Source organism: Eptesicus fuscus, chromosome 5 (assembly GCF_027574615.1).
Source record: "Eptesicus fuscus isolate TK198812 chromosome 5, DD_ASM_mEF_20220401, whole genome shotgun sequence".
Taxonomy (NCBI): domain Eukaryota; kingdom Metazoa; phylum Chordata; class Mammalia; order Chiroptera; family Vespertilionidae; genus Eptesicus; species Eptesicus fuscus.
Genome location: NC_072477.1, coordinates 104,321,011 through 104,393,099, shown reverse-complemented (window position 1 = coordinate 104,393,099; position 72,089 = coordinate 104,321,011). Strand labels below are relative to the sequence as shown.

Genomic DNA, 72,089 nt, shown 5'->3' with positions numbered 1-72,089 from the left:
CCCGCAACTGCTCTCCCCTGCCAGCCTGATCTTGCCCCTAACTGCCCTCCCCTGCCAGCCTGATCTTGCCCCCAACTGCCCTCCTCTGCTGGCCAATTGGATTCTGAATGTTCGGTTTCTATGCCAGCCAGCGTCAAAAGCTCCACCTTCTAGGCAGCCATTGGATCCTCATACTTCACCCAGATTTGGTTCTGATTGGTCGGTTTCTATGCCAGTCAGCATCTCTGGGCCTATCAACAGGGCCTGGTCAGAAAGGCGGGGCTGATCAGCAGCCTGGGTGGAGGCCTGGAGAGAAATAGAGGCATGGCTGCTGGACAGAAAAAGAGAGGCAAGTGGTGATCAACAGCTGCCACAGAGGCTACAGATCAGACCCTGCTTCTCTCTTCAGGCCTCTTTCCAGGCCTGATTTGCAGGCCCCTCAGCAATCAGTGCTGGGTCACCGTGCCTGCTGCTGTATCAGTCAGTGCTGGGTCACCACGGCAACCCAGCGCTCACTGCAGGACTGACTTCTGGTTGGTCAAGCCTCCGATCATGATGGACCCAGGGTTTTTATATATTAGGATGTTTCAAATATTCCCAACCTACCCTTTCTGCATGCACCCATCACTCCCCACCACTCCTTAGATTTATTTTGTAACATCTTTATCCTAAACCAAGCAAAACTTGCATGTAGGAAAGGGTCAGTTATTTACACATGGGCAGGTCCCTATTTCCACTGAATATCAAACCTGATTTCTGAATGCGAGGAAGAGGGGAAGACTTTGACACTATCTCCTTTAACTGTAATTACTTTCCTGTGCCTATAAAGTCCAAATTATTTAACATCAATAAGTATTTGAGTTCCTAATGTTTTATTATATATCTCTGATACTATGGAGGAAACAAAAAGCATCTATCAATAGAGGACATGGTGGACAATGGATAAATGTTTGCTGAAAGAACAAATAAGTGAGTGAACCAAAGGTTGGACAAAGTGCATATTATCATCTGTATTGGTATTTATGGTTTCATGGTGGAAATAAAGTATTTATTTTGGGGTTACCATAATAATGTTCTGAACAAATTAAAAAATAGACAAGGAGGAGGAAAATGAAGATCAAAATAATATCTTCTTACTGAGAAAGGCTAGGTTGGAAAATGTGCCTTTAGGGTGTGCCAATAATGGGTTTCCTCATATGAAACCCCAGAATTAGGCAAAACTACCTGGTCATAGACACCGTGGACACCTAAAGGATTTTATGTTGAAGTTGTCCTCAGAAAACTTTTGAAGCAGAGAAGCAAGAAATAATGTGTAGGGCAGCCTGGCCATCAAGAAAGGATAAGAGAGAAAGAGACCAAGTTATGACCACCCAGTTTTTCATCCCAGGCCCATCAATTAGGGCAAGAAACCAGTGTGTTTAGGGAAAAACCCTTTCTCCTGGAAACAAAAGGAGTTGAGAATAAGTGCCACTCCTCTTTAACAATTCACCATGAAAGTTGCCCAACATAACATGACAAAGAAATAGTTTGAATAGATTGGAGTAAAGGGACAATCTTGGCTTGAGTCTCAAAAGGAGTATTTGAGTGAAGGAAGAGGCATTCTTGTGACTTGGAGGGAGAGATTTGGGATGGTGCTTGGGGGGAAAAAAATATCACAGCACAAGCAAAGGTAGAAACGGGCATAATTTTTTTTTCAATTTTTTATTGTTGAAAATATTACATATACCCCCTTCATCCCCCATTGACCTCATATAATAGGGGGATGAAGGCCATCCACTTTTGTTCTTATGGTGCTATCATCATTCCCTATGTGTGCACTCACATCTTCAGTCTCTGCATCTCTGCTGCACTGGTCTGGCCAGCTGGTTTCCCTTACAACCCAACTCTTCCTATCCTGTATAATAAAAGCCTAGGTGGCATTGCGCAATGCCCTTGTGTGATGTCGTCACATGATGATTGCCACGATGTCGTCACAAGATGGCTGACACAAGATGGCTGCTCTCAGGTCATCAAGATGGCTGCCACAAGATGATCACACAAGATGGCCAGCAGAGGAGGGCATTAGGTGCGATCAGGCTGGCAGGGGAGGGAAGTTGGGGGCGATCGGGCTGACAGGGGAGCAAGTTAGATGTCAATCAGGCCAGCAGGGGAGCGGTTAGGGCAATGGTTCTCAACCTTCCTAATGCCGTGACCCTTTAATACAGTTCCTCATGTTGTGGTGACCCCCAACCATAAAATTATTTTCGTTGCTACTTCATAACTTGTAATTTTTCTATTACAAATGTCACGACCCACAGGTTGAGAACCACTAGCAGGGTCACCTAAGACCATCGGAAAACACAGATATTTACATTACGATTCATTAACAGTAGCAAAATTACAGTTATGAAGTAGCAACGAAAATAATTTTATGTTTAGGGGTCACCACAACATGACAAACTGTAGTAAAGGGTCGAGGCATTAGGAAGGTTGAGAACCACTGGGTTAGGGAGTGATCAGGCTAGCAGGCAGAAGTGGTTAGGGGCAATCAGGCAGGCAGGTGAGCAGTTAGAAGCTAGCAGTCCCAGATTGTGAGAGGGATGTCTGACTGCCGGTTTAAACCGGCAATCGGACATCCCCCAAGGGATCCCAGATTGGAGAGGGTGCAGGCCGGGCTGAGGGACACCCCTCCCTCCCCCACGTGTATGAATCTTGTGCATGGGCCTCTAATAGGTATTATAAAGATCCTCTGACATCACCTCAAATGTCATTCCTTCAGAGAGCCTTTCCAGACCTACTTCCCACCCTCTCTCCAAACATAGTTCTGTTCTCCATCCCTCAATATCTCATAACTTTTACTTCTAGTATTTTCTGTATTGATTAAGGTATTACAAATGTGTCCTTATCCTACCATTGTCCCCCCATTCCTGTAGTCCTACCCTCACCCTCACCCCCTGTTGTCTGCATCCATCGCTTATGCTTATATGCATGCATACAAGTCCTTTGGTTGATCTCTCCCTCTACCCCCCACCCTCCCCTAACTTCCCTCTGAGGTTTGAACATCTGATCGATGCTTCTCTATCTCTAGATCTGTTTTTGTTCATCGATTTATGTTATTCATTATAATCCATAAATGAGTGAGGTCATCTTTCTCTGACTGACTTATTTCACTTAGCATAATGCTCTCCAGCTCCATCCATGCTGTTGCAAATGGTAAGAGTTCCTTCCTTTTTACAGCAGCATAGTATTCAATTGTGTAGATGTGCCAAAGTTTGTTAATCCACTCATCTGCAGATGGGCGCTTAGGCTGATTCCAAATCTTAGCTATTGTAAATTGTGCTGCTATTAACATAGGGGTGCATATATCCTTTCTGATTGCTGTTTCTAGTTTCTTGGGATATATTCCTAGAAGTGGGATCACTGGGTCAAATGAGAGTTCCATTTTTAGGTTTTTTTTGAGGAAACTCCATGCTGTTCTCCACAGTGACTGCACCAGACTGCATTCCCACCAGCAGTGCACGAGGGTTCCTTTTTCTCCACATCCTCACCAGCACTTGTCATTTGTTGATTTGTTGATGATAGCCATTTTGACAGGTGTGAGATGGTACCTCATTGTCGTTTTGATTTGCATCTCTTGGATGATTAGTGACTTTCAAAATATTTTCATGTTTCTTGGCCTTCCTTACGTCATCTTTCGAAAAGTATCTATTTAGGTCCATTCCCTATTTTTTGATTGGCTTGTTTGTCCTCCTTTTGTTAAGTTTTATGAGTTCCCTGTAAATGTTGGAGATTAAACCCTTATCGGAGATATCATTGGCAAATACGTTCTTCCATGCATTGGGCTTTCTTGTTGTTTTGTTGATGGTTTCCTTTGCTGTGCAAAAGCTTTTTATTTTGATGGAGTCCCATTTGTTTATTTTGTCTTTAGTTTCCATTGACCTAGGAGCTGTGTCAGTGAAGATATTGCTTTAGCATATATCTGAGATTTTCCTGCCTGTGGATTCCTCTAATATTTTTATGGTTTCCCATCTTACTTTTAAGTCCTTTATCCATTTTGAGTTTATTTTTGTGTATGGTGTAAGTTGCTGGTCTAGTTTCTTTTTTCTTTTTCTTTTTTCATGTGTTTGACCAAATTTCCCAGCATCATTTATTGAAGAGACTGTCTTCACCCTATTGTATGTTCTTGCCTCCTTTGTCAAACATTAATTGAGCATAGTGGTTTGGGTAGATTTCTGGATTCTCTATTCTATTCCATTGGTCTATATGTCTGTTCTTGTGCTGTACTAGGCACTTTTGAGAACAGTGACTTTGTAATACAGCTTGATATCTAGTATTGAGATCCCTCCTACTCTGTTCTTTTTTCTCAGGTTCACTGCAGCTATTTGTTTTTTGTTTTGTTTTGTTTTGTTTTTATTCCAGATGAATTTTTGGAGAGTACTTTTTGGATCTTTGAAATATGCCATTGGTATTTTAATGGGGAGTGCATTGAATATATAGATTGCTTTGGGTAGTATGGACATTTTAATGATGTTGATTCTACCAATCCATGAGCACGGTATGTTCTTCCATCTGTTTATGTCTTCCTCTATCTCTTTTTTCAACGTCCTGTCATTTTCTGAGTAGAGGACTTTTACCTCCTAAGTTAAGTTTATTCCTAAGTATCTGAATTTTTTGTGCAATGGTAAATGGGACTGTTTTTTTAATCTCTCTTTCTGTAAGTTCACTATTGTTGTATAAAAATGCCATAGATTTCTTGGCATTAATTTTGTATCCTGCTACATTGCTGAATTCATTTATTAAGTCTAATAATTTTTTAATGGAGTCTTTAGGGATTTCTCTGTACAGTATTATGTCATCTGCGAATAATGACAATTTTACTTCTTTTCCAAATTGGATGCCTTTTATTTCTACTTCTTGTCTGATCACTTGGCTAGCACTTCCAGTACTATGTTGAACAGGAGTGGTAAAAGTGGGCATCCCTGTCTTGTTCCTGTTCTTAAGGGAAATGGTTTTAGTTTTTGCCCATTGAGTATGATCTTGGCTGTAGGTTTGTCATATAAGGCTTTTATTATGTTGAGGTAAGGTCCTTCTATTCCCACTTTTCTGAGCATTTTTATCAGAAAAGGGTGTTGGATTTTGTCAAATGCCTTTTTGGCATCAATTGATATGATTATGTGATTTTTATCTCTCAATTTGCTTATGTGATGTATCATGTTTATTGATTTGCAGATATTGTACCAGCCTTGCATCCTTGGAATAAATCTCACTTGGTCATGGTGTATGATCTTTCTAATGTAATGCTGGGTCCAGTTTGCTAGAATTTTGTTGAAGATTTTTGCATCTATGTTCATGAGGGATATTGGCCTGTAAATCTCTTTGTGTTCTCTTTAACTGGTTTTGGGATTAGGGTAATGCTGGATTCATAGAAAGAGCTTGGAACTGTGCATTCTTCTTGAATTTTTTGGAACAGTCTGAGAAGGATTGGTTTCAGTTCTTCTTTAAATGTTCAGTAAAACTCCCCTGTGAAGCCATCTGGTCCAGGGCTTTTGTTTGCTGGAAGCTCTTTGATTATTGTTTCAATTTCATCAATAGTTATTGGCCTATTCAGGTTTTTTTATTCCTCCTGATTGAGTTTTGGAAGCTTATATTTTTCTAGGAATGCATCCATTTCATTGAGGTTGTCCAGTTTGTTAGAGTAGAGTTGTTTGTAGTATTTTTTTTTTACAATCCTTTGTATATAAGTGGAGTCAGTTGTTACTTCACCTCTTTCATTTCTGATTTTATTTATTTGGGTCCTCTCTCTTTTTTTCTTGGTGAGCCTGCCTAGAGGTTTATCAGTCTTGTTTATCCTTTCAAAGAACCAGCTTTTCATTTCATTGACCTTTTGTATTGTTTTTTTGGTCTCTATGTCATTTATTTCTGCTCTGATCTTTATTATTTCCTTCCTTATGGGTACTCTGGGCTTTTCTTGTTGCTCTCTTTCTAATGCTTTAAGTTGCAAGGTTAGATAATTTATTACCAGTTTTTCTTATTTTTTGAGGTAGGCCTGTAGAGCTATGAACTTCCCTCTCAGGACTGCTTTCATTATGTCCCATAGATTTTGGATTGTTGTGTTTTCATTGTCATTTGTTTCCAGGATGCTTTTTATTTCTTCTTTGATCTCTATGGTAACCCAATCATTGTTTAATAGCATGCTATTTAGCCTCCAAGTGTTTGATTTTTTTCATTGTTTTTATTGTAGTTGATTTCTAGTTTTATGCCATTGTGATGTGATCATTCTTGCTTGTTACGATTTCTATCCTCTTGAATTGAAGAGTCTTTTCTTGTGTCCTAATACGTGGTTTATCTTTGAAAATGTCCCATGTGCACTGGAGAAGAATGTATATTCTGTAGCTTTGGGGTAAAATATTCTGAAGATGTCAATTGATTCCATCTGATCTAGTGAGTCATTTAGGATTGCTGTTTCTTTGCTGATTTTTTTGTTTAGACGATTTCTCCAGTGGTGTCAGTGGTGTATTAAAGTCCCCTACTATGACTGTATTGCTATCGATCTCTCGATATCTTCCAGAAGTTGTTTTATGTATTTGGGTGCTCCGGTATTGGATGCATATATGTTTACCAGAGTTATATATTCTTGTTGAATTGCCTCATTTAGTATTATGTAGTGGCCTTCCTTATATCTTGTTATGGCCTTTACTTTAAGGTCTATTTTGTCAGCCAGAAGTATTGCTACCCCAGCTTTTTTCTCATTTCCATTTGCCTCAAAATTTTTTTTCCATCCCTTCACTATCAGTCTGTGTGAATCCTTTTTTCTGAGGTGGGTCTCTTGCAGACAGCAAATATATGGGTCATGTTTTCTTATCCATTCAGCTACCCTATGTCTTGTGATTGGAGCATTTAATCAATTCATGTTTAATGTTATTATTGATAAGTACTTGTTTGTTGTCATTTTTATTCTTAATGTTTGTGTTTCTTTTTGCCTTGCTGTTTTTTCTTTTTACAGCAGTCCCTTAAGCATTTTTGCATTGCTGACTTGGTGGTATTAAACTCTCTTAGCCCTTTTTTGTCCGTGAACCTCCTGATTCTACTTTCGATTTTGATTGATAGCCTTTCTGGGTATAGTATTCTTGGATTCAGTCCCTTGCTTTGCATCACTGTGTATATTTCATTGCATTCCCTTCTGGCCTGGTGTGTTTCTGTTGAGAAATCAGTTGATATTCTAATAGGAGATCCCTTGTAGGTAACTTTCTGCCTCTCTCTGGCAGCCTTTAAGATTCTTTCTTTGTCATTTGTGTTTGCCAATTTAATTATGATGTGTCTTGGTGTCGTCTTTTGGGGTTCATCTTGTTTGGGATCTTATGTGCTTCTTGGACTTGCATAGTTTTTTTCTTGCCAACATCAGGGAAGTTTTCTGTCATTATTTCTTCAAACAGGTCTTCTATTCCTTGCTTCTTTTCCTCTCCTTCTGGTACCCCTATTATGCAAATGTTGTTTTGTTTTGTGTTGTCCCAAAGCTCCCTTAGGCTCTCCTCTTGCTTTTTAAATTTTCTTTCCAGTTGCTGCTGTGTTTGTGTGGTTTATCCTACCTTGTCTTCTAATTCGCTGATGTAGTACTCAGCCTCTTCCTTATTGCTTAAGCCTTCCATTGTGTTTTTTATTGCAACTAAGTCATTCTTCATTTCCTCTTGGTTTCTTTTCATGTTCGTGACATTCTCATTCAGCTCCTTATAATTCTTGTTGAGTTGTATGTATTTGTCATCCAGCCATTTGAGCATCCTTATAACTATTACTCTGAAGTCTTTCTCTGACATGGTACTTGCCTCAATTTCATTTAACTCCCTTTCTGGTGATTCTTCTTTTTCTTTCCTTTGGGGATTGCTTTTTTGTCTTCCCATATTTTGCTGTAATGTTTTACCTAGATGAGCGAGATCATATGTCACTAGATATATACTAATAAGACTGAATGTGAGACGAGCAATAATAGTTATGCTGACAGGCAAATGAATCAATCTGTAGCGAGCTTCCCCCTGACCAACAGTTCTTTTGAGACCCAATTTCGATGTCCAGTAGTTCCTTATGTGTACATGTCAGACTGACCCCTCAGCTCTGGATGGTGGACAAATGGTGGTAATGGAGGTCCGACTCCCTCTGGTTTGGTCTCGGCCGTACCCAGGGGCACGGCGTCACCCGGACTAAGGGGCACGTGGCCTCACCCATACCCAAGGGGCGCGTGGTCTCACCCGGGCCTGGGACCCAGCCTCACCCGGATGGATCCAGGGGCGCACGGCCTCACCCGGACCCAGGATCTGGCTTCACCCGTACCCAGGGACGCTTGGCCTCTCCCAGACCCAGGGGCACGTGGCCTCACCCGGGCTTAGTTGCACAAGGCCTCACCTGGATCCAGGGACACATGGTCTCTCCCGGACCCAGGGACGCTTGGCCTCTCCCAGACCCAGGGCCACTTGGGCTCACCCGGGCCTAGGTGCACGAGGCCTCATCCGGATCCAGGGACGCATGGTCTCACCCGGACCCAGGGACGCTTGGCCTCTCCCAGACCCAGGGGCACGTGGCCTCATCCGGGCCTAGGTGCACGAGGCCTCACCCGGATCCAGGGACACATGGTCTCACCCAGACCCAGGAACGTTTGGCCACTCCCAGACCCAGGGCCACTTGGGCTCACCCGGGCCTAGGTGCACGAGGCCTCATCCGGATCCAGGGACGCATGTTCTCACCCGGACCCAGGGACGCTTGGCCTCTCCCAGACCCAGGGGCACGTGGCCTCACCCGGGCCTAGGTGCACGAGGCCTCACCCGGATCCAGGGACACATGGTCTCACCCGGACCCAGGGATGCTTGGCCTCTCCCAGACCCAGGGCCACTTGGGCTCACCCGGGCCTAGGTGCACGAGGCCTCACCCGGATCCAGGGACACATGGTCTCACCCGGACCCAGGGACGCTTGGCCTCTCCCAGACCCAGGGCCACTTGGGCTCACCTGGGCCTAGGTGCACGAGGCCTCACCCGGATCCTGGGACACATGGTCTCACCCGGACCCAGGGACGCTTGGCCTCTCCCAGACCCAGGGCCACTTGGGCTCACCCGGGCCTAGGTGCACGAGGCCTCATCCGGATCCAGGGACGCATGGTCTCACCCGGACCCAGGGACGCTTGGCCTCTCCCAGACCCAGGGCCACTTGGGCTCACCCGGGCCTAGGTGCACGAGGCCTCATCTGGATCCAGGGACACATGGTCTCACCCGGACCCAGGGACGCTTGGCCTCTCCCAGACCCAGGGCCACTTGGGCTCACTCGGGCCTAGGTGCACGAGGCCTCACCCGGATCCAGGGACACATGGTCTCTCCCGGACCCAGGGACGCTTGGCCTCTCCCAGACCCAGGGCCACTTGGGCTCACCCGGGCCTAGGTGCACGAGGCCTCATCCGGATCCAGGGACGCATGGTCTCACCCGGACCCAGGGACGCTTGGCCTCTCCCAGACCCCGGGGCACGTGGCCTCACCCGGGCCTAGGTGCACGAGGCCTCACCCGGATCCAGGGACACATGGTCTCACCCGGACCCAGGGACGCTTGGCCTCTCCCAGACCCAGGGCCACTTGGGCTCACCCGGGCCTAGGTGCACGCGGCCTCACCCGGATCCAGGGACACATGGTCTCGCCTGGACCCAGTGGTGTGTGGGCTCTCCCAGACCCAGGGGCGCTTGGCCTCGCCCAGGCACGGGATCCAGCGTCATCCGGGTCCAGGGGCACTTGGCCTCACCCGGACCCGGAGTCCGGCCTCACCTGGACCCAGGGGCATGTGGCCTCACCTAGACCCAGGGACTTGAGGCCTCACTTATACCCAGAGGCGTGTGACCACACCCGAGCCCAGAGGCGCGTAACCCCGCCCGCACCCGGGTCTCAGCGGGGCCCCGTCTTCCCGATCCCAATTCCTGCCGGTCAATCCCCCCTCAGCAATTCCCCTGGCCATCCTTCCAGAGCTCCAGTATGGCTGCTGCAGAACTCGTCGGGCGGCGGTTCGGCGAAGCTCCGGTGCACCCGGTGCATGGCGGTGGGCCGGTCTGGCGTCGCTGCGTCGGCCCTTGGGTCTGCATCGGTGGCCGGTCGCCGAGCATGCGCACCTGGCCGCTTCCGGGGCGTTGAGATTCTTGACGGACTCGGAGGTCAGCAAGCGCGGAGTCTCCCACCCCATGTCTCATAGGGGCTCGTCTGTCCGTGCTTGGCTGCCAGTGGAGCCGTCCCCTCAGCCGGAGACCGCCGGGGGAACTGCGCCGAGCACGTTCCAGGCCGCTGTTGTATCGCCTGAGCCATAGTTCTTTTGTGTCGCCTGAGCCGTAGTTCTTAAAGTGTGGTCTTTGGGTCACCGGCATCAGCATCATCCCACATACCCCTCTTTTATTCTAGTTGTAGAGCATCTACTCAGCCAGCCCTATGGTGGTCTTGGATGGTGTCTGCTCTGCTCTCTTGTCGTAGTCTCAAAGTTGTTGTGGTAGGCAACAATCAGGCTTCCGCCCTATGCCTCCATCTTGGTCCTCCTTTGTATAGTTAAGTCTTGATTGTTGTTGGTGTCACTGGGGGGGCTCTCTTTGTCTATAAAGGAAGAGTTGCTGTGCAGGAGACACGTTTATGGGCCGGGTCTTGGTGCAGCAAAGCTTTGGCGCTCACTGAATATTCCCGTTGAATGTGTCCCTTATGCACGTGGTTGAAATCTGGTGTCATCTCCCACAGACCACTAGATGCCCTCGTTTCTGGGTCTCCAATGGGGTGTAGATCAGCTACTGCCTTAGGCACTCAGCAAGGATTACAGCAAAAACTGTAGTTTCTTCCTCCTGTCTGAGTGGCCCTGGAGCAGTCCGACTAGAACAGCAGTTCATCTGGTCCGCTGCCAGAGGGCAGGCCACCCACATGCATAAGCCGTTGCTTGGGGCGCATGTGTGCCTGCAAGACTTGCGGGGCAGGTCTTCAAAACGTGCGGGGCGGGTCCCAGGGCGGAGCGGGGTCTCAGGGCGCCAACAGGCCATGGTGCGGCGAGCCGCGATGGCTGTGAGTCTGGTCCTTCTGCCTTCCACGTATCTAAGTCCCCTCGTTCCGCACTCCAGCGCAGCAAACACTGATTGCTGGGCGCACCTCCGCAAGAGTCCCGCCTCTCCCCGCAGGCATCTGGGTCTCCCGGGGTTCGCCAGAAGATGGATTTCAGGGTGATGGAGAGCTAATCTCCCCTAGGTTTGGAACAAAAGCCCCTTTCCCCCCGCCACCAGCCAGACCCACGCACCTCCACACCTCATCCCCTCCGATTTCGCTGGGTGCGAGGCAACAGAACAGCCTTTAACCTCCGCCGCCATCTTTTTCAAACTTCCCAATTTGTACTTCTTAATCCCTTCATTTCAGTCAACTCTACTGAAGTCTAGCGCCGCCGGGAGGTGCACGGAAAGGGCGCCCGGGCCTCCGTCCGGTGTGCGGGGCGCGCGGCCCGCGGCACCAGGCGCGCGGGGGCTGCGCGGCGGGGACGGGTGCTGGGAGGCCGCCGGGCTCCGGGCGCCGCCGCTGCGGCGGCGTCCCCAGCGTCCCGGGCCGGGCGGCCTGCCGGGGCGGCGGAGTTGCGAAAGTGAGTGAGTTTCCCAGGGTTTCGCCCGGAATGGGGTTCAGTGCAATCGGAGCCGGTGCTCAGCGCACTCCGGAGCCTTTATCTCCTTCCTGCCAGTGAACTCCGGCCAGGTCATCAGCCACCCCTTCCTCTCCGGTTCCATCCTCCCCGCAGGCGCGTGTGCTCGTGTCTCCGCCCGTTTCTCCATACCTCAGGCTTTTACGGCTTCCCCACTGTCCCCGTGGCCTTCTCCTTCCCCCCAGCTGTGGGCATTTCAGTCCACCAACTTTCCTGTGGTTCTGGACGATGTCCGTTCTGACCTCTAGTTGTATTTTTGAAATTGTTGTGCCCGGCTGCAGGTTAGGTGTTTAACCTATGCCGCCATCTTGGTCTGTAATGTTTTAATTGTAGACCGGATTGCTTTACTACTCAGGTTCTTTTGGGGAAAGTGCTACTGGTGTGATCTCTCAGGTCTCCTGGGCTTGGTAATCTAGTGTAGCTCCCTACTTGAGCTATTTGGGTTCTCTTGATGTAGGCCTGCAAGCTGAAAAGGTGCAACTGCAGTGTCTAGAAGTCAGCAGCCATGGAGGGGGGTTGTCCCAATTTTTACCGTCTTGAGCTCTTGGTTGAAATCACATGTGCCCAGCAGGGACTCACAGTGGCACCCAGGAGCCATCTGTTGGGGGGAGTGCATCTCAGGAGGCCTGCACTCTGGAAAGGTGTGACTGTGGTGTCCAGAGTTCTGTAATTTTGGGGTGGACAGACTCAGCTTTTGCTGCTGTTTCCATGGTTGGATATACATTCCCCCAGTGGTGGCTCACTGGGGTACCCACAGTTCGTTTGCCAGCAGGGTGTACTGATGCAGTCTAAAGGGCCCTGGCATTGAAGCCACATGATCGTGGTGTCTGTGGGCAGATATCTCAGATGAGGAAATTCAGAGTTTCTACAGCCCAGCAGTGCACCCTGTTTGTATAAGTGCACACCCAGTGGGGGCTCACAGCGGCACCCAAGGACTTCCTGGAGGGCTTTGGAGGCCTGCACGCTGGAAAAGCACACAACTGTAGTGCCCAGTGTTCTTCAGCTGTGGGGTGAGAAGACTCAGTTTTTGCTGCTGCACCTGTGGTTGGATACACGTGCGCTCCCAGTGGCAGCTCACTGGGGCACCCACAGTGCGTTTGCTAGCATGGCGCACTGAAGCACTCTGAAGGGCCCTGGCACTGAAGCCTCGCAGTCAAGGTGTCTGTGCACAGTTATCCAGGATGAGTGAATTCAGAATTTCTACTGCCAGGGGAGTGTGTCCCTTTTTGTCCAAGATCACATCTGGCAGGGGCTCACAGTGGCTCCCAAGAGTACCCTGTGAATCTATGGGCTCAGGGGGCCTGATCCCTGGAAATGTGCGACAATGGCAGTGTGTTTGCTGGAGCAGAGCTCTGACACACTCTGAGGGGCCCTGCCACTGAAGTTGCACAGCTGGGGTGTCTGTGGGCAGTTATTCAGGAAGATGGAATTCAGAATTTCTACTTCGGGGCAGCACGCCCTTGTCTGTACAAAATCACACTCAGCAAGGGCTCACAGTGGCTCCCAAGAGCGGCCTGTGGAGTGGTGTGCCCTGGAGGTCTGCACTGGAAACATGCAACTGTGGTATCTGGAGTTCTGCTGCTGGGGAGGGGGGAAGTTGCACTTACTGCTGCAGGAGGAGGAGTGGTGCACCTTTGGAAGTGGAGGTCCCAGGGTCCATGGGTCTGCGGGTGGGGCAGCAGGATTTTGGCTGGAGTGGTTGCCGGGTTGCGGGTAGTGTCCAAGGCCTGTCTGGGTGGTAGTGCTGATGAGTTCCTAGAAGAGGCCGCTTTCCCCTTCAAGATGGCGTGGGCTCCGTGCCCCATTCCCACAGTTCAGGGAGTGCCCGCAGTGGTGGTAGTCTCTCTCTGTCCAAGAGAGCCTCGTCTGCCAGCCCCTGCTGCTCCTGCTGGATTTAACTGTCCCTCACTCACTCACACACACACCATACACTTCCACACACTCTCCTTTCATCCCCTCACTCACATCCTCTCCTTCACCTCTGTCCTGCCAGCTGCCATCATCCTAGCCCATGTCTCTTCTAGTATTTTCATATTCTGCACTACTTCTTAGTCATTATAAACTTGTCTGCCTCCCCAATAAGACTATGAAGTCCCAAAAAAGTGGGAATAGGAATCTGTCTTTTTAACCCTTAGAAGTTTAGGAGAGTCAGTGTTCAATGAATGCCCTTTTTGTGGTGTTGTTAATCCTTATCAAAGGATATATTTTCCATTGATTTTGTTTTTGTTTTTTTTGTTTTTAGAGAACATGGAAGGGGGAAAAGGGGAGACAGAGAAAGAGAGAAAAAGAGAGAAATATTGATGTGAGAGAGACACATCACTTGGTTTCCTCCTGCACCTCCCCCTGGAGAAGAGGATCAAATCTTCAACCCAGGTGCATGTCCTTGATGGAAATTAAACCTGAGACCATTCCAGTATGTGGGCCAACACTCTAACCACTGAGCAACACCAGCCAGGGAAATGCATTTTTAATTATAGGAATCTTAAGCACTGGAGGTAGTATTTCTTTGGATAAAATTAATCTTGGTTTTCTGAAAAATTCTTCATAACCATTGATCTTAAAAGAGTAAAGGTCATCACTCTAGTCCTGTTTATTTTATAATTAACAAAGGGCAAAGTAGGCCTTTTTGAAAAACACACAAACTTCCTAGATGAGTTCTCAAACACTTAACTACTAACTCTACCTCTAGTTCAAATAGCACAATTAATTTAGATGACTTCAAGGGTGACTTTCAGGCACGGAAAAGATGATAGTTACTCTTGCTTTAACATAAGCTAATCAAAGTTACTAATTAAAAAGCATATTTTTCTAAACTTTTACATTTAATTTATAATTTTATAAAAATTTTAAAAGATACATTAACTAATATATCTTAACTAGAGGCCCGGTGCACGAAATTCATGCACTCAGAGTGGGGGTTCCCTCAGCCCAGACTGCACCTTCTTGCAATCCGGGAGCCCTCAAGGGATGTCCAACCAATGGCATAGGCCCGCTCCCATAGGAATGAATGTGTCAATATAAGCTGGACTGACTACATAATTTGTGGGATATCTCACTAAAAAAATTATTAAGAATTTCAAGATGGTACCAGCAAAGTATTAGATTAAGCATGAGCCCCATATAACAACAGGACACTTGTAATAATATAGGTCACATACCCATATAGCTGACCTGAATATAACTGTACAAATACAAATGGTAAATCAGTACATGACATATTGCCTTATAATCCTACTAGAGCCTGGTGCACGGATTCGTGCGCTGGTGGGACCCCTCGGCCTGGCCTGCAGACATCCCCTGAGGGGTTCCAGATTGCAAAAGGGCGCAGGCCAGGCCAAGGGACCCCACCAGTTCACGATTGGGGCAAGGGAGGGACCGTGGGAGGGCTCCAGGGCATGTCTGGTCAGTCTTGCCCAGTCCTGATAAGCTGGACCCCAGCAGCAAGCTAACCTACCAGTCAGAGCATCTTCCCTCTGGTGGTCAGTGTGCATCATAGCGACTGGTCCAATGGTCAAAGGAACAGTCAGACATTTAGCATATAGGCTTTTATTATACAGGATTTGTGCATTGTTGTGATCCACTTGATTATAAACTTGTAGGCAAGGTTTACATGGTCTTCATGTTTGTGTACTGGGTTTATGTATCATTGGTTATATTACTCAGACAGCATCACATTAAGAAGTAAGTGCTTGAGTGCTAAGCACAAACAAACAAACAGATGCTTGCCAAATGCACAAAAAATGTCTCCAAGTGATGATGTGACAAAGTACAGAGAATTTCAAATTCAGAGTACCCTTTTATCCTCTGTGAACTCAGAGATGGACTACTGGATCACTAAAGTTGCGCAGTACTTTCAGTGTTCATGTCTTATTTGTGGACCCGTGAGTCTGAAACTGCACCCCCAAACCTCTGTTAAAGCATTATCTCACTGGGTGGCTCAGTTGGTTGGAGCATCATCAGTACATCAAAAAGGTTGATTCCCGGTCAGATTCCATCCATGGTTAGTTGGGCACGTATGGGAGGAAACCAATCTCACATCATGTTTCTTTTTCACATAATGTTTCTCTCTCACATTGATGTTTCTCCCTCTCTCTGTCTCTCTTTCTCTCTCTCTCCTTTCTTCTCTCTCTCTGAAATCAACGAACATGTTCTCGGGTGAGGATTTTTAAAAATAATTTTTATCTCAGCTGCAGCCATGGAAGTACCTCATGGAGGGTGATGGTCCTCCTGTGGAGCTGGGAGGAGCAGGCAGGCCTAACATGTCAGTGACTGCTGCTCCGGCACAGCCTGCACCATGGCCACCTCCGCACCTCCTCAAAGCATTTCAAGAAACTGCACAAGATCTTCTGCAGTCTCCACGAATACCTATGAAGGGTGCATAGTGGCTCCTGGGAAGAAGAGAAGTTGATCAGAGATTTTGATGAAAAGAAATAGGAAGCAAATGAAATGCTGGCAGAGATGGGAGATGAACTACTTGATATGCCTCTATCTTTCCTCACAAGCATGTCAAACTCATGGCTAGTGGGCCACATGCCTCGTTCAAAAAGTTTCCTATCAGAAGGACCTTTCAGACGGACCTTGCCAAAGTCCATGGGGAAGGGAGAAGCACATCTTTGATAGCCACACCTGGGGGCCTTGGGAGACATGAAATATGGCACATACACTGTGGAGAATGATCATATGAATTGGCTACAGTCTCAAATGGCATTGCTTTTACAAGGTACTGACAGCCTGAATGGGGCCACCCAGAGTATTTAGCATTCTCATATGATTGCCACAGAGACTGACCAGATTGGTTCAGAAATCATAGAAGTGAGGGAGGAACGTGATCAGTAGGACCACACCAAGAATAGACTGGTAAACACAAGTAAAAACTTGAGCAAAAGTTGAAAGCTTCTCTGGTCAATGTCCAAAAAAGTGACAGCAAATGAGCTGCTACTTCCCATCATCATCTTATTAAAGCTAGCTATTTGAGAGGCCTGGTTTATCACATATTCTTTTTATAGGCATTGAACTTCCTGCAGAGAAGGGTTTGTGGACCAGAACTTTGACCCTGTGAATGAATGGTGTTAGAGATATAAGCATATTGCTGCTATAAGCTAAGGGTTCAAGGATGCACTGTATAGCCAGACTGTGGGAAGAGAGAGAAAGACAGTTAAATATGAAGGAATAGCAACAAGACCAGTATGATATACCAATGAAATGCTGTTTATGACTTCTTTAAAAAAAGAATGATTTTCTCCTATTTAAAGCATCTCTATTTTCACACCAGTACTTTCCACCAAGCAAGTGAAAGAAATAATGTCAGCTATAGAAAATGTATCACATCATGTCACTCCAACACACAAAAACCTCAACAGAGTTTGCAGAAATTTTTCAACTGCAAAAGAATATATAAGGGGTCACATGCTACATTAATAATAAATGAACAAATAGGTTGTAAAATTGGAGAACAAGTTTTTTATCAAATAGGCATTTATAAAGATAATTTGGTTAGAAAATATCCATAATTTGGTTGACAATACCTTATACTGTAGTCAAAGAGAAAAAATAATTGTTACTGATAATGGGTTTTGCTTTTAAACAAAGAGCTTAGTAAGATTTCTTTCTATTAAAATTATATACATAATAAGCTAAAGCATTTACTTTTAGAATTAATCAATAAGGAATTTTTAAACTAAGCCTTAAAGATGTACAATATTATGGATGGAGTGTAGCGACACTGTTCTCCATGGTGAGAAAATGAAAGGTTTTCTATCACCAAGGGCAAGTCTGGGTGACTGAGAGGTCATCACTTGATGAGTGGAGATAGAGACAAGACAAAAAATAAAGTCAGAAAAGTCAGTGCTGCTGGAAAAACAAACACACAAAGCACAAGTTACAGTTTTGGGAAACCCCCAACATTTTTAATCTTGGTCAGGATATAAATCAGATTTGCAATTAACCATTTGACCATTTACCTGAAACCAGTAAGTTTCAGCCCAAAGCATATCTACACATGCCTTTTCAGTGGGTTCCAGAATCTTCCCTTCTTCCATTCCCCAAATATCTTTCAATCTGTCTGAGCAGGGGATTGTAGAGCAGGCAAGACATAGAGATAGACTCTGGGAATGGAAGTCTATATATGGGTGGTTGTATCACTAAGATAGCACTATATTAGAGGTAAGCCCAGAGTAGTAGCTGAGGCCCAGTTTTTAAAAGCCTCTCCATGATACATGAAAAAGTCATAGGAAGGCTCTCTCAGAACACAATCAAGCATCCTTAATGTATTGCTCCTTTCTGTGACACAGTCACACAGAGCCAACAGACCAGCATTGCTGGAGCAGAAAAGGCAGGAAGGAACTTGTGTAAGTCATGTAGAGGGGAGACAGTAACCTCAGAAGAAGCCTGGCACAGTACTATACTGAGAGAGAGGCAAGTGAGTCCAACTCAGCTCCACGATCATGAGCAAGTCACACCCTACCCCATGCATCAGTGTTCTTAGCCATAAAATGGACTAGGAACTCTCTGTATGATCTATACTTACTTAATGAACATAATGCTTTGATTAGAGTTTGTTTGTAAATACAATGGGGTGTTAAATTAGATTTTTTATTTTGAGAATAAAATGTTTTCATATAGAAAAACTGTACTGTAATTGATTGAAGAAAACTTCCTTAAATAATTTTCAAATTCTACATAAATGAGAAATATTTTCTAAAGTATCATTCAGAACAAAAAGAAATAAAGATAACAAAAAATAATTACACTCGCAAATAAAGTTAAGTAAGATTTTTAAAAATCAAAGACTCAAAGTAATATGATGCAGATAAATTTTTGGCAAGCAAAGGAAATGTGGAAGTACTTTGTCTCTCTTACAACCCAGCCCTAGGCTAGACATGAAAACCCAATAATGATCAATTAGGTAACCCAATTAGGTCATGTACACCTGACATTTGTATCAATGGGAAATATACTAGACACAAATTATCCAGACTGTATTTCTGTAAAGACTAGTTAGAAAAAACAACTTAAAGTACATTTGAGGTAAAAATAATTATGATTTTAAAATTAAGGGAAAGAACAACAGATTAAATTGAGTAGTTCCTGTTGCCCACTGTGATAAACCCTTCAAAGTCTTCTAAAATTCAACCACAAGGACAACAAAATAGAAGGTGGTGTGTAGTGTGCCCCCATCCCACACCCTGTCTTTAGCAGGGGAAGAGAAGTCTCATGGGAGTTTAGAAAGAAATAAGTTCTAAATTTTCTGGCCTTATAAGAATGCAAATCACTCAACATTTTACCCGTGATTAATATAGTGACCTTTCCCTAAATAAAGAATTTTTATATTTGCCACAGGTGGCCAACTCACCTAAAAATAATGCCTTTCCATTCCACTTAATAAACAATTGTGTTCCAGAATAATAAGTAAATATCTCAATTTTTCCACAGTTTCTAACACCCTTAGCAGTTCTTCCTTTATTCATTGTAATGTTCCCAATAGATATCTGATGAGTGAAAAAACTCTCCAAAGAAGAAATGAACACATGGACCAGAGAGAAACTCATTGATGATAGAGGTTTACAGAAATGTTGACTCCTCATTTCTCCAACTTCCCAATCTTCCCCACCTCTTTAACTCTTTTTGATCCTTTCACCTCTCCAGAATGTCTGGGCTCTTTTGTCTCCTTGTCAAGGAGAAATGCTGCTTAAACTCATCCATTTTATTATATTTAAAAAAACTTGATCAAATAGATTTTAAAAATGTGTGTAATCTGAGACTAAATTAGAAATTTGTCTTCTCTGTTCCTTTAATTTTCTCAATTTTATGTTACTAAAATAACAAAGAATTAATTGTGGTGCTATTAAAACTATTTGGTCCTTCCATCCTGCCTTGCTGTCCTCAAATTGTCTATTTGCAGCAAAACATACAGAATTATGTGCCACTACAATTTGGCCTTACCCTATTTTCTGTATTATTTTGTTTACTAGAGGCCCGGTGCACAAAATTAGTGCACTGGGTGGGGGGTGTCCCTCAGCCCAACCTGCACCCTCTCCAATCTGGGACCCCTTAGGGGATGTCTGACTGCCTGTTTAGGCCCGATCCCTAAACAAGCAGTCAGACATCCCTTTCACAATCCAGGACTGTTGGCTCCCAACTGCTCGCCTGCCTGCCTGATTGCCCCTAACTACTTCTGCCTGCCAGCCTGATCACCCCTGACCACTCCTCTGCCAACTTGATTGACGCCTAACTGTTCCCCTACTGGCCCAATAATCCCCAACTGCCCTCCCCTGATAGCCCGGTCACCCCCAAATGCCCTCCCCTGCATATTCCCTCTTTATTAGATAGGGTTTTTTCTTTAACATATTGGACAGTGTACCTGCTGTGGTCTTGACAAACCAGTAAAAATGTAAACCCAAACTAAACTCATTAAACAGGAATTTCATGAGACCTTGGAAAGGTGATATCATGTGGTTGTTTCTTCCTTTTTTCTTTCTCTTTCTTTTTCTTGATGTTTCATCTTTTGTCCTTTCTTTTCTCCTTTTATTCCTTTTCTGTCTCCAAACAGTCTGCTGGGGGCAAGGGAAATTCCAAGGCTATAGGTGTGTGTGTGAGGATCACTCCATGGGGGCGCAGGCCCTTTGGAGGCTGACACCCAAGGCTGCCCCAGGGAAGGGATAGCTATTGGGGGAACAGCTGCCTCTCAGGCCTACACCTCCAGGCTGTGGATGGGAGCTCATCTCTGGGGGGGAGGGTGTAGGCAAGGGGATAGGCAGTTGCGGGCGCCTCCCAGGCCCACAGCCCAGGCCGAGGCTAGGAGCAGATTGCTCCCAGCGGTGGGGGGTAGAGGGGTGAGGGCGATGGGGGGGTCTGGTCACTGCTGGGAGCTGATCATGAAGGGGGTGCACGGCAGCCTCCCAGGCCACTAGGACCTGATAGCTACAGGGTGTGCGCCAACTCCCAGGCCTATGGCCCCGGTAGCGGCTGGGAGCTGATGGCACCGGGGGTGCATGGCCGCCTCCCAAGCCACTGCCCAGGTCACCACTGGGACCTGATCACGCCACCTCCCAGGCCTACTGCCCAGATTGCTGCTGGGAGTGGATCTCACTGGGTGGGGGGTGGGGCGCCGCCTTCCAGGCCGACAGCCAGGTCATGGCTGGGAGCTGATCGAGCTGGGGGTGCGCGCTGCCTCCCAGGCTCATGGCCCAGGTTGCAGCTGGGAGCTGATCTCACGGGGTAGGGAGTGGGGAGCTGCCTTCCAGGCCGACAGCCAGGTCATGGCTGGGAGCTGATCATGCTGGGGGTGCGCGCCGCCACCCAGGCCTACGGCCCAGATCACAGCTGGGACTGGATCTCACGGGGCGGGCACCTCCTTCCAGGCCAACAGCCTGGGTCTCAGCTGGGAGCTGATCTATCCAGGGGTGCGCAGCCACCTCCCAGGCCTATGGCCCAGTTTGCGGCTGGGAGCTGATCGTGCCTGGGGTGTGAAGGCGCCTCCCAGGCCAACAGCCGGGGCCTCATGCTGCCTGCTCTCAGCGGCAGCCCTCCCTGGGTCTGAAAGGACTAGGCGCCGCCATCTTGTGTCTATGGGCGCCGCCATCTTTTTGCGGAGTGATGGTTAATTTGCATATTACTCTATTGTTAGATAGGATAGTGCTTCCCCATAGATCCTCTCCTTTAGTCATACCCTGGCCTTTACCCTAAACTGTTTTTCTCGTAACCTCCTTTCTTCCTTTACCTCTTGAATGTTCCACTCAGATGTTACCTGTGATTTAATGACTCATATACTCCCTTTTCTGACTTTCTATAGCTTTCAAGCAATATAGTTGAACTGGCTGTGCATATCTTCCTCTGATCATCTACTACGTTTCAACTGAATCTGTGCCTAAGAACAGAGTTCATGTCTTACACTTCTTTCCAATCCAGTATACTTTGTTATCAGCAATATTATTGCTAATATATTAGAACTGTAAATCTGTCTCTGTTTTCTAAAAGAAATATTCACAGTGCTATTATGTTGGTTCTCTCTAGTAAAAATAACATCATTTGTGAAAACTTTTCAAGTTTATACATCTCTAAATCTCTGTTATACATCACTTTTTCATTAGAAGGATTAGTTATACCTCTGACCAAAATAATATAATCTCTCTCTAATAAAACCAATACAACATTCTTGAGTCAGGCCCTTTGTCAAGAATTTCTATTTTATTTGCTTCATTATTTATTTTTTATTAATTTAGTTACTTTTTCAACACTTAATAAACACCTATGGTGAAGGCACTCTCTAAAGACATTTCTATATATATATATATATTTTTTTTACCATGGAGAATCTCAATAAACTAAAAACAATGTGTCTGATATATGCAGAGTTGCATAAACACATAGGTGCAAATTACATTGGAGCAACAGCAAATGATGACACTAGGTCCATTGTTCAAGGAAGCATCTTGCCACTTCAAACTTCACACATTCTGAGTTTATCACTGCATTAATTGAGTCCCAACTGCTGTCTACAGCAGAGGGTCTCACAACAGCATATTGAAAAAATATGTTCAGTTGGGTTGGCTAATTAAGCTTTTTCCCCACTCTTGTCTGCCTTTTAATGTCTAGAAAAGTGTCATTTGTTAACCAAGATACCCCATTTGAAAGAAATGCCCTCTTACTTGGAGCCTTGAGTAGTCAGAATTGCCTTCTCTCCTTTTACTCCATTTAAATCAGGTCTTATTTTTAATGTCAAGGCTGCACACTTCAAGGGGATTGACAGGAGAAGCAAACCTAGGATAGAACCCTCTTTGTTCTTGAATGCTACTTGAAGGCTCTGGGTCCATCAGTATGCTGTTTTCCATTTTTGTTTTTTCTCTTTTCTCTCTCATCAATAAGCTCATGAACTAGTTTTTTAAAGAGGAATCTCACTTGATACTTGTCTGATCATTTATAACTCAGCTGTCAAGAAGGGCACCAGTCAGCCTGGGTTCCAGCCTGGCTCAGTCATAGACTAACAACAAAACAACAGCTCAGGCAAATGCTACTTTTGTTTATCATTTATGTTATCAATTTTATTTTCTACCCTTTACAAAAATAAAAAACAATGAAAAACAATAAACTGAGGTGACTAAAAGAAATATATAAAATAGGATCAAAATCATATGAATAAGGAAAATGTTAGAAAAATACCTGAACTACTAATAAATCATTTACAACGTGTATATACTATTGGTTGCTTTTAAATTAGATGCTAACATTCCCAGTGACCAAAGTAAACACCATCATTTAGATTTTATTTCTTCAACTCTCTTATCTGTAAAAATGGAACAAATGAATACACCTAAATTATTAAACAATCATAGATGCAAATGTTTCTCTCCTAGTAGACACTGACTAAACACTCAAAAATTTATTAAACCTGAACCTGCATATTTCTTGAGCACCTGCAATAACAAGTTCACTTTGAAAGCTTAAAATTCTGTCATGTTAATATGTCATTTTATCAATCTGTGAGTTAGAGCCATTATGTGCTATAAAGAGCTCATTGCCTCTAGTTATCTCATCACCAACAGTGGCTAGAAAGCAAATCTCAATATGACTGATTTTCCTGTGAAGAACTTAAAATTTAAAAATAATACTTTCACTATTTCTATAAATGCATCAGTGGACATTGCACAGCAAAAATGCCTTCACAGTATGGTTTTCAATGGTCCCATATATTTCTAGTTCATATTTTATGAGTTGGAATATGCTATCTTTCAATCCTATGTAATAAAAGGCTAATATGCAAATCAACCAAATGGCAAAACAACTGGTCACTATGACATGCACTGACCACCAGGGGGCAGATGCTCAATGCAGGAGCTGGCCCCTGAAAGTCAGTGCACTCCCACAGGGGGACCACTGCTCAACCAGAAGCCAGCAAGTGCAGTGGCAGTTGTGGGAGCCTCTCCTGCCTCCACGGCAGCACTAAGGATTTCTGACTGCCAGCTTAGGCCTGCTCCCCTTGGGCCTAAGCCATCAGTTGGCATCCCCTGAGAGCTCCCAGACTGCAAGAGGGTGCAGGCCAGACTGAGGGACCCCTCCCGGAGGGCACGAATTTCGTGCACCAGACCTCTAGTTATTTAACAAAAACTAATAACTTATAATTTACTTATTCAATACTTTAATTATTTTTAAACTTTAAATTCAGATAAAATTTATTTAGTACATTTTTAAGATATGATTACAGGATTTCAGTTTTAACAAAAGTTGTTATGGGTCATTTTTGTAAATTGGAAGGTTTTATAAAATTAGTGTTTAACTCTGAGATGTTTAAAGTCCCTGAAGGTCATCAGGTACAAATCCAATGAACACTGTAAAGCTAACACAATCATTACTATACTGAAATTATCACTTCCTCTTTCTCCTACCCACCACACACAGCTTTTGATAGGAACTTTGGTCTCTGTCCGGTCCTCTTGTACTGCAGCTGTGTTGGGTTGACAAGGTGAAGTAGTAGTAGAAATGAACCACTAGTCAGGTCTCTGACTCAAGTCTGGTGTTCCATCCTCCCTCTGTGTGATATTTTAAACTATTATGAGAAAGCAGCAGGTTCTATAGTTTTCCATGTAATGGTCTTCCTAATGTAAGAGACAGCAAGATCGTGAAAAGGTCTAGGAGGATTTAAAATGGTGGCGGCATAAATGGAAGCTCACAGACATGCTCCCAGGACCAAACTGGAATTACAACTAAAATACAGAAAAACCACGCAGAATAATCAACTGAGGACTAGTGTGAGAGAACCCTGATAACCAATGACAGAAAGCAGAGACTGTACAGAGTCTGGTAGGAGGGGCAAAGGTGAAAAAGGCCTGGACAGGCTCCCCCACAGACAGCAGCTGAAGTACCAGAAACATATCTCAGTTGTGGGGGGTTCCCACTGAAAACTCTGGGGTCTAATCCCAAAGCTACTCCCACCCCAGCAGAGAGCACCAGAACTGAGAAAAAGAGCACACATAACATGTGGCTTTGAAAAACAGCAGGGTTGCTGTCCGCCAGGGAGAGACAGCTAGAAATGCAGGCACCCTCTAAAAGGCCAATGCACAAAATTCTGCATGCAGCCATTCACTTGGTGCTCTGGCAGAGGGAGGGTGGAGTGGACTGGAGCTCTGTGAGCAGAAGCCAGAATCAGGGGCTCTGAGGTTAGAGCTAAGGAGGCAGACACCCCGTGTGGGAACCCTAATCAAAGTACACCAGATGTTCAAGGCCAATTTGTGTGTGTGGGTCCTTCCAGAGTATGATGGATGCTCAAGGCCAATTTGTCATACACTGGTGCAAAAGCAAGGACACAGTGATTGTACTGTACACAATGCACAAGCATGCCTTTCTGTAGCAACGCCCAGGCATACCTGTCTGTAGCCAAAGTATTGATGTCACTATTTGGCAGGAAGCCTCTTTTGTCTAAGTTGGTATAAATGTGTTGCTGAGCTGCGGGTGGCTTGTTCTGATGGCTCCTATGTTTGTGGAGGTTGCTTTTATGTAAGGCTGGCTCCTATATATGTACAGTTCCTATGGCTCCTATGTTTGCTACTGTATGTAGGGCTGGGCTGCTGTGTGTGCAAAAGCTCCTATGTTTCCTGGACTGTTTTATCTGATAGCTCCTTAGTAGCAATGGATACTTGGGCTGCAATAAAGACTCTCTTATACACCCATGACTTCTCATGTCTTCTCCATCTAATGCCCGATGTCCAAGGATGTCCAGTCCCTGGCAGAGGGGCTCAGACTTAACAGTCGGCTAGTTGAGCACTGACCAACAATTGGTGCAGCCAGCAGGGTGATCAGGGTTCAAGTATATGCGGACTCAGGAGTAAGTGTAACTGACAATTGGCGTCAGGAACAGGATTTAGGGGTAAGTGCCCTGTCTGCCCATCTGAGGCCATGTTTCCTCAGACCAGATTGTGGTATCCAGTAGCAGTGACACTGGTAGTGGCGACACTGGTAGTGGCAGAGGAGATGTTAATGTCCTTGAAGGACCAGATGCCCAATGAGCAGCGAGGAGCAGAGTGGCCTGGGAGAGATTAAGCCTCTGGAGCTGGGCGCAGGTGAAGGTGGAGCCGATCTTCGCAGTAGCAGCTGCTGCCCAGCCATCCAGCACAGCCATGGGGGAGCCAACACCTGGAGCAGGAGCAGGTGAAATACAGTGGGGGCTGGGTGCCTGAGCTGCCCCAGTGAGTAATGAGTGTTTTACAATGCACATAAAAAGACTTGAGTCTCACAGAAGCCCCTCTGGCAGCATTCAGCTCTCTGGCTGAAGGAGTTAAAAGGGATAAATCAGTAGCCCAGTGATGTGCTGCTGGCCCTCCAGAGGCAGCTGTCAGTGGAACAGAGATCCCAAAGAGTGCGGAGGGAAGGCACTCCTCCTAGACCGGAGAGGAGTTTGATCTCCTAGACTAAGGGGCTGCCAAGGCACTGGTTTAATGGCCTGGAGGCCTCATGTTGAACTCGCTGATGCGGATTGCAGTTTGCTCTGTAATAGCTTGGATGAATGTGCGGTCCCAATTACTCATGTAGATGGGCATGGGGTTAAGCTGTCCGTGTGTGCAGCAGGCAACTCTCACTGTGGGAGATTATACAGATAGTATTGTGGCTAGGGAAGATGAGGATCATCCGCCACACACAGTCTCTACGTGACAGACTTGGCTACTGCATTCTTCTCCAGAAAGTCAAGGACAGTTTGATTTTACATGAGAGAGTTGACAGTGGACTTTGGTCGCCCTCCCTCAAGGGTATTTACATGGCCCTACCATTTGTCATGGTTTGAAGGCACGGGATTTGGCTGCCTGGGGCGGCCATGGTACCAATGTTCCATTCTGTTAATAATGTTGTATTAACCTCTGATTCTCTTGCAAAATTTGAATGCTGCTGCCAGCAGTTGTTGCAGACCTATGTTGGTCTTTTGGGGGTATTGGCAAGTGTCCAGTCCTCATGCAGTGCCATTGTTATAGCCATGTGTCAATTATCCCAGAAGGGGACAACATGAGGTTGAACCCCAGAAATAGAGAGAGTGCCTAGCTGCCAAGAAGGCAGTCACCCAAGTGAGTGGAGAAGGGTAGCCATCAGATTTTGATCCAGGTTATGGAAGAAAACTGGGAAGCCTATACTCTCTTGAGAGACAGTTGGTAGCAATGTATGCTGCCTTACAGGCCTGTGTTACACAAACTCCAACTTTAGCAAAGTGGGGGGTCTATTTGGAACAGAGGCCAGTGGTGAGTACCAGCCCTCTGTCACAGGAATTGCAGACCCTGTTTGGTCCACTGCAAACCTTGTTAAGGGATAAAACTCCTATAGAGGAGGTACTCCCTAATCCATTCTATGAGGGCACACCCTGTTGGAAAACCTCTCACCCCCTCGGTGGATGATCGCCTGAGGACACTCTAGACCAGTGGTTCTCAACCATACTAATGCCATGACCCTTTATTTATTTTTTTTTCATATATTTTTATTGATTTTTTACAGAGAGGAAGAGAGAGGGATAGAGAGTTAGAAACATCGATGAGAGAGAAACATCGATCAGCTGTCTCTTGCACACCCGCTACTGGGGATGTGCCCGCAACCAAGGTACATGCCCTTGACCGGAATCGAACCCAGGACCCTTGAATCCGCAGGGCGATGCTCTATCCACTGAGCCAAACCGGCTTCGGCTGCCACGACCCTTTAATACAGTTCCTCATGTTGTGGTGACCCCCAACCATAAAATTATTTTCGTTGCTACTTCATAACTGTAATTTTGCTACTGTTATGAATCATAATGTAAATATCTGTGTTTTCCAATGGTCTTAGGTGACCCCTGTGAAAGGGTCATTCAACCCCCAAAGGGGTCACGGCCCACAGGTTGAGAACCGCTGCTCTAGACAAACCTATCAGTCTATAGGCAGAGGCAGTTCTCTGGAGGCTTTGAGTCTTTGCCTGCTCTAATTAGTCAGAAATAGCAGTTTGGGTCACCGCCACAGACACCATCCCAGACTCTTCAGCTAGGCAAAAACCAGCAGGACCCAAGCACCTGCAGCTGACACCTGAGGGACCAGCTCCATACGGGAAGGAAGTACAGCCCAGAACAGGGTCAATCAGGGTGTGAGACTCAAGGCAGACCCAGCCTCTGGACTAAGGAGTCCCCAACCATTGGACAGCTGGCATGAATACATTGGGGTTGAACCTCAATGGCAATAAGTCAGAGGAGAGACCCCTCTCACAGATGGAACATCAACAATCAAGTCTCAATTACAACACACACAAGGGGCATTCCTAGAACACCCCCAACTCAGGTGAACAAAGAGACTACACCACTGGACCCTTCAGGACAACTTCTATATAAGACCATCCCACAAAGACTGGGAGGCATAGCAGTATAACACATAACATCAAATATAAAGAGAGCTAAAATGGCGAGACAAATAAACAGCCCCAAAATGAGACAAAAGAAGAAATCTTAAGAAGAAGAACTAAATGAGATGGAAGCAAGCAACCTACCAGACATAGAGTTCAAACAATGATTATAAAGATGGTAAGGAACTTAGTGCAAATTACTACAGCATAAGAAGGTAAATAGAGACCATTAACAGGAACTAGAAGGAAATGAAGAATGATATATCTTACATGAAGAACACACTGGAAGGGTTTAAAAATAGATTGGATGAAGCAGAGGATCAAATCAGTGATTTGGAAGACAAGGTAGAAATAAAAACCTAATTAGAGCAGCAAGTAGAAAAATGAAGGAAAAAGCAGGAAGATAGCTTAAGGGAGCTCTGGGACAACATGAAATGTAACAACATTCATATTACAGGAATACCAGAAGGGGCAGAGGGTGAGCAAGGAACAGAGAACCTGTTTAAATAAATGATGACAGAAAACTTTCCCAACCTGGTGAAGGAAAATGCCACACAAGTTCAGGAGGCACAGAGAGTCCCAATCAAGATGAACGCAAAGAGACCTATACCTAGACACATCATAATTAAAATGGCAAATGTTAAAGACAAATAAAAAATCTTAAAGGCAGCCAGAGAGAGACAAAAAATTACATACAAAGGAGTTCCCAGTAGAATGTCATCTGACTTCTCAAGAGAAACACTCCAGGCCAGAAGCAAGTGGCATGAAATAATTGAAGTAATGAAAAGCAAGGGCCTAAATCCAAGACTACTGTATCTAGCAAGGCTATCATTTAAAATTTAAGGTGAAATAAAAAGCTTTCCAGACAAAAGGAGGTTAAAGGAATACATTACCACCAAACCAGCAATGCAAGAAATGTTAAAGGGACTGCTATAAGAAAAAGAAGAAAATGAGGAGGGATGATAGGCATAAAGAAAATAAAAATGGTAATAAATAAATACCTATCAATAATAACCTTAAATGTAAATGGACTAAGTGCTCCAGTCGAAAGACATAGAGTGACTGAATGGATAAGAAAACATGACTCAACTCAGAACAAAAGATACACACAGACTGAGAGCAAAGGGATGGAAGATTGATGTAATACCAAGAAGTATTACATCACAATGGCATGAAGTTAGAAATCAACTACAGTAAAAAAAAAAACCTCAAAAACACTAAAATACACAAAGGCTAAATAGCATGTTATTAAACAATGAATGGGTTACCAATGAGATCAAGCAAGAAATTAAAAACTTACTGGAAACAAATGAAAATGAACACACAACCACCCAAAATCTCTGGGATACAGCAAAAGCAGTTCAGAGAAGGAAGTTCATAGCAATACACACCTACCTCAAGAAATAAGAAAAAGGATTAGTAAACTATCCAACCCTAAAACTAAATGAATTAGAAAGAGAACAGCCAGAAAAGCACACAGGAAATAGAAGGAAGAAAATAATAAAAATAAGAGAGGAAATAAATGATACAAAGACTAAAAAAACGTACAAAAGTTCAATAAATCCAAAAACTGGTTCTTTGAAAAGATAAACAAGATCGATGAACCCCTAGCCAGACTCATCAAGAAACAAAGAGAGAGGACCCAAATAAATAAAATCAGAGATGAAAGAGGTGATATAACAATGGACCCCACAGAAATACAAAGGATTGTAAGCAAATACTATGAACAACTATATGCCATCAAACTGGACAATCTGGGTGAAAAGGACAGATTCCTTAAAACATACAATCTCCCAAAACTCAATCAGGAAGAATAAGAAAACCTGAATAGGCCAATAAAAACTGATCAAATTGAAGCAATAATTTAAATTTTTTTCATCAAACAAAAGTCCTGGCCTTAATGGCTTCACAGGTGAATTTTACTAAACATTCAAAGAACTAACACCTAGCCTCCTTAAACAATTCCAAAAATTTAAAGAGAAAGGAACACTTCCAAGCTCTCTTTACAAAGCCAGCATTACCTTAACTCAAAAAACAAACAAAACAGATACAAATACTACAAAGAAAGAAAATTATAGGACAGTATCCCTGATGAACACATATGCTAAAATCCTCAACAAAATATTAGCAATTTAGAACCAGCAATATATTAAAGAGATCATATACCATGATCAAGTGGTATTTATTCCAGGGATCAAGGCTGGTTCAATATTCATAAATCAATAAATGTTATACATCACATAAACAAATTGAAAGATAAAAATCCTATGATCATATCAGTAGATGCAGAAAAAGCATTCAACAAAATAAAGCACATTTTTTTTTATAAAAACTCTCAGTAAAGTGGGAATAGAAGAATCATACCTCAACATAATAAAGGCCATATACAACAAACCTACAGCCAACATAATACTCAATGGGCAAATACTAAAAGCATTTCCCTTAAGAATAGGAAGAAAACAAGGATGCTTGCTTACACCACTCTTATTCAACACTAGAGGCCCAGCGCATGAAATTGTGCATGGGTAGGGTCTCTAGGCCTAGCCTGTGATCAGGCCCATCTTCTGCCCACTCACCAGTCCCTGGTCCCACCCCGCCACCCCTGCCAGCCAGCTGGTTCCCCTTGCTGGCCCTCGTCCCGCCCTGCCACCTCTGCCAGCCACCCAGTTTCCCTCATCAGCTCCAGGTCCCGCCCCACTGCCACCACCAGCCACCCAGTTCCCCTAACTGGCCCTGGGTCCCACCCTGCCACCACTGCCAGTCACCTGGTACCCTTCCTGGACCCAGGTCCCGCCCCGCCGCCTCCGCCAGCCACCCGGTTCCCCTCGCCGGCTCTCCACCTCATAGTGACTGGTCGAGCAGTCATTCTGGTCATTAGGATTATGGTCGCTGGCCTTTTATTATATAGGATAGTACTGGAGGTCCTACTGACAGCAATCAGACAAGAAGAAGAAATAAAAGGCATCCAAACTGGAAAAGAGGAAGAAAACTGTCATTATTCACAGAAGACATGATATTGTACATAGAACACCCTAAAGACTCCACCAAGAAAGTACTATACTTAATAAGTGAATTTGGCAAGGATGCAGGACACAAAATCAACATCCACAACTCCATGGCATTTTTATACACCAATAATGAACTCTCAGAGTGAGAAACTAAAAAAAATCAACTCCATTTACCGTTGCAACAACAACAAAAATAAGATATCTAAGAATAAATTTAACCAATGAGTGAAAAGGCCTGTACCTAGAAACCTATAGGACATTGAAAAAATAAATTAAGGAAGATACAAAGTAATGGAAGTATATACCATGTTCATAGAATGGAAGAATTAATATAATTAAAGTGTCTATACTACCCAAAACAGTATACAGATTCAATGCAATCCCTATTAAAATACTAATGGCATACTTCACAGAGTTAGAACAAATATTTTAAAAACTTATATGGCACCATGAAAGACCCCAAATAGCTGCAACAATCTTGAGAAAGAAGAATGAAGTAGGAGGGATCACAATACTGAATATCAAACTATACTACAGAGTCATTATAACCAAAACAGTTGGTACTGGCACAAGAACAGGCATATAGATCAATGGATCAGAACAGAGACCCCAGAAATTGACCCACACCATTAAGGTCAATTAATATTTGATAAAGGAAGCAATAACAAACAATGGAGTAAAGACAGTTTTCTTCCACAAATGATGCTAGGAAAACTGAACAGACACATGCAAAAAGATGAAACTAGACCACCAACTTATACCATACACAAAAATAAACTCAAGATGGATAAAAGACTTAACATAAGGCATGACACCATAAAAATCTTAGCAGAAAACATAGGCAGTAAAATCTCAGACATCTTATGCAGCAATATGTTTACGGATACATTTCCTAGGGCAAAAGACACTAAGGAGAAAATAAACAAATGGGACTACATCAGACTAAAAAGCTTCCGCACAGCAAAATAAACCACCATCAAATTGAAAAGGAAACCCACTGAATGGGGGAATATATTTGCAAATAATACATCTGATAAGGGGTTAATATCCAAAATATATAAAATACTCATACAACTCAACCAAAAGAAGACAGACAATCCAATTTAAAAATCGGCAGGAGACCTGAATAGACATTTCTCCAAAGAGGATATACAAATGGCCAAGAGACACATGAAAAAATGCTCCAAGTCACTAATCATCAGAGAAATGCAAATTAAAACAACAATGAGATATCACCTCACACCTGTCAGAATGGCTATCATCAAAAATATCAACAAACAACAAATGATTGCAGGGATGTGGAGAAAAGGAAACACTAATTCACTGCTAGTGGGAATGCAGATTGGTACAGCTACTATGGAAAACAGTATAGTTTCCTCAGAAAACTAAAAATGAAACTCCCATTTGACCCGGTAATTCCACTTCTAGGAATATAGAAACACCAATTAGAAAGAAAACTTCCAAGAAAACAGAAACACCAATTAGAAAGGATATATGCACCCCTATGTTCATAGCAGCACAATTTACCATAGCTAAGATTTGGAAACAGCCTAAGTGCCCATCAGCAGATGAGTGGATTAGAAAACTGGTATATCTACACAATGGAATACTATGCTGCTATAAAAAAGAAAGAATTCTTACCATTTGCAACAGCATGGATGGAACTGGAGAGCATTATGCTAAGTGAAATAAGCCAGTCAGAGAAAGATAAATATCCCAAGATCTCACTCATTTGTGGAATATAATGAACAACATAAACTGATGAACAAAAATAGAACCAGAGTCATAGAAGCATTGAACAGATTGTCAAACCTATGAGGGAAGGCAGGGGGTGAGGGGGATAAGTGATCAACCAAAGGACCTGTATGCATGCATATGAGCATAACCAATGGACACAGATGGCAGGGGACGGGGGGCGGGGTTGAAGACTTGTGCTGGGGGGTGGGGGTGGCTGCGGAGAGGTCAATGGGAGGAAAAGAAGATTTATATAATACTTTAAACAATAAAGAATTTACATTTTTGAAAATTTAAAAAATTAAAAATGGAACTTCCCTTTGACCCAGCAATCCAACTTCTGGGAATAGATCTTTTTAAAAAAAGAAAATCAATCAGAAACAATATATGAACCACTATGTTCATAGCAGAATTATTTACAAATGCTAAGATTTGGAAACAGCCTAAGTGTCCATCAGTAGATGAATGGATTAAAAAATCTGTGGGAAATACTATGCAACTGTAAGAAAGAGGAATCCCTTACCCCTTGGGACAGCATGGATGGACCTGGAAAATATTATGCTAAGTGAAATAAGCTAAACTGGGAAAGACAAATATCACATGACCTCACTTATTTGTGGAATCTAATGAACAAAATGAATTGACCAACAAAATAAGACCTGGAGCAGGGAGGAATGGAACAGACTGACATACCTCAATGTGGGCTTCGGGGGATGAGAAGATATAAACCAAAGGACTTAAATACTTACTAGAGGCCAAATGTACAAAATTTGTGCAAGGGCCTTGGCCCCAACAACTGCCTGCCGCTGCCTCTGTTGCCTCTGCCTCTGCCCCCGACTGCTGTGACTTTGTCCGGAAGGAAGGATGTCTGAAAGGACATCCGGTCTAATTAGCATATTATGCTTTTATTTCTATAGATATACATAGCTCATGGACATAGGCAATAGGTTTGTGAAGACCTAAGGGGTGGGTAGGAACTGGGAGGAATAGGGAAGTGGGGGTGGGGGAGAACGAGAGATATCTGTAATACTATCAACAAGAAAAAATACATTTAAAATAAACAAACAAACAAATAAATAAATAAGTCTAGGAAAAGATCTGTTAGGTCATTTGAATTCAAAGGTGCCTAAAAAATAAAATTCAAAACACAACAATAAAGGGTGCCTAAATAAAGCAAGGCAGGTGAGTACACATATACACCCACATAGATACACATAAACACACTCCTACAACATGCATACACACACATACTCATACAAACCTACACATACCACAAAAAACACACCCACACAATCCCCAAATACACAGAAACACATGCATGCACACAGACACATACTACTACACACACTCCTACTCAAATACACACAAGTGCACACATACACAAAGCCACACTCAGATGAAACACAGACCTACATAAACATACACACACATATATACATACACACACACAAACACATAGTAATGGCTAGAGTAGATTATTAATCTGTTCAAAAATGAAGAATGAAAGTGTGAGATTACTGAATTTGTTTACAGTGTACCTGATTCCTATAAACACTGATAAGACATTGTTTGGCACATCTCCTCCCCACCTTATTATAACTTTCTATTGTTTGTGGTCTAATGTACACATTACAAACATTGTGTCATTTCTTTCCAAACTTTCATATGTGTTAAAATTAGACATTTGGGTATTGCCCTCTAATATATAATGCTTTGAAAAGAAACTTTCACAGCCCATAAAGAAAGAGTAACTATATCTCACTATATTATACAATGTTTCACATTTTGGAAGAGACCACGGCTTCAGAAGTCTGAAAGGGGTGATTGTTAGACCTAGAAATTGTGCCTTAACTGCTGGGAAGTAGATGGTGCTGAATACTCTTCTTTTCAACATGCTTCTGAAAATGTTAATGCTCTTTGGGAATGTCCCTTAGCTCTGCATTGTTCCTCTCCTAACTGACCCAAAGACTGTGTAATTCTATTTAATAAGCATGAGATAGTAACAATCACACCAGATAGTTCATCTGTAATTTGAGATTCCTGGAAGAAAAGTAATGCACCAAAGTAGGTTATGTTCTAATTAAGTAGTTGAACTTCTTCCAGAGTGTTGGTGACAAAGGAAATATTTCTCATGTTCTGTCTGAATGGCATGTCAGAGTTACACAAATGTGGGTTCAAACCCTAGGACTCCCACTTCTTAGTGGTTAGAATTTGAACAAACAATTTACCACACTGAACTTTATATTCCTCATTTTTAAAATGAGGAAAATGCTACATACCCCACAGGATGCATTGAAAGTGACCGGTTCATAGACTCTAAAAATATATTTTTTATTTTTTTTAATTTAGTATATTCATTACATCAAAATAGCCAGTATCTCAGGGGAAATTATAAGTCATGTAGAAAAGTAATTATTTTATTGTCTTTTATTTTTTAACTATCTGCTTTAGCAAATTACAAAGCAACTTAGAAAAGAGTAAGAAAAATTTTCAAATTAAAATTATATTTTATTGTAACAATACAATTATTAGTTAATAATAGCATCTTGATTGGTTTTTTATTTTTGCCAACTAAAAATTTATTAGTTATTTATTGAACAAGAGAAATATAACCCATATCAATTTTTGAGCATTTTCTAGCTATTAGTTTAGAATGATTATCATAGGACTTTTAACCCTGTCCTATAGCAATCTATAATAATAAAAGCATAATATGCTAATTAGACCAGATGTCCTTCCGGATGAAGCCAGGGCTGTGAGGGAAGCCCTAGTCCTGGGTGCCAGAGGGAAGCCGGTGCCAGAAGCCAGGGGAAGGAAGGCCTATTCTTGCACAAATTTCATGCATCGGGCCTCAAGTATATAATAACAACATATATGATTTTAGCAAAGCATAAAGGCATATTTATTAACTGTATTCAAGTCAGAGTTTTGACTTGGTTTTAAGTTCTGCTACATATAATATCTACTTCAACTCTAAAGATATCCATGACAGTCATTTGAAATCTAGAGGGGCCAAAGAATTGGCAGTTGCAGCAGTTTCCAAATGGAGCAGCCAGGGACTTCTACCTATAGCATAGCAGTGACATTTTCTGCTTACCTGGAATTGAATGGTTCCAAATGGTTCAATTTCTCCCCAGAACTTGAGTCAATACTCTAGTGGGTAGGCTTAAATAATTACAGTTCCATATATTCACAAAAATTTTTACAAGACCCCTCTTTCTTTGAAACTATATTCACTCTTTTGATAAGTGGAGCTTATAAGTTAACTGTATTATTGCAATCTATTATATTTTATAGAGATCTACACAATGCCAAGCACCCATAGGAAGTTTGAAACTATAGGTGTATAACCAGATGTTTGCTCTGCATCTTACTAAATGTTCAAATACTTATTAATAGGTTATTTTCAAATAATAATTTTAAAATAAACTCATATAGAGATGTAGTTCTAGTCAAACTACAGATGTAATACAAGAACACACATTTCCTTAAAATCCAAAAATAGAAGGGATGTAAAACTGTGTTTTATTGTTTTTAGGAAGTAAGGAATCCAATTAAGATGTCACCTCCAGATATTTACCTCATGGATAGAAACAGTCAGAAGAAAACCTGGCTTTGTCCAAGATAATCATTATTAAGCAATGTGTCTTGGAATATGTGCCATAAATCTGAAAAAGTTAAAATAGTATAGCCATTTCTATAACTACTTGTGTATTTCCCCTACTGGAGATAAGTTCATTTATATTTTTTAAATTTATTTCCTTTTTTTTCCTGTTAAATTTTTTTCCTTACTGGAAAAAATGACGAAAGAAGATGAAAAGTTTGTGTAGTGTATTTCTACTTAATTACATTTAAATACTTAGAATTATATTCATCATACATTTTAAAACACAAAGGCCAATTATTTCATTCACATTTATTTCATAGTTTTTACTGGTCTGCTAATAACACAAACACACATTTTCCAGGCTTTCTCTATCTTTCATGCCTATTAGCCTGATTGAGCACATTTTTTCTTCAACAAGCCTTCCCTCTATGAAACTAAACTCAGTAAGATTTTTTGCCCTAGCTGGTTTGGCTCAGTGGATAGAGTGTGTCGGCCTACAGACTGAAGGATCCCAGGTTCGATTCCAGTCAAGGGCACATACCTAGGTTGCAGGCTTGATCCCTGGCCCTGATTGGGGTGTGTGCAGGAGACAACCAAGCCATGTGTATCTCTCACATTGATGTTTCTCTCTCTGTGTCTCTCCCCCTCCCTCCCATTCTCTCTAAAAATCAATGGAAAAATATCCTCTGGTTAAGATTAACACACACACAAAAGATTTTTTCCCCTTAGGTCATATACCTCACAAATTATTAGCAGGTCTTTAGTATTAATCACATCAAACTCACTGAGGAAGATCAAATTGCGATGCAAAGCAGTTTGGAAGGATAAGCCAGAAAACTCAGATCTGTAAAACTAGCTCCGTCACACACACCAGCACCTGGATGAAAAGCATGCCTTCAGCAACACTTGGTGCATCAGGAGCCTATCTCTGAGAGTTCATGATCAGCTAAATTGTTTAAATAAGAAGTAAAGGGCAAGACAGTCCTGAAAGGAATGCCATAGGTCATGTACCCAGCCCCCTATTTTGTACAAACAGAAAGTAAAACCTAGAGAGGTTGGAGACCTGACCACAAGAGCAGAGCCGGCACTTGAGGTCCCATCTCTGAACCTTTATTCTGTCCATAAGTGACCTAATTTAAAGCAAAACGGACGTTCTTGACAGTGATGCAATAATCTGAAAAGCTTGACCAGAATGTGGAATTCTCAAGACCATCACTAGAAATGTGTTGTTTGACTACCAAAGAGTCATCCTTCCACTTACTCCTTGCTTCAGATCCCAGTTCAGCTGGGTGTTGAGTGGCTGTGTGCTCCAGGGGAGATGGGTTTCTCTGAGCCATGTTATGTCATTCCCCTTGCCAGTGAATGGTCAGGAAGCGCCTAAGTAGTAATTGTAGTTCATGAGACATGCAGTTTCTGCTAGTTTTCCTGGAGATATTTTCCTCATAAGATGGGATATAAAAAGGAATGACTTCCCTTTTCTCCTCTGGCTTATAGACAATGTTGTATGAGGATGAGACACTTTGAGTTGCATCAGCTGTCTTGCAATTACAAAGGAGCAAGTCTGAGAACAAAAGGCAGTATGCTGATAATAGCAGAGAGCAAACATAAGGAAAGAGCTTGGCCCTTGGTTGAGCCACTGAATTAACTTCCTAGGGACATAATCTTCTTCCAAACTTCTTATGAAAGATAATGACTTCTCCTTATTATTAAGACATTTGAATTGAGTTCGTCTGTTGTTCACATCTGAATACATTTTACAAGGTATTTTAAATACTGTATTATTCTCTTAGAAGAGAATTCTCTATTATTCTCTAGCTGATCATGAACTCTCAGAGATAGGCTCCTGATGCACCAAGTGTTGCTGAAGGCATGCTTTTCATCCAGGTGCTGGTGTATGTGACGGAGCTAGTTTTAGACTTAGACCAACTACAGAACCATGTGCCCAATTTTGGTCAAAGAATACAAAGTTTTAGATACACAAGTTGAATAAGTTCTGTAAATCTGTACAGCATACCAACTATAATTAATAATACTGTCTTATCTACTTGAAATTGCTAAAGTTAGATTTTAAGTGTTACTTAACCATTTGTACACCATAACCATCTATAGATGCAAGCGGCAAACCTTTTTTAATTAAATTCAAAATGAACCTTTTTTAATTAAATTCAAGATATCGTGGCAATTAACTGTTTAAAAAAAAGAAAGAAATTAAAATGGTAACTATGAGGTAATGGACATGTTAATTAGCTTAATTGTAGTGATTAGTTCACAATAAATATGCATATTAAAACATCAAGGTGTACTATATATATATTTCTCGTGTTATGTTTAATAAAATGCAACTTTCCTTTTTTCTGATAAGGGCATGAGATATTATATCAATTTATTAGGTTCTGTGAAATTTATATATGTATATACATGTTGATCTATTGGATTCTATAAAAAATTAATAATACAAAGGAACAATTCATAAACAGTACCATTCTGAGAACAGAAAGTTAAAATGTTTGGGGCCAGGGATCCTCCTACTGCCCCTCAGTGCACCTAATTAAAAAACTGCCTGCTCAGCCTACAGAATAGCTGACCCTGGAAAATGGGTATATACTGCCTCTGTCTGACATTGGCCCAGAGGAAGAATCCTCAAGGATCATGCAGATATCCACATATTTCAAATGAAAACTTCCATCCTATACTGGGCCTTCTCCTTTTGGCTGAGATAAAGCAGAAACGTAACAAAATTGCCATTATTGGGGTGATTTTTTAAAAATTTCATTATGTGAACAATTAAATTAATCCTCTAAAATAATCTCAACAATTAAATTAATCCTCTAAAATAACCTCAATAATCACAGCTTGACTACAGGAGTTTAATATGTACTACTAAAAAGTTTAATATATACTACTAAAACTATAAGTTTTAGAAGTACAACTTACAGTTTTTATTTTTATAAACATGAAATATTTCAACTATAATTACATTTTCCACTGAAATATCTAGAAACTGCCTCACATGTTTGCCTCCCCAAATTCTGCTACTTTACACATAGCTAGAGACAAAGATAAGTATGATTTTTTTTCCAGAAAAGTGTTACTGTGATTAAACAATGCAAATACCATATGGTCAAATTTTTTAAGAACTCTAGACCATAGTCTACAATATTACTGAAACAGAACATTTGTAGTTATTCCTCCACTGCTAAAGAATAATGTATAGAATCCACACCTAGAGGTCACATGTTGACATGATACATTTCTGGAATATGGATCTGAAACATGAGATGAAACATTGGTTTCTAGTTAAAGTTCTATGGCCCTCAACAGAAGAGGTGGACTGGCGTAAAAGGATTATCATCTACCTTCAGATTTCCCAGGGAGGCTTAAAGATGTCCCATGAAAATGAGGAAGAAAAATATTCTTATTTCTTTTTTTCATAGGATTTTCCCAAACCTAACTAAACCCAAATACTAAATGTTAAAAACGCAAATTTTAATCAGAAACAAGTATGAGAAAATTAAGAAGCAGTTGATGCAGTAGTACAAAGATCCTGGGCTGAGAGGCAGTTCTACTTCCTGTTCTGTCACTAATTCTCTGAGGGTCCCAAGAGAGTCATATTAACTCTCTGAACCTCAATGTCCTCAGCTCTAAAATGAACAGGATGCTCTCTTTCCTGCCTCCATGTAATTGTACTCAATGGTTCTGACCTAAATATAAAACATTTGTGTGTAACTCTAAAATACTTAAGGTCAATTCCAAAAATTTTTGGAACAGTCTAAATAATTTTTCAAAAATATCTTAAATCCATCATTATGGTGATTTTCAATATCCACCTCCTCTATGGGTCCCCACCCTGATTTTTGGACCTGTTCATCCTCCCATACTCTCTCTCTGCTCTCTGTCCTTTCTTCTCTCTCTCTCTCTCTCTCTCTCTCTCTCTCTCTCTCTCTCTCCCTCCCTGTCTCTCTCTCTCTCTCTCTCTCTCTCTCTCTCTCTCTCTCTCTCTCTCTCACCTCTCTCTCTCTCGCTCTCTCTCTCGACATAGCACCAAAATGCACCCATTAGCTCATGCCAGAAATAAGGAGCAATCCTTGACACTTCTCTTTCCCTCATTCCCCAACTCTAACCCAGTCCTCTTGAATATCTCTAACTCCATTACCTGCCCTGAAATATCTACTTCAGCAAACTTGAAGCTCTAATCCACTCGGTTTTCCCCCAAAACTATTTACCATATTACAGAGGAAAGGATTATTTATAAAAGTAATTTTGATCATGTCTTTTACACACACACACACACACGCACATACTTATACGTGTGCACACACATCTGCTCCCAAAACCCTTTGGTGATGATCATCACTCTAAGTAAGCATAAACAAATATAACTAAGTGACTTCCCCCTTCTCCTTACTCAGTGTCTCTTCCCCGATAGCTCAACAGAGCCTCTCTGACCAGATCTTTTCATCATGGGTCCTCAGAAACTGTCCCTTTACTTTGTAGCACTTATTACACCTGTAATTCTACCTGTATTTATGGGGGTTTTGTCACTCAAATAAGACTGCAAGTTTTATGAAGACTTAGTGAGACCACATCCATTTTTGTTCACAAATTAAAACTCTTGGTCCATGTACTGTGGTGAAGTAGAAATAACAGGCTTTTGGGGTTGAATATCAGCTCTTCCATGGCAAGTTGCTGGTCAGGCTTTTTGAACTTCTGTGCCTCAATTTCCTTATGTGCAAAATAAAGCTAAGGATACTTAATTTATATAAGGATGGGGTTCTAAAGATCAAATGGATAACATATGATTTCACTTTATATTGTATAAGTAGACAAAGGATATACATTAGTATTAATAATATTATTAATGTTAATTATTTTAAGGTCTCCCATCAAGTGACCTCTTCACCTCTCACCTATCTTCAGCTTCAGCTCAGGTGTATTTCAACCAAAAAATTTACCTTACAGTCTCCACATATGTGGTTGCATTTCTTGGCCATTATCCCTGCCTCCTACATTCTTCACAAACTTTCATCTCTCCCCTCCTGCAGCACTCTGTTCCACACATAACTCCCTCAATGCCTGCTACTTTACTACCCAGATCCTCAGACGCTCTTGCATATGTAATCAAAGAATAACTTCATGTTAGATCTGAGCGACTATAGAAATCAGGTAGTCTAATGTCTTAATCTTATAAATGAGAAAACAGAAAGTCAGAACATTTAAATGACCTGCTAACTGGTGGCAAAATGTAGACCAAAGTCCAGACTTCCAGAGAATATCTGTTAATAATTGGATCCATATAGAACAATATCAAGACATGACAGTGTCAGCATCATTTACTAAAATATAGAAGCAGAGTTCTTTCATACAAGTTACAGATCCTTGACATCTAATTGTCTAAGTAGTTGTTAAGTCCCTTACAACAAACGAGTAGAGTTGGTTTGTCTATAAATGTGAGGAAGTAAACACTTGGAGATATTTATTGACAACACTTTGTATTGTACTATATACCCAGAAGTGCTCAGTTATTGTTTGGTAAGTGGGTGAGTGCAGGTATAAATGAAATTAGGAGTTATGAGAAAAGAGTTTCACAAAAACATCACCATAGGAAGTCCACTAAAGAATTTGAAAGTTTGATTTATCACAGAAATTCATTCCTTCTCTAGAAATTTGGGCCTTTTACAATTAATTTTGCAGAGTTCATATGCTATTTGGAGACAGTATTCCACGTGGGCAGAGGTAGAAGGCATATATAATCCTATTGAGGATTATATTAAACCAAGGTGGTTCCAATCAAATTTGAGCTGGATTCTAAAAAATAAGAACCATGTAGTTAGGAATACTCTACCAGACATTGATGTGATTCATGTCATAACACAATTATATCCCTACCTCCCTCTACAAGCAAAAATATATTTAGACGAGTTTAAAACCTTAGTATAAAATACACTATTGGGGAGAGAAGAAGAGAGTAGCTTTACAACCCTGGCATCAAAATATCTTTTTTAAGCATGTCAGAAAAAAGCAGTACCTAAAGGGGAAAGATCTGATTACATCAAAATTCAAAACTTTTTCTCCACAAAATGTACTACAATGTTAAAAGACAGATGACAGATGGAGAAAAGATATTTTCAATATGTATAACCAAGAATTGATTAATACCTAGAATATTTAAGTAATTCCTATAAATCATTAAAAATAAGAGAGGCAACCCAGAGGAAAATGGACAAAATATATAAATGTTCAAGTTGCTGAAGTATAAATGGGATGATTAATATAAACAAATACTTATCCTTATTAGTAGGTACTTATAAAACCTCCAAAATATAGACATGAATTTAAAACTACACTGACCAAAAAAAAGGAATTTTCAGATAAAAGCTACTGTCAGGAAGTATGAGGGAAAATAAGAAAGTTCACATGCATTGGTGACTATGCAAATATTTATTACAACCATTTTAGTGAGTAATCTAGCAATATGTAGTAAAATTTTGTTAGAACATGCCATATAACATAGGAATTTCTAGATATGTACATCCAAATAGCTCAGTAAACATAAATACATGTGTTAAGATTGTTATGATAGCAAAATCAGGTGAATCATTTTTTTGTTAATCTTCACCCAAGGATATTTTTCCATTGATTTTTTATTTTTATAGAGGGTGGGAGAGAGGGGGAGAAACAGAGAATGAAACATCAATGTGAGAGAGACACATCGATTGCTTGCTTCCCACATGTGCTCCCATCAGAGCTGGGGATCAAGCCTATAACCCAGGTATGTGCCCTTGACTGGAGTCAAACCCAGGACCCTTCAATCTGAGGGCCAACACTCTATCCACTGAGGGAAACCAGCTAGGGCAAGGTGAAATATTTTTAAAGTATAGTTGATGCATACATATTCTTCAGGGGTCAAAAGATGATTATCAACGACAGAGTTGAACAACAGTGTTGACAAAAATCTATATATATAAAAGGCTAAGTGACTGTTTGACCAGCCTACCAGCTGGTAGCTATGATGCACACTGACCACCAGCGGGTACATGCTCAACACAGGAGCTGCTGAGAGATAGCTACTTTGCAGAGTGCCCTCTCGCACTCCGGGACCCCTTGGGGGATGTCAGACTGCCAGTTTAGGCCCAATTCCTGCAGGCCAGGCTGAGGGATCCCACCTGCTGGAAAGACCCTGCTCACTCTGAAGATGCCCTTCAAGCCCTGGCGCCACACCAGGTGCAGCCAGCTGGGGATAGACTGCGGGAGGTTGGCTCCAGGGTGTGTCCAGCTCATCTCGCCCAGTCTTGCCCCGCTGGCTACCTTCTAATTAATTTCCTTTCAACGTGCACGAATCTGTGCACCAGGCCTCATATTATATATATATATATATATATATATATATATATATATATATAAAGTTCAACCTGAGGGATCCAAGATGGTAGCAAAGTAGGTGGAAATTACATTCAACAGCTCCCAGGATCAAATAAGAATTATAATTAAATTATAAACAATTGACCCAAATAACCAACTAAACACTAGCTGAACAGAAATCTTATAACCAAGAATATACAAGGGAAGCTACCTCAAGACTGGTAGGAGAGGCAGAGATGCAAAAAGGTCTGGCCCCACACCCAAGTGTGATGGTGGAGTATCTGGAAGGATATCTCAACTACAAAGTTCCTCCCTAAGGAGTTAGGGGTTTTAACCCCACACTGAACTCCCCAGCCCAGAGAATCAGAGATGGTAACAGGAGCCCACATAACATCTGCTGTAAAAATTAGTAGAAATCCATCTGCCAGAGTGAGATGGAAGACTGCTAGAAACCCAGGTGTCCTCTTAAAGGGCCAGCAACAAAAATCTCCTTCACAGCTGCTCACCCTGGGCTCTAGCAGAGGGATGGCATCTCAGCAGAATGGAGTCATATAGAGAGAGACTGGGTTGTGTGGCTTTGGGTAAGGCCTGGAAGGGCAGCTGTCAATGTCTCTGTGCTGAGTCCATCTCTCACACCACCAACTGAATCAGTATTTCCGGGGTTGTGTACTTCCCTCCATATGGCATCATCCTAGGGAGATAGATACACTCTTGATTCTCTGTGGCCCTGCCATAATAAGCTCATACCCTGTGGAGGAATCAGCTAGCTGAGGCCAGCCTAAGTCCATTGTGCAGTCTTCCTTTGAAGGCTCTTGAAAGAAGTCTGGGCAGACTCAGGAGACAACAGAAAAGAACAAAGAGAAACTGACTCATGTGGCTTTTGGTGAGCACCATTTTCATCGTGCATCATGACTTTCACCACCATTCCTTTGCAGATCCCTCCCACCACATGGCCAAATCTTATTGTTTTAGCCTAATGAATTATAATAGGGTCACCCTGCAAATTCCCTAAAACCACTGCCCCACTGCAAAGGTCCATGGGAGCCACAAAAATGGAAGTTGACCCTGGTGTACCCAGAGATTTTTGTTGAGTGGCCTCAAACTCAGCAATGACACTTGTTTAAATTTGTATCAGCCTGGTGAACACCATTAATCCCTATCTGGTGACTCACTGAAAATTGACCTCATGCAACTCATGTTTGGCCAGAGGCTTTTTCAGTGACTGAGCCTAATGGACAGTTGGAGGCAGAGACAGATCTTGGAGTGCCTTTTGATGACCTTCCCTATGCTTAATCCAAGTGGAAGCTGGTCTCAGTACACATGTTGGACCCTCCCACCTGAACCCAGACCCAGGAGAGGCACCACCAAATGTGGGTTGATTTGTAGTTATTAACAGGCAGACCAGGGCTACTCACAGACAACTTTTGACATTGACCTGCACCAAAGTATCTCCCAAGAGTCCCCAGAAGCAACACACCCAATGGTGGGCTTTGGGTCACATTTGACCATGACCTAATAAGCTTCAGAAGTGGCATACACAAAGGGAGATCTCAGCAGGCACTAGAATCTGTTGGGACAAATTTTATTTCATGAAGTCAGTCCCCACACAGCAGCTTGTAGACTGTGGTCAGAGTTAATCCTCATAGGTAGCCTGAGGGTCAACCTCACCCATGAATGGGCCAGCACCAATTTAGACTCAACTACAACAGGAATGCTCACATAATCAACACAAGGGACATTCCTGGTGCACCTAGCTCATTTATGTGATCAGGGAGAATGTGTCACAAAGCTCTGCAGGACAACTAATAGATAAGGCCACTCTACCAAGATTGGAAGACAGAGTAGATTTACCTAATATGAAGAAACATATTCAGAGAAGTAGCCAAAATGGGGAGACAAAGAAGCATGCCTCAAATAAAATAAAAGAAATTCTCACAAAAAGAACTAAATGAAACAGGCAACAATCTACCAGGTACAGAGTTCAAAACAATAATTATGAGGATGCTCAAGGAACTTAGGGGAAGAATAGATGAACTCAGTGAAGACTTAAAAAAAGATTGAAAACATGAAAAGGATATAAATTCCATAAAAAAGAATATTACAATATCTGAAATAAAACTACTCTAGAACAAATCAATAACAGATTAGATGAAGCTAAGGATCAAATAAATGACTTGGAAGACAAGGTGTCAAGTAACACCCAATCAGAGCAGCAAAAAAAAAAAAGAAAACCTAAATGAGGATAGTTTAGAAAATCTCTGTGACAATATCAAGTGTAATGACATCCACATCACAGGAATACCAGGAGAAGAGAGCAAAGGATTGAGAACCTATTTGAAGATATAATGACTAGGAAGTGCAAAGAGTCCCAAACAAGATAAACCAAAGAGAACCACAACACAATACACCATAATTAAAATGCCAAAGGTTAAAGACAAAGAGAGAATCTTAAAAGCAGCAAGACATTTACCTACAAGGGAGCTATCATAAGAGTGACAGCTGATTTCTCAATAGAAACATTTCAGGCCAGACGGGATAGGCATGAAATATTCAACGTGATGGAAAGCAATGACCTACAACCAATACTGCTCTACCCAGCAAGGCTATCATTTAAAATTCAATGTGAAGATTAGCAAGGAGGAAAGATGGTGGAATAGACGGACGTGTCCTGAGCCTTGTCCCGGAGCGGGTGGAGGGAGCAGCTGAAAAAAGTGGAATTCAGCCCGAATTTGGCGAGGAGATGCAGCTGGTGAGATAGTTTGCACCCAGGAAGGGCAGAAGTCCCTGAAAAAGGTAAAACAAGGATCTGTGCTGGAGAATCTGCCGAGCCTCTGTGGCCAGAGAGGCAGGGGAAGTCTACAGGGTGCCGGGTTGCATCCCTGAAGACAGGAAAAGCATCAATCTGAAAAAAAAAAAAGTGGGGAGGGGCACCGCGGGACTGCGGAGGTAGGGGATTTTGCATCTTGGAGTCTGGATTTTGGATCTGAGCTGAGGCAGCTCTGAAAGGCTGGCCTGATCGGGCAGTGCCAGCAAGAGAGGAGCTCGTGGGGATGCAGTCCCTCCTCAGGCTGGGCCTGTGCCTTCTCCCATTGAACCTGATTCGTGCGACCTTTCAGATACAGACACTTACCTGTGGCTGAGGTGCAGGGGAAGGTGTGGGCTTGTGGAATCTGGGGAGAGGAGGCTGGCAGTCCAGGGGAGGTGGTGGCGGATCTAGTGCTGAGTCACCTAAAACCCAGTCGCCATTTTCTCTGGAGAGATAGCCCCTCCCTCCAGTCTCCAGGCAACCAATATAGCCACACCCAGATCACACCTTGAGTAATACAAGGAATCTGAATACCCCCTGAGGACATAGGACAGGCCTAAAGAGTTGTCTTTAGCCCCAGCAACCGGAAACTGACAAACAGAACAGTACAGACAAATGGAATCATAAGCCAGCCAAAGGAAGAAACCCCACTTTTTCACTTTTACTTTTATTATCCCTTTTTTCTTTCTTTCTTTTTTCTTTTTTGCCTTTTCTTTTTTCGTTTTCTTTTTTTCTTTCTTCTTTTCTTCTTTGTTTTCCTGTTTTGGTTTGTTGCTTTTTAAATTTTATTTCTGTTTGCATTATTTTTCATCACTATTTTTTGTTATTTTTAATATTTTATACCATTTTTGAAATCTTTTTTTAGTAAATTTATAATTTTTTCTTCTCATTCTCTTTTGTCTCATCCACTTATTCCCTTTCTACTTCCTCAATACTAAATTGAGGTTCTCCCCATATTCATCCAATTCTTAATCTTACTTTCACTATACAAGCTCAGCCTCTACAGATTCTGCCCCAATCCTCTTATTCCTTTGTCTTTTATCCCATATCTTTTTCACTCTCCTCCATAGCATTTGTGCTTTCTTTTCTCTGTCTTATTTCTCTTTTCTCAGGTGGTCACTTATATTGGGGTTATTGGTGTCGTGAGTACATTTGTGCTTAGTTTCCTCCATGTTGTGTCTTGTTGAGGTGAATTTTATCCGGTCAGGCCAAGGGGCTTGAGAGCAAGCCACATAACCAGACACCTGGAGAGGAAACTCCATCCACGAAAGGGTCAACAACACCCCAGATCTAACTACAGAGGCAGGAAGAATCCGGCAGTGAGGGAAAGGGCATAAGTGAGTGAAGGAGTAAAAGAGGAGCATGTCAGGAGGGGTATCTGTGTGGAAGTGAGTGAGTGAGGCACAGTTAAATCCCACAGGACCTTCAGGGGCAGGCTAATCAGGCTCGCCTAACTAGGCAGATTCTGCTACCATTGAAAACAGTACGGGAAGGCCAGCTTGTCCTAAGGGGCCTAGCCTTTTTGAAGGGGAGAGCTGCTGTAACCGGGTTCCCAAACTCAAGTCCAACCAGTGTGCCCTCAGATAACACCTGCGACTGTACAGCCACCCCAGCCAGGGAAACGCTTCCTAGGCTGTGATCCCACAGTCAACGAGGCTACAGCTGCCCAGGGCACAGGCTCCTGTGAGTTCAAAAGCAGGTTCCCCTCAGACCGGCCCAACGCTTTAGCTCAGGGCACTGCAAACACAAACAGCATACACGCAAGCAGCCTGCTCCTGTCCAAGGAGAAGCAGACCCGCGAACAACCCGCCACAGGCCTAAGAGCATCAGCTTCACGTGGCCTGCCCCAGTCCAAGGAGCAGCAGCTGTGGGACCAGCCAGTTCTGCAGCAACCTCATAATCAGCCCACCCCTGTCCAAGGAACAGCAGCTATATGATCAGCCTTCCCCACCAGCCAGAGGAGGCACCACTGCTGCGAACAGCACCCACCAGAGGAACCACTGCCAACTGAGAAGCAGCTCCTAACATAACCGCCCAAAAAAAACAACTGCATCCAGAGAAGCTACTGCCACCCAAGGAGTAGCCCCTGCACAGCTCAACATCGAGATCAGTCGGTGATACTAAAAATGGGTAAACTAAGATAACGCCAAAGGAAAGAAAAGGAGGAAACGCCAGAAAAGCAGTTAAGTGAAACAGGGACATGCAATATGTCAGAAAAAGAATTCAGAATAAGGGTCATAGAGTTCATAAATCGGAAGGAAGAAAAAATTAACACCTTATGCAAGAGTCAAGAAGAAATGGATGAAAAAAATCAACAACTTATGTAAGAATCAAGAAGAAATGAAGAGTGATATAGCTGCAAGAAAAAACACCATGGAAAGTTTCAACAGTAGGCTAGGAGAAGCGGAGGACCGTATTAGTGAACTAGAAGACAGGGAAGCAAAACACAGCCAAACTGAATTGCAATTGGAGAAAAAAATTAAAAGACAGGAAGAGACCCTAAGGGAGCTTTAAGACAACATGAAACAAAGCAACATATGAATAATAGGGGTGCCAGAACAAGGGTTAGAAGAACTATTCAAAGAAATAATGTCAGAAAACTTCTCTGATGTGGCAAAGAAAAAAGTCACACAAGCTCAGAGAGTCCCAAACAGGATGAACCTGAAAAGACCCACACCAAGACACATCATAATTACAATGGCAAATACTCAGGACAAAGAAAGAATCTTAAAGGCTGCAAGAGAGAGACAGAAAGTTACATACAAGGGAACTCCCATTAGATTATCAAATGATTTCTCAACAGGCCAGACAAGAATGGAAGGAAATCTACAAAGTGATGCAAACCAAGGGACTGAATCCAAGAATACTCTATCCAAAATTGAAGGGAAAATAAGGAGCTTCACAGACAAAAAAAATGCTAAGGGAGTTTATCACTACCCAGCTAGCAAAGCAAGAAATGTTAAGGGACTGGTGTAAAAAGAAGAGATAAAAAGGTAAGAAGGAACACAGTCTCAAAAAAATAAATATGGCTACAAACAAGTACCTTTCAATAATAACTTTAAATGTAAACAGACTAAATGCTCCAATCAAAAGACATCAAGTGGATGAATGGATAAAAAACACGACCCATTTATATGCTGTATACAAGAGACCCACCTCAGAAAAAAGGACTCATACAGATTGAAAGTGTAGGGATGGAAAAACATCTTTCAGGTGAATGGAAATGAAAAAAAAAAAAAGCTGGGGTAGCAATACTTATATCTGACAAATTAGATCTCAAAGTGAAGGACATAACAAGAGATAAGGAAGGCCACTTCATAATACTAAAGGGAGCAATCCAACAAGAAGAAATAACTCTGGTAAACATATACACACCCAATACAGGAGCACCCAAATACATTTATTTATTTATTTATTTATTTATTTATTTTTTTAAAAATATATTTTATTGATTTTTTACAGAGAGGAAGAGAGAGGGATAGAGAGTCAGAAACATCAATGAGAGAGAAACATCGATCAGCTGCCTCCTGCACAAACCGAGGTACATGCCCTTCACCGGAATCGAACCTGGGACCCTTGAGTCCGCAGGCCGATGCTCTATCCACTGAGCCAAACTGGTTTCGGCCCCAAATACTTTTTAAAAAAAAACTCCTGGAGGATATCATGGGAGAGATTGACAGCAATACAATCATAGTAGGAGGCTTTAATACCCCACTATCACCACTGGACAAATCCTCTAAAAAAATATCAGCAAAGAAACATCAATTCTAAATGATTCACTAGACCAGATGGAATTAATTGACATCTTCAGAACATTTCACCCCAAAGCCACAGAATACACATTCTTCTCAAGTGCACATGAGTCATTTTCAAAGATAGACCATATGTTGGGTCATAGGCAAAGTCTCTTCAAATTCAAGAAGATAGAAATCATATCAAGCATCTTCTCAGTTCACAGTGGCATAAAACTGGAAATCAACTATAATAAAAACAATCCAAAAAAAATCAAACACATGGAGACTAAACAGCATGCTATTAAACAATGACTGGGCTACCAGAGAGATCAAGGAAGAAATAAAAACATCATGGCAACAATTGACAATGAAAACACAGCAATCCAAAATCTATGGGACACAGCAAAAGCAGTCTTGAGAGGGAAGTTCATAGCTCTACAAGCCTACTGCAAAAAACAAGAAACAATGTTAATAAATTACCAAACCCTAAACTCAAAGAGTTAGAAAGAGAGCAACAAGAAAAGCCCAGTGTAAGCAGAAGGAAGGAAATAATAAAGATCAGAGTGGAGAAAAACAACAAGAGGAAGGAACACTTCCAAGCTCATACTATGAAGCCAGCATCACCCTAATACCAAGACCAGATAAAGACAACACAATGAAAGAGAATTACAGGCCAATATTCCTCATGAACATAGATGCCAAAATCCTAAACCACAATCTAGCAAATCTGATCCAGCGGTACATCAGACAGATCATACACCATGACCAAGTAAGATTTATCCCCGGGATGCAAGGATGGTGCAATATCCACAAATCTATAAACGTAATACATCACATAAAAAAAATTGAGAGATAAAAATCACATAGTCATATCAATTGATGCAGAAAAAGCATTTGACAAAATCCAACACCTTTCTTGATAAAAACTCTCAGCAAGGTGGAGATAGAACGATCATACCTCAACATATAAAAGCTATATATGACAAACCCACATCCAACATCATACTCAATGGGCAAAAACTAAAACCATTTCCCTAAGAACAGGAACAACACAGGGATGCCCACTCTCACCACTCCTATTCAACATAGTGCTGGAAATACAAGCCATTGCAATCAGACAAGAAGAAGAAATAAAAGGCATCCTAATTGGAAAAGAAGAAGTAAAACTGTCCTTATTTGCAGATGACATGATACTGTACATAGAAATCCCTAAAGACTCCATCAAAAAATTATTAGACTTAAAAAATGAATTCAGCAATGTAGCAGGTTACAAAATTAACGCCAAGAAATCTATGGCATTTCTATACACCAATAATGAACTTACATAAAGAGTGACTAAAAAAGATCCCATTTACCATCGCACCAAAAAAATTAAGATACCTAAGAATAAACTTAACTAAAGAGGTAAAAGACCCATATGCAGAAAACTACAAGACACTGAAAAAAGAGATAGAGGAAGACATAAACAGGTGGAAGAACATACCGTGTTAATGGATTGGTAGAATCAACATAATCAAAATGTCCATACTACCCTAAGCAATCTATAGATTCAATGCACTCCCCATTACACTACCAATGGCATATTTCACAGACCTAGAACAAGCTCTCCAAAATTCATCTGGAATAAAAACAAACCCTGAATAGTTGCAGCAATCCTGAGAAAAAAGAACAAAGTAGGTGGGATCTCAATACCAAATATCAAGCTGGATTACAAAACCACTGTTCTCAAAACAGCCTGCTACTGGCACAAAAACAGACATATAGATCAATGGAATAGAATAGAGAATCCAGATATTGACCCAAACCACTCTGCTCAATTAATATTTGACAAAGGAGGCAAGAACATACAATGGAGTCAAGACAGTCTCTTCAATAAATGGTGTTGGGAAAATTGGACAGATACATGAAAAATGAAACTAGACCACCAACTTACACCATCCACAAAAATAAACTCAAAATGGATAAAGGACTTAAGCATAAGATGGGAAACCATAAAAATACTAGAGGAATCCACAGGCAACAAAATCTCAGACATATGCTGAAGCAATTTCTTCACTGATACTGATCCCAGGGCAATGGAAACTAAAGAGAAAATAATCAAATGTGACTACATCAAAATAAAAAGCTTTTTTACAGCAAAAGAAACAATCAACAAAACAACAAGAAAGCCCACTGCATGGGAGAACATATTTGCAAATGCCATCACTGATAAAGGTTTAATCTCCAACATCTACAGGCAGCTAATGCAACTTAATAAAAGGAAGATAAATGATCCAATAAAAAAATGGGCAACAGACCTAAACAGAATATTTTCAAAAGAATACAGAAGGAAGGCCAAGAGACACATGAAAACATGTTCAAAGTCACTTATTATCCGAGAGATGCAAATCAAAACAACAATGAGGTACCATCTCACACCTGTCAGAATGGCTATCATCAACAAATCAACAAACGACAAGTGTTGGCGAGGATGCGGAGAAAAAGGAACCCTCGTGCACTGCTGGTGGGAATGCAGACTTGTGCAGCCACTGTGGAGAACAGTATGGAGTTTCCTCAAAAAACTGAAAATGGAACTCCCATTTGACCCAGTAATCCCACTCCTGGGAATATATCCGAAGAAACTAGAAACACCAATCAGAAAGGATATATGCACTCCTATGTTCATAGCAGCACAATTTACAATAGCTAAGATTTTGAAACAGCCTAGGTGCCCATCAGCAGATGACTGGATCAGAAAACTGTAGTACATCTACACAATGGAATACTATGCTGCCATAAAAAAGAAGGAATTCTCATCATTTGCAGCAACCTGGATGGAATTGGAGAACATTATGCTAAGTGAAATAAGCCAGTCAATGAAAGAAAAATACCACATGATCTCACTCATTTATGGATAGTAAAGAACATTATAAAGTGATGAACAAAAAGATAGATACAGAGACAATAAAGCATCAAACAGACTTTCAAATTACAGGGGGAAACTTAGGGAGAGGTGGGGGAGTTATGAAATCAAACGAAGGGCTTGTATGCATGCATATAAGCATAAACAATGGACGCAAAACTCTGGGGGGTGAGGGCATGTATGGGTGTAGGGTGTGGGGGGGTAATGGTAAGATATGTACACATATAATACCTCAATAAAAAAATAAATGTAAAAAAAAAAGAACTTACATTTTAGTGAGGAGAAAATAGACAATAAAGTAAACAGAAAAGGATGAACACTATGAAGGGGGGAAAAGGTTAATGAAGGGAATGGTGATGTGGGGCTTGTATTCAGAAATGTAGCAAACTGAGTTGTTTAAATAGGCATGACCATGTTTCCTGCCTGGTTTATGATGAGTGGGTAAGTCTACCAGCCATGGGGTCACAGCACTGTCCTTCCCTGCTTCTGGCAGAAGTGCTGGGGATACCATCAACATGTTAGTTCCATTTGAGCTAGAGGAACATTAATTTGAATGGCGTAGAAGAAGGTAATGGAGAAAGGTGATTTAGGATACAGTAGCTAGGAAGTTTGGTTTCTCTCAACACCAGAAAATGCAGCCACATTTGTGACCATAATTATTCATATTTTCTATAGAATAGTAGTCTCTGAATCTCAGAGAGAGAAGACAGACCCCATTGAAAGGCTGATGGGTCAGTATTAGATCCAATCCCACTTCACAACACAGCACTGGTGTGATCAGGGAGTGCTGGTAAATGTCTAGTAATCAGCTCTCTGGAAAAAATGTATATGTAAAGATTTAATTATAAACTTTACTGATATAAAGGATATGTAACACATAATTTACAAATAACAACAATAATAATATATACAACTTTAGCAATACTTATGATTTTATTTTTTAGCTGACACAAAGGCAATTTACTAACAGAAAACAGTAATTTGAGGAGTCCTGTTCACAGACAGCAACCCCCCTTCATGCGGGTGCTGTTGGAAGGGAAGAAGGTGACATCCTCAATCCGTCCGATCTTCATTCCCAAGCGGGCAAGGGCTCTTAGAGCTGACTGGGCCCCTGGACCAGGGGTCTTGGTCCTATTTCCTCCTGTGGCCCGGAGTTTGATGTGAAGAGCAGTGATGCCCAGCTCCTTGCACCTCTGGACCACACCCTGAGCAGCCAACATGGCAGCGTATGGAGAGGACGCATCGAGGTCAGCCTTTCCCTTCATCCCGCCAGGCACACGGCAGATGGTTTCCTGGCCAGAAAAATCAGTGACATGGACAAAAGTGTCATTGAAGGATGCAAAGATGTGGCAGACCCCAAATACATTTTCTCCTTCAGCCACCTGAGGTCCAAGGCTGATGACCTGTTCTTAACTTCTTTTCTTCCCCCTTGCGAGGTGCCGTTTCCCCACTTCACCAGCTCCTCTCTGAAGCAAGACCGCCGTCTGCCCAGACTAGGCGAGAACCTGTGTTTGGGGTCGGCTGACCACGCTCTTCCGACTGGGCTTCCAGCCCCCAGACCCCGGCCTTGCTGGACCCCCTTGCCATAGCATGTCAATGGATTGTCCTCGCCCGGGCCTCCTACTTACGATTTTATCTATTTATTTGTTTGTTCGTTCATTCGTTTATTCATTCATTCATTCATTTATATTTTTATTGATTTCAGAGAGGAAGGGAGAGGAAGAGAGAGATAGAAATATCAATGATGAGAGAGAATTATTCATCTACTGACTCCTGCACACCCCCCACTGGGGACTGAGCCCTTGACCAGAATTTAACTAGGACCCTTCAGTCCATAGGCTGACACTCTATTCATTGAGTCAAACCAGCTACAGCTATACTCATGATTTTAATTGTAAATTGCATATAGCAAATTAATTTGGACAGAATGGCATTATTGATTTTTGTTAAATTCTTGTCTCTGTGGGCAACCTAATGTTAAAACTAATGAACAAATATGGTTCCATTATGAAGGTTGGTTGCATTTTCTTTCAGTTAACAGATAACATGAAAATGAAACAATAAAGATGTATGTTGGAGTCCCACTCATTCAGTTCATCAATGATATGAGTGATTTATTTGCTCAATTGAATAATAGTTTTTGAAAACTGAAAAAGTATTTCCTCAATTTTCTGTGCTTCTGACAATGTGACAGTTTTTTCCCTATAATTTTCTTAAGTCTCTAAATAATCAACAAAACAATAAGTCAAATCAAGCCCTGTAGTTTCCAAGTTGAAAATACTCTTACTATGGTTGATTTCAAGGTACCATGTCATTTCACTGAACATGGAGCTGAGAAAAAATGTGCAGTAGTATACCAATATACAGGGTGGGACAAAAGTAGGTTTATTGTTGTTCTTATCTCTCTATATAAAGAGCCAGGATTTGAAACGTCCAAAATGACCTAAGGCTCAACTGAACACCGGAAGTCAGGCATGCGGGGTCTCCATGGCCGTGCTGCAACCCAGCACTGACTGCCGAGGGCGCTGTGATCAGGCCCAGACAGAGGCTGGGAGAGAAGAGCAGGGTCTGATCGCAGCCCCCGTGGCAGTCAGTGCTGGGTTGGTGTGGTGGAAGTCAGTCCTGCAGTCATTGCTGGATTGCTGTGGCGACCCAGCACTGACTGCCCCTCTGTGGGCACCTCAGTGACCCAGCACTGATTGCCGAGGGGGCTGCCATCAGGCCTGGACAGAGGTCAGGAGAGAAAAGCAGGGTCTGATCACAGCCCCTGTAGCAGTCAGTGCTGGGTCAGCGTGGTGGAAGTCAGTCCTGCAGTCAATGAACATAGGGTCAATTAACATTAAGTGAACATAGGGTCAATTAATATCTCTTTGAGAGGAGTTGAGAATATAAAGTGCAGTGTAGAGCAATTACTTATATTATTTCACATAAAACTCTTTTCAACTATGATATTTTCCTTTATTTTAAATGTATCTTTATTGTTGAAAGTATTACAGATGTCCCTTTGTTTTAGTTTTTTTTATTTCCCCATTGATCTCCTCCACCCTGCACCTGCCCCTTCCAGGCCTTCACCAGACTATTGTCTGTGTCCATGGGCTATTCCTATCTAATACATAAAAATCTAGAAAGATTTAGAGAAAATAAAATAAAAGATATGCCAGGTAAATATTGAAAAGAGCTGAAGTCGCTGCATGAATACTGGATACAGGCTTGAAGCCAAAACACAACTCATAAGATAAAGTTAGTCATTGTAACATAACAAAAGGTTCCTTTCACTAAAGAGATAAGATGGTTCCAAATACTTATGCACATAATAGAACATTGTGGGGGTTCAGAATTAACCTCACCAAGATGTGTCTCAGTGGTATACAGATTTTTAAGCTAAGGGCAATTTTAGCTTCAGGCTCAAGTGAAAATTCTGCCCCTCCTTTTAACTACCTAAAAAAAAATTGAATTAGAGGCTTTGCCCATAATAACACATTATCCTATATAATAAAAGGCTAATATGCAAATCTACTGAACAGCAGAATGACTGGTCACTATGATACGCACTGACCACCGGGGGGCAGATGCTCAATGCAGAAGCTGTCCCCTGGTGGTCAGGTGCTCCCACAGGGGGAGCGCCACTCAGCCAGAAGCTGGGCTCATGGCTGGCTAGCGCAGCAGCAGTGCTGGGAGCCTCTCTGAGGGCTCCCAGACTGTGAGAAGGTGCAGTCCAAGCTGAGGGACCCCCCCCCCAAGTGCACAAATTTCTTGCACCAGGCCTCTAGTGGAAAATAATATAATAATTAATAAATAATAATACAAGAATAAACTGTTGTGTGTACTCACAATGTAAATCTACTTTTGCTCCATCCTGTATATCATTTCCACCACATGAATACAAGAAATATAAATAGCCCTAAGAGCATAGACAATAATAAAATGTAGTAAAATTATTAGGAAGTGATCAATTTTGAATACGTATTACCTTTGTTTTTAATATAATATTTTAATTGACTTTTTCAACTGTGGTAAAATACACATAACATAAAACTTGCCATCATTGCCAAATCCACTGTCATGAAGTAGCTCCCCCTATGTTTTCTTCAAAGAGTTTCATAGCTTTAGGTCTTAGGTTAAGGTCTTTGATCCACTTTGAGTTAATTTTTGTATATGGTATAAGCTAACGGTTCAACTTCATTCTTTTGCATGTGGACATCTACTTTTCCCAATACCATTTGTTGAAAAGATTCTCCTTCCCCCCATGGAATGGTCTTGGCACCCTTATAAAAAGTTATTAGACAATACATACAAGGGTTTATTCTGGGCTCTCTCTTTTATTCCATTGGTCTATATGTCTGTCTTAATGCCAGTGCTACACTGCTTTAATTATTGTAGCTTTGAAATAAGTTTGAAATCAGGGAGTATGAGTTCTCCAACTTTATATAAATTAACTGTTAAAAGTGTCTGTGTTTAGCATTTCAAAAACTACAGTCTTTTTCTAAGAAACTAAAAACCAGAGCAATTCTAAGAGAAATAACCATCCCCCTAACCCTTTCTCTATCCTCTTTGCAGTGTTTACAGTTTAATGTCTTCTACTCATTCTTGATGACCATGAAAACAGGTACAGCCCAGTGGGTGTGACTCAGTGGTTGACTGTCAACCCATGCACCAAGAGGTTGCTAGTTTGATTTCGGGTTAGAGTACATGAACGGGTTGTACCCTGGGCTCAATGCCCAGTGCGGGGCATGCAGGAGGCAGCTATCAATGACTCTCATTATTGATGTTTCTATCCCTCTCTCCCTCTCCCTTTCTCTTTAAAATCAATAAAAATATATCTATATATATAAAAGCCAAGTAACCAGAACGGCAGAATGACCAGAATGACTGGAATGACCAGTTGCTTTGACGACCTCCCGTGGGCCTACCCCTGGCCAGCCCGGCCCCGATTAGGGGTGGGGCCGGCTGGCCAACCACCTGCAGCCCCTCCCTCCAGCCAACCCCGTCCCCTATCGCCCCCGGTAGGGGTGGGGTTGGCCATCCAACGTCCCACAGCCCTCCCCACTGGCCTGGCCCCGATCAGCCAGACCCACCCATGCACGAATTTGTGCACTAGGCCTCTAGTATTTAAATAAAAACAAATGGGTACAAGCATGGTTCTGTCTAACTCATCCTTCAGATAAAGAGTCTGATTCAGCTTCTTCTCACCATCTCCACTAGTATGGTTGTGGTCCAAGCATGGTCATCTTTTGTTGGCATTTATTTCAGTCACTTCATATTGTATTATGCATGGAATTGTATCTTCCCAAAATGTATATGTTGAAGTTCTAATCCCTGTGTAACTATATTTGGAGATAGGGCCTTTAAGGAGAAGGTTAAATTCAGTTAAATGAGGTAATAATTCAACATAACTAGTATCCTTATAAGAAGAGGATACCAGGAATGTGCACACACAAAAGAAAGGCCACATGGAGACACACAGAGAAGATGACTATCTTCAAGGCAATGAGAGAGGCCTCAGGAGGAACCAACCTTCCAACACCTTGATCTTGTATGTCTAGCCTACAGGATTGTGAGAAAGAAAATGTCTGTTAGTTAACCCTATTGGTTTCTCATGCAGCTCAAGCCATGTCAGACATGTCAGACAGAGAAAGACAAATACTATACAATTTCACTTATATGTGGAATCCAAAAAACCTGAACTTATTGATACCTCTGGTGGTTGCCAGAGGTGGGGTTGGGGCATGAGCAAAATGGTTAAAGGTGGTCAGTAGGTACAAACTTCCACTTATAAATAAGTCCTGGGGATGTAATGTTTAGTATGGTGACTGTAGTTAACAATATTTCATTGCATGTTTGAAAGTTGCTAAGAGATTATCTCTTAAAAATTCTCATCACACATAAAAGAATAGTTTCACTATATATGGTGATGGATGTTAAACTTATTGTGGGAATCATTTTGCATCATATACATTATATAAAATCATTATGTTGTATATCTAAAACTAATATAATGTTATATAGCAATTATATCTCACTAAAAATAATAATAATAAAATTTCAGCGAGGGACACACAGAGTGTGTGTCCAAAAATTCAAAACAGATTCTGAATTCAGACTTTGATGTAACACCCATCATTTGGAAGAGAAAAGACATGCCACTATAATGGTAGGGTAGTGAGTGACATTTTTAATATACCATCAATTAATCCAAAGAAATTAGTGATTCCATAGAGCCGTGGTCGGCAAACTGTGGCTCGTGAGTCATATGCAGCTCTTTGGCCCCTTGAGTGTGGCTCTTCCACAAAATACCACGGCCTGGGCAAGTCTATTTTGAAGAAGTGGCATTAGAAGAAGGTTAAGTTTTAAAAATTTGGTTCTCAAAAGAAATTTCAATCGTTGTACTGTTGATATTTGGCTCTGTTGACTAATGAGTTTGCTGACTACTGCCATAGAGTATTGATGAAAATATTCATTCCCTTAATTTACCAAAATAGTCATTTCATTAGAATTATTTTGGTCTTGATTTGCTTTGTTAACTCAGAAATAGAAAGTCTCAAAAGATAATATTTTAATTGAGAAGAAAGGTCATTTATTATCCCTAAAGTTAAAGTCTATTTAAAAAAAATAAAAATGTACACTATACTAAAAGGTTATTGTCCCAATTTGAAACAGATTATCTGTGTGCATCATCATTTTGAAGTACCCAAAAATGTCTATCCTATCAATAAAAATGAAGGCTCTTAATAAGACCAAGTAAATCCCAGCATGAGAATACTGAATCAAGTTCCATTTGACCACAAGCTTCTGGATACTGTCTCCAGGAAAAAAATGCAGAGGTTTTACACCATCTGAATACATATGAAATATCATCAATGCAAAGCAGATATAACAACAATAAACTTTCAGAAACAGAAAAATACTATTAACAGCAGACCTATGCTTTATTAAATGGACACTGATTAAACATCTTTCTCAGGTGTCACCATAACAGTAATATTTGTGTTCACCTTAGTTAAAACCCCTCCAATATAATTCATATTTACTTTGAAAACATAACAATTAACAAAGACATATATTTAAGACTTCTTTATGTCAAAGTATGCTTATGGTTATCTCAAAAGTCTTATGAATATAATTACATGTAGAAATGTTTTTTCATGTGTACTCCTTGCTTCATTTCTCTGTCTTGTCAGGTGCCTAGTGTCCTACAACAACTAAAACTGTGAATTAGAGTGTAACATTATTTTCCAAAGGTCTGGTGACTCAGTATTTCACTCTCCTTAAATCATCGTGTAGGGGGACAGTTAAAACTAAACAAACCTGACCTACATATTTTTGCCACTTGTTCATGATCTCTTCCTGTGCTTAAATGTGTCTATGGGAAAGGAGAGGGAGGAGGAAAAACTGTTTTCCAGCATAAAAAGTGCTTCTAGGACCTTTTCTTACTTCCTCTATTTCTGAAGCAAAGTCTGGTTAATTATTAATGAATCAGTTTTGGGTTGAGTATAATTTTTGTGTAAGATTTAACAGTAATTTTTTTAAAAAGGTAGAAGAGAACAATATCCTCTAACTTGTAGGTTTGCTTCTCTTCTTTGGTCTGTATTTAACAACAATAACAAAAAGTAATAGCTAAGATCGGGAAGTAGCCCAAGTGCCCATCAGTAGATGAGATGATTAAACAAGCTGTGGTACATTTACACAAAGGAATACTGTGCAGCTGTAAAAAAGAAGGTCCTTTTACCCTTGCAACAGCATGGAGGGACCTGGGGATTACAATGATAAGCAAAATAATCCAGACAGAAAAAGACAAATATCACATGATCTCACTTATATGTGAAATCTAATGAATAAAATAAAGTAAAGAACAAAATAGGTCCAGAGGCATGGATGCATGGAACAGAATGTCAGATCTCAGATAGAAGAGGGGTTGGAGATGGGAGGGCCTCACGAGAAGATATTAGCCAAAGAACAGATAGGCATAGCCCATGGACACAGACAATAGTGTGGTGAAGGCCTGGAATTGGGGTGGGGGATGAATGGAGGGGGGCCAAGAGGAGGGGAATGGGGGACATCTGTAATACTGTCAGCAATAAATAACTTTTTTTAAAAAAGCAATGTTTCTTGGTCATGACTTTAGGTGCTCATTATCCTTACCATCAGAATGCATGCACTCATGAAATCCTAATCCAGCAAGGTGCTTCAATGAGAGATGGCACCATTAAGTTTGGAGTTGTATAAAACTCATTGAGTTCATAATGGAAAGATGCATGTGTCTGAAAAAGGGTTTAATTTCATATATTTGAAAGTATGTTCAATCCCAAAGGATTTGCTTTGTGTGAGTCTCCAAATAGCAAGATATAAAATGAGATACAAAAAGAGGGAGATGGTATATCCACTTGCTTGCAAAAAGATAATGGTGTCCATCACTAAAATATAGAAATGCACATATTTTTAGTCCATAAAACAACTATACTATACTAGTTGAAGGCATGTACCCCTATGCTAGTTGAAGGCATGTACCCCTATAGAATAGCATATTAAATTAGAATGGCTTTACTTATGTCTTGACTCTCGTCAGGATAGCCTCAAGAGATAAACATAGACAGAGAGGGCGAGTGTCTTCTTCCTTGGAGGGTACATAGCAGTGAAAGGACAGAGCTGAAAATGGAACCCACGGCCGCCCAGAGTCTTTGTCTCCTTGACCTGTGACCTCTAGGATTCTTTCATTCTTATACTTAATGACCATGTCCGATTGCAAGATTCATCATGAAAATGTTGACTTAGAAAAAACCCTTTGTCTGGACTACATTGGCCCCTGGTATCTTCATGGCTTGCCCCTAATCAGAATAGAGAGAGGAGACCGAAAAAATGGTGGCGGAATAGACAGATGTGTCCCGAGCCTTATCCCGGAGCAGAAAGAAAGAACAGCTGAGGGTTGCACAGGGAGTGTTTATTGGTGAGTTAAGGGACAGCTATACTCCAGGAGAAGGTGGGGGACTGCTGGATGGGGGTTCCCCTGATTGGGAAGCACCCATTGCTGCTTGGTTCCCTCCTGGAGCAATCGGCTTGGACGCGGAGACCGCGCCATCTTGAAGGGGAAAGTGGATGTTATGGGAAGCCTGAAAATCTACAACTGTGGCACCCACCAAACAGCTGTGAACCCCAGAACACCGGTCCCCAATTGGCACAAACATGCGGATTCAGAGGAGCTCTACACTCCACCACAGAAAGGTCAGATTTTGCCTGGGATAAGGAGAGAGAGAACTACATAACCAGACATCAGGAGAAGAGAGGCCATGGGGAGACAAAGAAACAGCCAGCATATGAAAGAAAAGCAGGCATCACCAGAAAAGGAAGTAAACAAAATGGAGGCAAGCAACCAGTCAGAGAAAGAATTCAGAGAAATGGTCATAAGGAGGCTGAAAAGAATGGAAGACAAATTCGACAATATGAGTAAGTACACACAGGAAATGAAGAAGAACCAAGAAGAAATGAAAAATGACATCGCTGCTGTAAAGAACTCAAAAGAAAGCATCAACAGTAGACTAGAAGAAGCAGAGGACTGCATCAGTGATCTAGAAGACAAGGTGGGGAAAAATACCCAAGTAGAGCAGCTTCTAGAAAAAAAAAATTAAAAAGCAGGAGAGCCTAAGGGAACTTTGGGACAACACAAAACAAAACAACATCCGCATAATAGGGGTTCCAGAAGGAGAGGAAACTGAGCAAGGAATAGAAAACCTGTTTGAAGAAATAATGACAGAAAACTTCCCTGTTATAGGGAAGAAAAAACCCCACACAAATCCAAGAAGCTCACAGAGTGCCAAGCAAAATGAACCCCAAAAGACCGACGCTAAGGCACATTATAATTAAATTGGCAAACACCAACGATAAAGTAAGAATCTTAAAAGCGGCCATAGAGAGAGACAGACAGTTACATACAAAGGAACCCCCATCAGACTAGCAACTGATTTCTTAACAGAAACTCATCAGGACAGAAGGGAATGAAATATACAAAGTCATGCAAAGGAAGGGTCTGAATCCAAGAATACTGTACACAACAAGGCTATCAATCAAAATTGAAGGTGAAATCAGGAGCTTCACAGACAAAAATGGACTAAGGGAATTTATTACCACCAAATCAGCAATGCAAGAAATGCTAAAGGGTCTGCTGTAAAAAAAAAAAAAAAAAAAAGAAATAGGAAGCAAAGAAGGAACACAGGGGTAAAGAATAAAAATGGTGACAAATAAGCACCTATCAATAATAACTTTAAATGAAAATGGATTAAATGCTCCAATCAAAAGACATAGGGTAACGGATTGGGTAAGAAAACAAGACCCATATATCAGCTGTCTATAAGAAACCCACTTCAGAAAAAAAGATGCACGCAGACTGAGTGTGAAGGGATAGAAAAAGGTTTTGCAGGAGAATGGAAATGAAAAAAAAGCTGGGGTAGCAATACTTACATCTGACAAATTAGATCTCAAAGTGAAGGACATAACAAGAGATAAGGAAGGCCACTTCATAATACTAAAGGGAGCAATCCAACAAGAAGAAATAACTCTGATAAACATATACACACCCAATACAAGAGCACCCAAATACATTAAAAAAACTCCTGGAGGACATCAAGGGAGATATTGACAGCAATACAATCATAGTAGGAGACTTTAATACCCCACTATCACCATGGGACAAATCCTCTAAACAAAAAATCAGCAAAGAAACATCAATCCTAAATGACTCACTAGACCAGAAGGAATTAATTGACATTTTCAGAACATTTCACCCCAAAGCCACAGAATATACATTCTTCTAAAGTGCACATGGGTCATTTTCAAAGATAGACCATATGTTGAGTCATAGGCAAAGTCTCTTCAAATTCAAGGAGATAGAAATCATATCAAGCATCTTCTCAGATCACAGTGGAATAAAACTTGAAATCAACTAAAAAAAAACAATCCAAAAAAATCAAACACATGGAGACTAAACAGCATGCTATTAACAATGACTGGGTTACCAGAGAGATCAAGGAAGAAATAAAAAACATAATGGCAACAAATGACAATGAAAATACAACAATCCAAAATCTATGGGACACAGCGAAAGCAGTCTTGAGAGGGAAGTTCATAGCTCTACAAGCCTACTGCAAACAAACAAGAAACAATGGTAATAAATTACCTAACCCTACAACTCAAAGAGTTAGAAAAAGAGCAACAAGAAAAGCCCACTGTAAGCAGAAGGAAGGAAATAATAAAGATCAGAGTGGAAATAAATGACATAGAGACCAAAGAAACAATACAAAAGATCAACAAAACCAAGAGCTGGTTCTTTGAAAGGATAAACAAGATTGATGAACCTCTAGCTAGGCTCACCAAGAAGCAAATAAACAAAATCAGAAATGAAAGAAGTGAAATAACAACAGACCCCGGATATACTGCGGCAGTGTCAGTGTGAGGGACAGCCATATTTGCCGGTGTGGCCCGAGCCATCAACAACAAAAAGTGTGCAGGAGCTCCGCGGGCGCATGGACGGGCGCACAGACACTGGGTCTGCCTCACCACCGCTGCCTCGGCGGCCGGGCCCCCGCTGCGCCCCACTGCCCGGGGGGATGTCTTACAAACTGAACTTGACCTTGACCGCGCACATGCCCGCCGCCTCCCTCAACGCCGCTGGGAGTGCCCACCCACCTTCCACCAGCATGGCGACGTCCTCCCAGTACCGCCAGCTGTTGAGTGACTATGGACCACCATCTCTAGGCTACACCCAGGGAACAGGGAAAAGCCAGGTGCCCCAGAGCAAATATGCTGAGCTGCTGGCCATCATCGAAGAGCTGGGGAAGGAGATCCGACCCCCGTACGCGGGCAGCAAGAGCGCGATGGAGAGACTAAAACGAGGCATCATCCATGTGAGAGGGCTGGTTCGGGAGTGCTTGGCCGAGACAGAGCAGAACGCCAGGTCCTAGCTTCTGAGTCAACATGGAAGGCTTTCCATCTTCTTCCAAGAAGTGACAGCTCATGCCACCTGTTCAGATGAAACTTGGTTTCAAAATGGTAACAACTTGGTTTCTCCTCCCCATTCCCCTCCTGTGGTTCATCAGGCTCCAAACCTCCCATCACTGAGATGGAGAAGAGGTTTTGCAGTTATTAGGTTTACATATCAGTTAGGAACTACCCAGGGCGTTTTGTGTTTTTCTAATCATTGATTTACATGATGCACGTCAGTTACCTATCACAGCTAATTAGTTGGCCTCCCGGATACCGGTGTGTCTTTTCTGGATACATTTCTGTTACTCACGTGGTTCTCTGTTTCTCTTCTGAGCTGATCCAACTCTGAGGGTTTGTTTCAGCAAGTCCTAAGGCAGCGCTTTAGTAGCCAGTGCCCGTTCGCCACACAGTATAAATTCTGCCCAATGTAACTTTTTTTTTTTCTTAAGCGTTTGCATGACTATTAGTACTCTGAAGTCAATCTTTAAAATGCACAAGTTATAAATACAGAAGAAAGAGCAACTTACTGAACCTTGAACCTCGCCTGACAAGAACCTCTGAAATTTTCCATAAGGATATATATAGATTTCAATTCCGCCTTTCCCATCAGTGGATCCAAACATCTGGAAGAAAGTGACTAATACTGTTTGCATCTTTGTATGTATTTATTACTTGATGTAATAAAGCTTATTTTCATTAACAAAAAAAAAAAATAATAATAACAACAGACCCCACCGAAATACAAAGGATTGTTAAAAAATACTATGAACAACTCTATTCCAACAAAATGGACAACCTGGAGGAAATGGACATATTCCTAGAAAAATACAACCTTCCTTTAGCCGAAACCGGTTTGGCTCAGTGGATAGAGCGTCGGCCTGTGGACTGAAGGGTCCCAGGTTCGATTCCGGTCAAGGGCATGTACCTTGGTTGCGGGCACATCCCTGGTGGGGGGTGTGCAGGAGGCAGCTGGTTGATGTTTCTCTCTCATCGATGTTTCTAGCTCTCTATCCCTCTCCCTTCCTCTCTGTAAAAAATCAATAAAATATATTAAAAAAAAAAAAAGAGAAAAGAAAAATACAGCCTTCCAAAACTCAATCAGGAAGAATCTAAACATCTCAATAGGTCAATAACTATGGAAGAAATTGAAGCAATCATCAAAAAGCTTCCGGCAAACAACAGCCCAGGTCCAGATGGCTTCACAGGGGAGTTTTACCAAAGATTCAAGGAAGAACTAAAACCTATCCTCCTCAGACTATTCCAAAAAATTCAAGAGGAAGGAACACTTCCAAGCTCCTTCTATGAAGCCAGCATCACCCTAATACCAAAACCAGATAAAGACAACACACAAAAAAGAGAACTACAGGCCAATATCCCTCATGAACATAGATGCCAAAATCCTCAACAAAATTCTAGCAAATCGGATCCAGCAGTACATCAGAAAGATTATACACCATGACCAAGTAGGATTTATCCCAGGAATGCAAGGATAGTACAATATCCACAAATCAATAAACATAATACATCACATAAACAAATTGAGAGATAAAAATCACAAAGTCATATCATTTGATGCAGGAAAAGCATTTGACAAAATCCAACATCCTTTCTGATAAAAACTCTCAACAAGGTGGGAATAGAAGGATCATACCTCAACATAATAAAAGCTATATATGATAACCCACAGCTAACATCATACTCAATGGGCAAAAACTAAAACCATTTCCCCTAAGAACAGGAACAAGACAGGGATGCCGACTCTCACCACTCCTGTTCCACATAGTACTGGAAGTATTAGCCATTGCAATTAGACAAGAAGAAGAAATAAAAGGCATCCAAATTGGAAAAGAATAAATAAAGCTGCCCTTACTTGCAGATGACATAATATTGTTCATAAAAAACCCTAAAGAGTCTATCAAAAAACTAATAGACTTAATAAATGATTTTGGCAATGTAGCAGGATACAAAATTAATGCCAAGAAATCTATGGCTTTTCTATACACCAATAGTGAACTTACAGAAAGAGAGACTAAAAAAGCAATCCCATTTACCATCGCACCAAAAAAATTAAGATACCTAGGAATAAACTTAACTAAGGAGGTAAAAGACCTATACATGGAAAACTACAGGACACTGAAAAAAGAGATAGAGGAAGACATAAACAGATGGAAGAACATACCATGTTCATGGATTGGTAGAATCAATATTAAAATGTCCATACTACCCAAAGCAATCTATAGATTCAATGCACTCTCCATTAAAATACCAACGGCATATTTCACAGACCTAGAATGAACTCTCCAAAAATTCATCTGGAATAAAAAAAGACCTCAAATAGCCACAACAATCCTGAGAAAGAAGTACAAAGTAGGTGGGAATCGCAATACCAGATTTCAAGCTGTATTACAAAGCCACTGTTCTCAAAACAGCCTGGTACTGGCACAGGAACAGACATATAGACCAATGGAATAGAATAGAGAATCCAGATATCGACCCAAACCACTATGCTCAATTAATATTTGACAAAGGAGGCATGAACATCCAATGGAGTCAAGACAGTCTCTTCAACAAATGGTGTTGGGGAAATTGGACAGATACATGCAAAAAAATGAAACTAGACCACCAACTTACACCATACACAAAAATAAACTCAAAATGGATACAGAACTTAAACATAAGACGGGAAACCATAAAAATACTAGAGGAATCCACAGGCAGCAAAATCTCAGACATATGCCAAAAGAACTTCTTCACTGATACTGCTCCTAGGGCAATGGAAGCTAAAGAGAAAATAAACAAATGGGACTACATCAAAATAGAAAGCTTTTTCACAGCAAAAGAAACCATCAACAAAACAACAAGAAAGTCCACTGCATGGGAGAACATATTTGCAAATGTTATCACTGATAAGGGTTTAATCTCCAACATCTACAGGCAACTTATACAACTTAATAAAAGGAAGATAAATGATGCAATAGAAAAATGGGCAACGGACCTAAATAAAATCTTTTCGAAAGAAGACAGAAGGAAGGCCAAGAGACACATGAAAACATGCTCAAAGTCACTAATCATCCGAGAGATGCAAATCAAAACGACAATGCAGTACCATCTCACACCTCTCAGAATGGTTATCATCAACAAATCAACAAACGACAAGTGCTGGCGAGGATGTGGAGAAAAAGGAACCCTCATGCACTGCTGATGGGAATGCAGACTTGTGCAGCCACTGTGGAGAACAGTATGGAGTTTCCTCAAAAAACTAAAAATGGAACTTCCATTTGACCCAGTAATCCCACTCCTAGGAATATATCCTAAGAAACTAGAAACACCAATCAGAAAGAATATATGCACCCCTTTGTTCATAGCAGCACAATTTACAATAGCTAAGATTTGGAAACAGCCTAGGTGCCCGTCAGCAGATGACTGGATCAGAAAACTATGGTATATCTACACAATGGAATACTATGCTGCCATAAAAAAGAAGGACCTCTTACCATTTGCAGCAACCTGGATGGAACTGGAGAGCATTATGCTAAATGAAATAAGCCAGTCAATGAAAGAAAAATACCACATGATCTCACTCATTTGTGGATAATAAAGAACATTATAAACTGATAAACAAAAAGATAGATACCGAGGCAGTAAAGCATCAAACAGACTGTCAAATTACAGCGGGAAGGTTAGGGAGAGGTGGGGGAGATAAGAGATCAACCGAAGGACCTGTATGCATGCATATAAGCATAACCAATGGATGCAAAACACTGGGGGGTGAGGGCATGTATGGGAGTGGGGTGGGGGGGGGGAATGATAAGATATGTACACATATAATACCTTAATTTAAAAAATGTAAAAAAAAACAATAAAAAACAGATAAACATCTTGTTATGGGAAAATTCAAGAAGTGTAGCCACCAATCTTCTTCCATCAGACTGCGCACAATAGGAAAAGTAAGTATAGGCATTTGCCTCTAATAAAACACAGAGTCAGTTTCTGCTTATTTTTCAAGAGTGGCCTCTTAGAAAAAATATATAGGGAGAAACCAAGATGGCGGCATAGGTTAAACACCTAACCAACAGCCTGGCACAACAATTTCAAAAATACAACTAAAAGTCAAAACGGACATCATCCAGAACCACAGGAAAGCTGGCTGACTGAAATGCCCACAACTAGAAGGAAAGAGAAAACCACAAGGAAAATCAGAGGAGCCGTAAAAGCCTGAGGTATGGAGACACGGGCGGAGACACGAGCACGCGCGCGTGCGGGGAGGACAGAGCCGGAGAGGAAGGGGCGGCTGACGGCCTGGCCGGCGTTCTCTAGCAGGAAGGAGATAAAAGCTCTAGATTGCGCTGAACACCAGCTCCGACTGCGCTGAACCCCAGCTCCGGGCGAAACCCTGGGAAGCCAGGCTCATACTGGGGGAATCTGGGCTGTGGGGCGGAAACACAGAGGAGCGGCAAAAGGCAGAGCTCTGGAGGCGCGCACATGAATGCACGCAGAGGACGGACTGCTGCCTGTGCCGCTGAATTGCCCTAGCGGGAAGGAGACAAAAGCTCCGGACTGTGCTGAACCCCAGTTCCGACTGCACTGAACCCCAGTTCCGGGCAAGACCCTGGGAAGCCAGGCTCATACTGGGGGAATCTGGGCTGTAAGGCAGAAATGCAGAGAAGCGGCGAAAGGCAGAGCACCGGAGGCGCGTACAGGAATGCGCGCAGAGGATGGTCTGTTGACTGTGCCGCTGAATTGCCCTGGTGGGAAGGAGACAAAAGCGCCAGACTGTGCTGAGCCCCAGTTCCGACTACACTGAAACCCAGTTCCAGGAGAGAATCTGGGAATCCAGATTCATTGGGGGAGAGACTAGACTGTTTGGCAGTGGGAAAAACTCCAGGGCGCTTTTCTCTCAGAGGTGTTTGCAGGGAGTACAGAGGGACACTGAGACACAGGAACCTCATAGGGCGGGGCTGACGGGAAGCCAAGGCTGTAGGCTCCACCCTGAAACTCCGCCCCATCCAAGCTGAGCACAGAGGCTTTTACAATTTTGCAAGTCTAGTTGAATAAGGCTGTCTCCCGGCATAGACACAGCTGATCCTCACAGCCAATTGGACTGGAGGTCAAATCCTCCCAGTGTACCAACAGCAATCAAGGCTTAACAACACCAAGACTTGGCACTCAGCCCACAAAGGGGGGTATCAAGAGCGACCACCTAGGGAGATTGGGGAAGCTGAGCGATAGGGAGGCAGCCAAAAGGTGAAGACACCGAAGCAGGTCACGAATAGAAGGGATGAAGGAAAGTAAACTAATGGACGACACAATGTTCAGAACCACATTTATAAGGTTACTTAAGAATCTTCTGGAGGACCAAGATGGCGGCATAGGGCAGACACCTGATTGTTGCCTACCACAACAATTTTGAAACTACAACTGGAAAACAGAGCAGACACCATTCAGAACAATGGCCGGAGGAATTGTTGAGAAGGAATTGACCGATGGGAGTTGGGATCGGGAAGACCAGGCCCCGCTGGGTCCCGGATCCAGGTGCGCTCACCCGGCGACTGGTCGCTGCTGCAGACCCGAGTGCCGCCGCAGCGACCTTGGACCAGCCCGCCGCCGTGCACCGGGTGCACTGGAGCTTCGCCGAGCCCGCCGCCCAGCGAGTTCCGTGGCAGCTGCCCCGGAACTTTGAGAAAATGGCCGAAGAAATTGCTGAGAGGGAATTGACCGACAGGAATTGGGATCAAGAAGACGAAGCCCCGCTGGGTCCCAGGTCTGGGTGAGGCCGTGCCCCTGGGTCCGGGTGAGGCCACGCGCCCCTGGGCCCTGGTGATGCTGAGTCCCAGGTCCGGGTGAGGCCATGCCCCTGGGTCTGGGCAAGACCAAACCAGAGGGAGTTGGACCTGCATTACCACCATTTGTCCACTATCCAGAGCTGAAAAGTCAGTGCTGACATGTACACATAAGGAACTGGTGGACATTGAAATTGGGTCTCAAAAGAACTGTTGGTCCAGAAAGAAACTTTCTACAGACTGATTCATTTGCCTGTCAGCATAACTATTATTGCTCATCTCACATTCGGTTCTTAAAGTATATTTCTAGTAACACATGATCACTTATCTAGGGGAAATGATGAACAACATAGACTGATGAACAAGAACAGACCCAGAAACAAGGTGGCATCGATCGGACTGTCAGGCCTCAGAGGGAGGGTAGGGGAGGGTGGGGGTAGTGGGGAGAGATCAACCAAAGGACTTGTGTGCATGCATACAATCCTAACCAATGGTTAAGGACAACAGTGAGGTGGGGGCATCCGTGGGGGAGGGGTGGGGGATGGGAATGGGGGGATGAGGACAAATATGTGACACCTTAATCAATAAAGAAATTTTAAAAAAAAGAGTGGCCTCTTAGAACCTAGATAAACCTCCTTCTGTAGTCAAAAACCCCTTGGCCTCTTAACTGCTGTAATTAGTGAGAAGGAAGAGCCTTAATTCTATTCAAATTCATGCCATAATGGATTCCCAAAGCCCACAAATCCTTTAAACACAAATAATTCATTCTTTCCTCTATAACTAAAGACACTCTTGATAATGCTTCAAATAGGTTCATTGGTTTTATTAATCCCTCTAGCATAGTTTTCTTTAAGAGAAAAATTTTACATTGTAAATAATTGCATAAAAAGAAAAAGGTAATTATTTTAAAGGGATGGTATTATAGACTGAAAAAACAATATCAACCAGGTGTTCCTTCGTCACAAACAATTTATTGGGGAAAAAGAAAAGGTTTCACACAGACATGGCCTGTTGCATACACTGCCAAGTGTGCCAAGATGGAGAGTATACTTAAGGAGAGTTTTATTGTAAGTAAAGAGTTTTTTCTATAAGGTTCTCAGGATGACATAGTGTGTGAGAACTCCTCCCTTAGACCCTCTGGACTAATTATGTTTGTTTAAAGTACCAGTCAATCTTTATCAGTATTTTATATAATTTCAATATTTAAAACTAAAGCACATTAAATAAT

The 72,089-nt window shown here is 42.0% G+C and overlaps 1 protein-coding gene and 2 pseudogenes across 1 annotated transcript; 2 read left to right on the top strand and 1 right to left on the bottom strand.

Moving 5' to 3' along the window:
- The first annotated feature begins 15,369 nt into the window (after window positions 1-15,369).
- LOC103303290 (vesicle transport through interaction with t-SNAREs homolog 1B-like) lies at window positions 15,370-16,603 on the top strand (annotated as a pseudogene).
- Window positions 16,604-54,106: 37,503 nt separating this feature from the next.
- LOC129149075 (40S ribosomal protein S14-like) lies at window positions 54,107-61,842 on the bottom strand (annotated as a pseudogene).
- Window positions 61,843-64,705: 2,863 nt separating this feature from the next.
- On the top strand, window positions 64,706-65,059 carry LOC103303286 (cyclin-dependent kinase 2-associated protein 1-like). Its single transcript, XM_054715621.1, has one exon. The coding sequence runs from the start codon at window positions 64,706-64,708 to the stop codon at window positions 65,057-65,059; it is 354 nt and encodes a 117-aa protein (XP_054571596.1).
- The last annotated feature ends 7,030 nt before the right edge of the window (window positions 65,060-72,089 follow it).

Bases quoted from the DNA above. Each gene is read 5' to 3' on its own strand.
- LOC103303286 (XM_054715621.1), top strand. From the start codon at position 64,706: ATGTCTTACAAACTGAACTTGACCTTGACCGCGCACATGCCCGCCGCC.